The sequence below is a fragment of the Peromyscus leucopus genome, chromosome 14 (assembly GCF_004664715.2).
Source record: "Peromyscus leucopus breed LL Stock chromosome 14, UCI_PerLeu_2.1, whole genome shotgun sequence".
In the NCBI taxonomy this organism is placed as follows: Eukaryota; Metazoa; Chordata; class Mammalia; order Rodentia; family Cricetidae; genus Peromyscus; species Peromyscus leucopus.
In genome coordinates, this window is record NC_051075.1 from 48,559,389 (window position 1) to 48,630,027 (window position 70,639).

General features: G+C 50.3%; 2 protein-coding genes across 2 annotated transcripts; one reads left to right on the forward strand and one right to left on the reverse strand.

Moving 5' to 3' along the window:
- The first annotated feature begins 519 nt into the window (after positions 1 to 519).
- Plekhd1 (pleckstrin homology and coiled-coil domain containing D1) lies at positions 520 to 28,173 on the forward strand. The gene is made up of 13 exons (XM_028876140.2): positions 520 to 1,008; positions 9,577 to 9,670; positions 10,040 to 10,129; positions 10,326 to 10,402; positions 11,123 to 11,214; positions 12,141 to 12,193; positions 21,376 to 21,470; positions 22,827 to 22,920; positions 24,320 to 24,498; positions 24,920 to 25,052; positions 25,757 to 25,901; positions 26,278 to 26,427; positions 26,668 to 28,173. The coding sequence occupies exons 1-13, from the start codon at positions 860 to 862 to the stop codon at positions 26,832 to 26,834; spliced, it is 1,518 nt and encodes a 505-aa protein (XP_028731973.1). The 5' UTR covers positions 520 to 859; the 3' UTR covers positions 26,835 to 28,173.
- Positions 28,174 to 64,596: 36,423 nt separating this feature from the next.
- Positions 64,597 to 68,977, reverse strand: Ccdc177 (coiled-coil domain containing 177). Its single transcript, XM_028876142.2, has 2 exons — positions 68,672 to 68,977; positions 64,597 to 67,799 (listed from the first exon to the last, which is right to left on the reverse strand). The coding sequence occupies exon 2, from the start codon at positions 67,769 to 67,771 to the stop codon at positions 65,660 to 65,662; it is 2,112 nt and encodes a 703-aa protein (XP_028731975.1). The 5' UTR covers positions 67,772 to 67,799; positions 68,672 to 68,977; the 3' UTR covers positions 64,597 to 65,659.
- Between the last annotated feature and the right edge of the window lie 1,662 nt (positions 68,978 to 70,639).

The following is a 70,639-nucleotide window of genomic DNA, read 5'->3' on the forward strand; positions in this document are numbered from 1 at the left end:
GAACAGAAATTCGAGCTGGTCCAGGCAGACGCGGCCGCGCGAAGTGAAACCTACCTGCGAGGACAGAGAAGGGCCCTGAACCTTGTTGGAATCTTTTTTTCGAAGCGGGTCCTTGGGCACTTACCTAAGTCTTAGCTGGCCACCGGCCTGCCCCAAGAGGTAGGAGCGTCTCTGCTTTTCAGGTGAGAAAAACAAGGTCCAGCGGCTTGCAGAGCCATTTAAAGCCTGGAGTTGGAATCCCAAGTCCAGTTCCCTAACACCACGCCCACGCCCAGAGGCAAGCAGGTGTCTGCAGAGTGACTCCTGCCCATCACCAAGCCACCTAGCCAGCGTTTTGATGTAGGCGCCACGGACTTTGAGGAGCGGGCGGGGTGGTGGTGGTGGGGATGCACTGGGCGCCTGGGTGGGGGTGGGGAGGTGCAGTGGCCAAATCCCCGGGCGAGCGCCAGGCCGGGACCCTGCGGAATCACTGAGCTGGGCTGTGCAGCCGGCGCCAGCCCTGATTGGCGCTCGCGGCTGGCCTGCGGCCGGCTCACCTGCCACTCCCAGCCAATCCAGGCCACCAGAATTGAGGCTGCCCGCGCGGGAGGGGGTGAGGGGGAGTGGATGCTGCGAGCCTGCGGGCCGAGCTGCCCTCCCAGCGGAGTTCCCTCCCGGCCGGCGGCGCTCCCGAGCTTCGTCCCAGCCTCTGGCTGCAATTCCCGCGCCCCTTGGCGTCCCGCTCCGTTCGCTGGGACGCGCCCCGACGGCGTCCGGAGCTGCCTTCGCTGGTCGTGCCCACGGCTGCCCGCCGTCCTCCCTGTCCCTTCCAGTCCCACGAAGGGGGTGGACCCGGGCCGGGCAGCGCCTCCGAGACAGGATGTTCACGTCCAAGTCCAACTCTGTGTCGCCATCGCCGTCCCTGGAGCAGGCTGACGCGGACGCGCTGGACATCAGCACCAAAGTGCAGCTCTATGGGGTTCTGTGGAAGCGGCCGTTCGGGAGATCGTCGGCCAAGTGGTCCAGGCGGTGAGTGAGTCCCCGCGTCCGGGGAGACGTCCCCTCCCCACCTTGGGAGGGAGCCCCGGGCCTCGGGACGCCTCCCACTCCACCAGTCACCGCCCTGCCTCAGCCTTCCTCTGTGACCTTGGCCCGCCCAGGCAGTTTCTGTCTGTGCTGTCCCCAAAATGCGACTTTAATTGGCCGCTGGAGCTAGAATGGAATCACGGGCCTATAGTTGCCGGGAATTCTCTGAAAAATGAACTGAGTCCCAGGTCCCAAGTGGCGCGGCTGCATATGGGCTAGAGAGACTGAGGTTAAGTTGGGCCAGACTTGAGCAGGAGTCGCCCCCTTCCCCCCTAGCTCCCCTAATCCCCCCACCCACCACCCACCCACCCCCGTCTCCCACCAGAGAGTCTGCAGAGACCTCCACAGCCAATTCCATCCCTTTGTTGAGGCTTAAAGTGGGCTGGGAGATGGGCGCCACTCTATCCAGCAGATCACTGACCATTCTGAAAGACTCAGGAGAGAGAACCACAAACCTTCTGTAAGAAATTGTGTTGGCAACCCCTCCAACTGTGCCTTCACACACACACACACACACACACACACACACACACACACACACACCCCTGAAGTTGGAGTGGGAGAGAGGGTAGATTGGTCCTGTTCAAAGGATTGATGTTTGGAGAGGGGTTGGGGAGAGCCAGAGCTACCTTGGCCCCGTTCTCAGCACCAACTCCAATCGAAGGCTCCAGATAAATCTGGCTTCTGTGTACAAACGATCCTGACAGGTATCGGGAGAGGAGGAACCAGGCCTGGACTTACAGGAGCCTCCCAAAGCTGGCTGCAAGTGCAATGGACCAGTTTCCACACTGCTTTCCTCCTCACGCCCACTAGGATTTACTGCTGGTGTATAGAAAACGCAGACTGCATCCTGGCCCTTCCCTGGAGGGTATGGCCATTCTTGGAACCACAGCCCCTTCTCCATCCCACACCACGAGTCTGAGTGCCTCGGATGTTTCCAGGACCGCAGATCACGTGCATGTGGTAGCGGTTAGTTTTGATGTTCGATTTTGATGAATAATTTAATATTCCTGTAAGACCTCAGAACAAATGGAGGTGTGGATGGGACTTTACGTTTTGCAGAGATGGTTTCATACACTTTTATTATTTCTGGCTGATTTCCCTTGGGGATTTAATGGGAGGCAGGCCCCCTTGAGTCCCTCGCAAGCTGAGTTTCTCTCCGATACTTTAAGTGAAGGCTTGGAGCAGTATGAAGGTTCTATGAGAGGAGGCTCACGGGGTTGCAGTCTGAGCCACAGCCACTGAGGGCTGGGAGCGTCCAATCTCTGCCCCAGCATTTGGATGAGTATGGGGAGTCGGGGAGGAGCTATTGTGGACTTACTGTGCCAGGGCCATTGTGCAGACTATTCTGAGCTACCTCAGGCAGCCTCCTCTCTCCATCGGGCCTGACTTTTTGTCCTCATTTAAGACTTTTTCTGCTAGGCATTTTCACCTGGTTGCATCCATTATGTGGTAGGTGCCTTGGACCCCTAGGCTGAGTCTCCTGGCTCCCCTTTCCCCTGTAGGTACAGGGGGACCTGGCTACTGCATATGCAGTTGATTTGGGGCCGACAAGTGCCCGGAGAAAACCTCTTAGCTAAAAGCACGGTTGTAGTGGCCAGGACACTTGGGGGTGGGGCCCTGAGAATCTCCGTCAGTCGTCCCCACAGCCACCCAAAACAAACCAGTCTAAGTCAAAACAATAAGTCCCGGTGCCAAGTCAAGTTCTCTACCCTTTGGAAGAGACTGTCACCTCTCACACCTTCCTTGCTCAGGAGTTGTCACAATGCACAGATTCTCCCTCCTCTGACCTGCCAGCTCTAGACCTTTGTTCATGTTCCCACCTCTGGGAGAATGCCGCCCCATCCTCCACCCCATACACCCTCGATTTTCCTTTGAGTCAGCAACAGTCAGAAAGAAGCAAGCCTGAGGCCCAGCCCAGCCTTCTCTGGCTTCCCAGTAGGGCCTCTGGGCTCCAGCTTCCCATTTGTGAAGTGCAGTCTCTGGACCTCAGCTAATGAGTGGCCACAGGAAGGCTTGGGACAGGGCAGCCAACACCCACCACTGCAGAGACTTACCATTAGGGAAATCGATGCTCTGGTGGGCAGCTGAGGGAAGAGGCCCGGAAAGGCTCCATGCTGCATCGTCGTAACCAGCTGTTGGGCAGGATGGAACTGGCTGTGGCTGGCTGAGTTCTATAAAACCTCTCCTCCTCAGAGTCTGTCTTAGGGGGAGCCTCCAGTACCCCCACCTTGCCCACACAGCAGTGGGAAGATGCCCTCACTGTTAGTTTACTTTCCTGTGGGCAAAGGAAGGGATCCAAGTGTTCATTAACAGAGAAAGGAGAATTTCCAGAAGGATCTAGAGGGCAAATTGGCCACGGTCCTCTCCTTCCTCTGGGGGTAGCATAAACTCAGATGCAAAGGCCTGTGTGCCCCGAACAGGAGGAGGAGGATGGTCTTAGCTTCAGCCAGGGTCAGCAAGGGGTACCTGGGATGCCCTTCTGAGACCACCATGGTGCCTCCAGGACTCAGCTCACCATGTCCTTGCTGGGAAACCATACCTTGGGTAGCCTCTTGAGGGTGAGATAACTTTGGCTCCGAGATCAAAATCCCACAGAAGTCTAAATCCTGCATCTTGTCTCCGCTAATCCCCAGGAGGTGTTGAACTGAGATCTCCTGCTGTCAGGAACTCTGGTTCCTCAGCCTCCCCACCTCCAACTCATTATTTCCACTGCCACACACCTCTAATCTCTCACACATGGTCTTTGTGGGCGGAGTAAACCATACTGAAAGTGTGGCACCGTGGAGGCTGAAGGGCATCACGAGGGGTGCTCGCCTTCACATGGGCTCTTTCCTCTGTTTTCTGAAGCCTTTTTTTTGTTTTTTGTTTTTTGTTTTTTGTTTTTTGTTTTTTGTTTTTTCGAGACAGGGTTTCTCTGTGTAGCTTTGCGCCTTTCCTGGAACTCACTCTGTAGCCCAGGCTGGCCTTGAACCCACAGAGATCTGCCTGGCTCTGCCTCTCAAGTGCTGGGATTTAAAGGCGTGCGCCACCACCGCCCGGCTCTGAAGCCTATTTTATTTGACAGTTTATTTTTCAGTTTTTGGTGTGTTGATTTTAGGTTTTGTCTATTTTTTTTTTTAAATTTACATCTATATGTGCATGCCTGCTTGTATGTATGTATACCGTATGCCACTCTTCTGGTCCAGACTCAGGCATGCTACTGAGACCCTCTCTCCTCTGCACTTACCCATCACACCTCCTCCTTCCTGCCCTGCAGGATGTCCCCAACTTCCAATTTCTCTCCCCTGGGTCTACACCCCCAAACACTGGAGCACTGAAGAGCTCTGAAGAGCTCAGTAGAGCAGACTGGCTACTGCTCCTGGCTCTGTTTCTTCTTCTTCTTCTTCTTCTTCTTCTTCTTCTTCTCCTCCTCCTCCTCCTCCTCCTCCTCCTCCTTCTTCTTCTTTTTCTTCTTCTTCTTCTTCTTCTTCTTCTTCTTCTTCTCCTCCTCCTCCTTCTTCTTCTTCTTCCCCTCCTCCTCCATCATCATCATCATCTTTTCTTCTTGAGATTTTACTTATTTATATCGTGTGTGTGTGTGTGTGTGTGTGTGTGTGTGTGTGTGTGTTCTGCCTGCGTGCATATCTGTATATCGGTTGCATACAGTGCTCGCAGAGGCCACAGAGGAGATTGGGTTCTCTGGAACTGGAGTTACAGATGGTGTGAGCTGACGTGTAGGTGCTGGGAACTGAACCCAGGTCCTCCAGAAAAGTAGCCAGTACCCTTAACCACTGGGCCATCTCTCCAGCGCCAGGCTGGTCCTTCTTTAAAAAGGCCTGTCTGATATACACTGCATCTTTGCTCTGAACATTTTTCTCTGCCTCCACTGGATCTCTCAGGAGACCAGTGTCAACCACTGAGCTCTGGCTGGACCCTTATTATACTCAGAGCACAGGGTAAAGGGAAAAGAAGCCACGCTGTGAAAATCTTTCACTTTAGATGACATCTGTGTGTCCATCCTGTCACTCGAGCTAAAATCCTGGCCATGGTGTCATCGGGCTTAGGTCACCCTGCTCCTGTCTAACTATTCAGCATACTCTGCTGATTTTTACCTTCTAATAACTCTGGTTCACCCCTTTGCCCAGATGTGACCTCCTCAGGGCCTCCTCTCTTTATTCTAAAACCACAAATTGGGCCGGGCAGTGGTGGCGCACGCCTTTAATCCCAGCACTCGGGAGGCAGAGCCAGGAGGATCTCTGTGAGTTTGAGGCCAGCCTGGGCTACCAAGTGAGCTCCAGGAAAGGCGCAAAGCTACACAGAGAAACCCTGTCTTGAAAAAAAAAAAAAAAAAAAAAACCAACCAAACAAACAAAAAAAACACAAATTGACCTCCCAGAACTGGTTTGATATCTGTGCAAGGTGTGTGTGTGTGTGTGTGTGTCTGCCTGCTCTCAGCCCCTGTTTACAGACCCGCCCTCTCTCCTTCCCCTCCCCCTAGGCCCTGGCCACCCTTTTAGCACTTATCTGCACATAATACCAGACATATTTTGATGACCTTGAGCACACTGTTCTCTACATAGGCCCCCTTCTGTCTAGAGAACATTCATCTCTTTGGTGGCCACGCTTCTGGTTTTCACACAGACTTCCCTTGTTGCTCTGGGTCCTGGTGCTTTGTAGTGGCTGTGTATCCTCCAGACACTCTGCTGTGGTAAAATGTCACAGTCATGGATCCTGGTGCTTCACGGGGTAATAGCATCCCCCCTGGCACTTTCTACATTGCTGTGTATCCCCACGGCCTGACCGTGTCGCCCCATAGCCAAGTGCTTTATATTTTTAGCTCCCCCGTTTACCCATTGTGTGATCTGGAACTTATTACTTGATTCCTCTGCAGACCAGTTTCGCCACCTACCTTGAACAAGCAGTGAATGAATTACTACACGAACTGTTCTTGCTCCAACAGGGCCTGGCACAAAGATGGAGCTTGATAAACACGAGCTATTTTTAAAAAAAATTTTTTTTTCTTGCCACACGCTCTCTCCTGCATTCAACGCTCGAGCTCCTTGGGGACAGGGACTTCACCAAGCTGTCAGGACCCAGCACAGTACCTGCTTGGCTAAGTAATTGGTTCTGTAACAGGCATCTGGCCTGAGCCAAGTGGGCGTTGCAGCCGAACTCCAGGGTCAGCTCGAGGGCGTCAGACAGCTGGTGACAGCGGCGAGGAGGACCGGCATCCCAGAGCACAGGCAGCCGAGAACTTGAGCTCTGTCAACAGATCTCCGAGTTCACCACTCACCCGTTGCGCCCTCTCACTGTGGTCCAGTTTTCTTACCAATGTACTGGGAGACCAAAAACCCCGCCCATCACTTGGAGACATTTCAATAAGAAAATGTCGGTGAAGTATGTGTAGCAAAGGGCATTCCTTCCTGATTTCTAAGTTCTTCCATCTGGAGGTGAAATAGAGGGCGGGTGCCGAGGATATGGCTGACTCGGTGGATCGCTTGTCTAGCATGCATGAAGAATCTGGGTTCAGTTCCCAGCTCTCCATAACCCAGGCATGGTGACTCACGCCTATAATCACAGCATTCAGGAGGTGGAGGCAGAAAGGTCAGAGGTTCAAGGTCAGCATCAGCTATATGGTGAGTTTGAGACCAGCCTGACCACCTGAGTCGCTATAATAATACATTAATATTAATATTAATAGTAAACCAGAGAGAGAAGGCAGCCAGGACTGACATGAAACCTTTACCATGCACAGACTCCGGGCTTCCTGCAAACCCAGGACGGTAAGGCTTCTCCAGGGACAGACGCTGGCCCTGGAGATGGGGGACACTTCAGACAGGAGGAGGACAGGGCTGTGGCCTGTGTTTGGAAAGCAGGAAGCCAGCCAGTTGGGCTGCAGCCATGTCCTCTTCAGTGGCTGTTGTGTGAGCACAAACGGGAAGAGGGGCGGGGTGGCGGGCGGCAAAGCCACTGAACTCAACGATAAGGAACAGCAGTAACCAGAACAACGATGAGCACTGGCCTGTGTGTTTACTACAAGCCAGGTCTTCACGTGATCAGACTCGTTTCCCTCCCAGCCATGAGAAATAGCCTTTAATTGGCGCGCGCAGGAGCTGAGGCCCAGGAAGACTAGATGTCTCTCCCCGTCACTGCTGGTGACTGGCGGATCCCCTGCCTTGGCCATTGCAACGTGGCTTCCCACATCTCTACCCTGGGTGTGTCCTGAGCCAGGACGGCAGCTCCATGAGCCATATAGGGAGCAGGAGGCAGGCCTGGTGGTCCTGAGTTCCAATCCTTCTGCGGCAGTTGTAAGGCTTTGTATGCGACATCATATCTAAGCCCTTCTTCCCTCACCTGCGACCTGGGAGTGAAAGGCCCCGCCTCCAGCCCTGGTCTGAGAGGCAGGTTCTCTGATCCTCACATAACTTGCCTCACAGACGCTAATAACGTAGAAATGGTGACTGTGACCAGCCCTTACACTGGCTGCCCAGCTCTGCAGGGCCCAAGGGAGGTTGGCCCAGCCTTGGATACTGAAGGGAGAGTGTCTAGAACAGGACGCCTTTGAGGGAAGGTGTGAGAAGAGGAATGCCTCTCTACGCAGTCTTGCACAGACTTTCAAGGACCCCAGCTGCTGAGGAGAAGCTAAAGACACCCACCAGAGTGGCCACCACCAAGGCAGCTGGATAAGCCAAGATCTCTTGGATCTTGTCAAATGAGTCATGGTGGGTAGGAGCTTACCCTCTGCCTCCAGGTCTGTGCCAGGTATGGCTCATGTGGCAGTTCATGGTGACTCTCAGCCTGCTGAAATGTGGCCACCATGGAGCAAAGGCCACCTGGAGCATCTGCTCTGCCTTTCTGTGCTTGCTTTAGGAGGGGAGTGACATCCGGGGACACCCTGTGTATTGGGAAGATCTTGGGAACTCTACATGCCTCTATCCACTCTATGTACCTCTTGCCTCCAGTGATGTGTGGCAATAGCTTGTTAGCACATGCCCTCCTATGCCAGGACGATCGGTGTCCCATACAGCAACCGGGGCTAGCCTTTTACAATGTAAGTCAGGTCATGTGACTCCTGCTCAAAGCCCTCCCATGGCCATTGTACTCAGAGAGAAAGCCAATCTCTACCAAGTAGTTTCAGCTCCTCACACCACCTAACATGCTAAGGTTAGAAGGATTAGAGGCATGTGTCACTAGCGAGCCTCATGTGTCCAGGGCTGGCTTTGAGCTAGCTCACTACGTAGCTGAGGATGACTTTGAACTCCTTATTGTCTTGTTTCTACCTCCTGGATGTTTGGGGTTAGAGGTGTGTACTACCATGCTAGTTTATGTGGTACTAGAGATGGCTTGGTGTATGTATGCTAGGCAAACACTCTACCATGAACTACACCTCCAACCCCAGTTCCTCTTTTGTAAAGCCACAGCTCCACTAGGTCATGGTCCTGCCTCATTATTAGCTCACTGAACCATAGTTACCTCCTAGAAATCCTGTTTCCAGAGACAGTCCCTCTGCAGGTAGGGATTCAACACATGAAGGGGTTCATGAGGCACTGTTGTGGGGGCGGGGAGTCAGCGCTCTTCTGCTTGCCTGCATTTCCAGCAGAGGGTCCTCACCAGGCCATGCATCATTGAGATGGGGCAGATTGCTCAAGTCTATGAATTCAAGACCAGCCTAGGCAACTTAGCAAGACCTCCATCTCAAAATGTGTGTGTGTGGGGGGGGGGAGGGAATAAAATCATGAGCTCACACCAAAACACCAAGTTGAGCTTCAGTTACCTTGAAGAAGGACTGCTTCAGCTATTCAGGCTGCCCCTCCACTCTGCCCCAAAGCCTCTGTGGTCCTGCCCCTCCACTCTGCCCCAAAGCCTCTGTGGTCCTGCCCCTCCACTCTGCGCCAAAGCTGCTGTGCTCACTGGGAAGATCACGTGGGGGATGGAACCTGCAGGGGTCCTCTGACTTCTTGATAGCTCCTCACCGGAAGTGAATGGTTTAATAGCAGGCTCTTGGGGGTGGTTCTGCTGTAGTTGATTTTCACAGTGCAAACCCTCCTGCTGTGGTCTATATGGTCACCACTGTCCTGTCACTGAATGCTAAGCAGGTGAGAGAGTCCACGCTGTTGGCCATTGTGAGTCTATCCCAGCAGGTTCCAATATGTCGCTGCTCTGAACTTTCCCCCCCTGCTAGGATAGACTCAAATTCCATTTGATTACACTGAAACACCCATCCAGAATCATGTGGCTCGTCCTCCATCCACACCTGGAGAGGCGCTCCCACATGGCTGGAGTACTGGATAGTTCACAGGGTAAAGGGACCCGAGCAAGACAACAGGTTTCTACTGTGCTGAGGAGGCCAGTCCTGGACGCCAGTCACGGGCACCCCTCCGTCACTGCCTGTACAGGAGGCCATCTGAGGACACTCTGTGCAATGTGCAGTGTGGACAAGGGTCCCCATGGGCTCCCATGTGAGTCCAGGGCCCCCAAGGATGTTCTTGACCCCTAAGATCTCACCATTTTCTCACGCCTCCCCCGTAGGTTTTTTATCATCAAAGAAAGCTTTCTGCTTTACTATTCTGAGAGTGAAAAGAAGAGCTTTGAAACCAATAAATACTTCAATATCCATCCTAAGGTAAGGAGGCGCCTTTCCAGGGCCACAGCGAGGGAGGATCCACTGGGGACGTTTGGGAATGGCAGGGAACTATCTGTTGCCTTGATGTGGCTTAGAATCTAGAGAACAAATCCTCTCAGGGCTCAAGTCACCCCCTGTAGCTTCTGCACTGGGTCCCCCCACTCCATACACACACACCTCCTTAGCTACAGAGCCCGCCCCAGCTCTTCTTCCTTCTGGGAATCCATCTTAGTCTTGATGTCATAGCCCTGGGATGCCGTCCAGCCTGAGGTCCTTGGCAAGCCCTTGGCTTTCTCCAGGAGCCTCCTGGGACTCTTAAGTGATGTGAGCTGAGTGGGGTGGGAGCTGCCTGCTCTGTTTCTTCCTCAGGGTGTCATCCCACTGGGCGGCTGCCTGGTGGAGGCCAGAGAAGAACCCAGCATGCCCTACGCCATGAAGATCTCACATCAGGACTTCCACGTAAGTGGGGACCTTCCCCGAGCCCAGGGTCCACAGGGCTAAGCATCTTCGTCTTGATCCCCTGGGAACAGCCCTGTGCAGTCTAGCCTGAGAGGACTGTCAGGGCCCAGGCCTGTTGGGGGTGGGGAGAAGAGAAGAAATCGCCTCCCCTTCCTTTGGAGTGGACACCTCTCACTCTGGCTCCTCTTCCCGGCAGGGAAATGTCTTGTTGGCTGCTGAGTCTGAGTTTGAGCAGACACAATGGCTCGAGATGCTGCAGGAGTCTGGGAAGGTGTAAGTGTCTGCCAGCAGGGCCTCTGAGGGGCCAGGATGAGAGCGGATGGGCCAGGCTGGCCCTGCCCACCTGCCTGTCTGCTGGGTCCTGAGACGGGGCCGTGGAAGCTGGCCAGGGTGTGTGGGAAGAGACAGCTCAAGCTGTAGAGCGTCTGTGAGGGTGCCCTAAGTGGTGAGCTTGGGAAGGTGTCTGCAATTATAGGTGGTAGATGTGGACACCAGTGGCCTCCAATTCTTGGGACTTAGTCAATCACCACTCCTCATATTCAGAACCTCGGTGCGTCCATCTTGCCTTCCCAGACCTGTAACTAACCCTAGTAAGGACCAGAGATGGTGCTTGCAAATCACAGAGACCACCTGACCAACACAGCCTGTGCCCATGCTTCTAACCCAACCAATAACACCGGGTACCCAGCCTGGAGCCAGGTGGTGGGCATGCAGTGTGTAGAAGGCTACAAGGGAGGCTGTCCCTCCCCTCCTCTGTGGGCGCTCTTGGCTCCGTCCCTGTGGCCCGATTTGCAATCTCAGCCTCCAGTTACTGTAACTGATCAATGCTGGTGGCGTGCCCAGAGCCCTGGGTGCCAGACTGAGCTGGGATTCTGCGGGGCAGAGGAGGGGCTAGCACAGAGAATGTACAATCTCCTTCTCCCTGGGCCTTGCTCCTGGTTTAACGGTTTGTATTTCCCCTCCCCTCTCTCCCATCTGCCTTCCCTTCCCCAGGACCTGGAAAAACGCCCAGCTAGGAGAAGCTATGATCAAAAGCCTGGAGGCACAGGGGTTACAGCTGGCGAAGGAAAAGCAGGAATATTTAGGTTAGTTACGGGGTGAACTGGAATCTGAAGTTTCCCGTGGCGACACTTGGGGACCCGAGTGACAGATGGAGAGGGACTGGGTGGGAGTGGTACCGGAGGTCTCTCTGGGGCTTGGAAGGGAGCTTGACACCTAGAGCACTTGATGATGTGATAAACATCTTTTTGATCAGAGAGCTAGAGGCAGGAGAGACTAGCGGCCGGCCGAGTGCTTGGCTTTAGACACGGCCCTGTCACCTACCTCTCTGATGTGTCTCTATAAGCCTCAGTTTCCTGCTCCTTAAAGACGATATGGAAATGGTCTCTGGTGTTAGAGGTGGGGTGGAGATCAGCTTAAAGGGAAAATCCCTGGGTGTGTGTAAGTGTAATGGGTCGGACCTTCAGTTGAAGGATCTAAAAATGGAAAAATACTGTCATGCCTGAGTCCCAGGTCCTGTGCCCTTCCTCTCCATCTCCTCACCAAACCCACTTTAAACCCAGCTGCAAGGCCCCAGGCCCCATGCTCTAACTGTCTGCTAAATGCCCCCAGTTGGGAGATGATGAGAATGGGTCGATCCTCTTCCTGGAAACCCCGCTGAGACAGCTCAGGCCCTGGCCCGTCTCTGCCTGCTCTAAGCAGCCCTCCCTTCCCTGGAAAGTGCCCTCTCCGACTAACCAGGCACTAGTGGGGTCAGGGGAGACTGCAAAGACCCACCTGAGCCTCCATGGTCAAGTCCCCTGAGGACCTAAGGATGCACGGAACAGGGCAGAAGACCTAAAGGGCAGCTTGGGCCAGGGAGGCAGCTTCAGTTCAGCAGAGCAGGACCCCACCCCTGAGTAGGAGTGCAGACCTCTTCCCTGGGAGATGGCACAGGTGACAGAGACCACCCAAGGCCCCTGCCCTCAGGACCCCGGAGCTGTTTTCAGTGACCGTGTGCTTGCCTTGGCAGACAAGCTGATGGAGGAGACAGAGGAACTGTGCCTTCAGAGGGAGCAGAGAGAGGTAAGCACATAGTGTGAGTGTGCAGAAAGACTCAACTCCCCCTCATGGCTGGCATTAGGGCACCATTTCTTTCTTTCTTTTTTTTTTTTAATTTAGGTGTATTTATTTATTTATTTTTATTTAATGTTGAATGCTGTTTATTGAAGGAGGGAAGAGGTCTTAAAAACAGGCTTACAGCACAATGGGAGAACCCCAGAGGGCAGAAATTCGCTACCGATGTTTTACAATCTTGCATCTAAGCTGTTAATGCCCAATATGCAGGATACACAGACAAGGAACTTCCCTTAAGCATTCAGGAGGGTGGAACCCGGCAGGGAATCAGCATAGGGAGGATATCAAGGTCAAGGTCAGCAAGCAAGGCAACAGTTACCCAAAATGGGGGCCAGGGCCCTACAGGTTCCCCTTTTACTAAAAAAATGAGCTTCTGACTTAGGTTGCGTGGGACATCAGCAGGTCAAGGGCAGCATTTCTTAACCTGTGGGTCATGACCCCTTTGGGGGGGTTGTTGATTTTACAGGGGCCGCCTAAGACCATTGGAAAACACAGAGATTTACATTGTGATCCATAACACTAGCAAAATTACAGTTATGAAGTAACAACAAAAATAGTATTATGGTTGGGGGGTGTCCCCAGAACACGAGGAACTGTAATAATGGGTCTCAGCATTAGGAAGGTTGAGAACCACTGCATTAGGAGATGGTACTGGTGTGTGTGGGGGGGGGGAGCAGTGCTAGGCATCCGGAGACTTGCCTGAGAGACCTCAGTCAGGATGGAGCAGTGAGGCCACCAGATGACGGTGTCTTTACCTTGGTGGGAAGCATATTTCTCTTGTGAACCCTCAGGAAAGGAATGAGTGAGGAGCAGGTCTTAGAGACAAAGCCATCTAAACATTTCCTAAGCATCTTGCTGGTATCCACAGGAGGTTGTAATGGCCTTAGTTTTGGTGGGGTTCTGGGGGGGGGGGAGCTTCTGGTACATAAGAGTGATGGGGTTTGAGAACCTCAGAGATCATTGGAATCTGCTCCATTCCCACCCCTGAAGGGCAGGGCATGTGGCAAGCAGAGGGAAGCCTGGAGCCAACCTCCTGTGGTTGTATTTGACCTTAGCCCTTCTAACTGGACGGTCCCTGACAAGTTACTTAACCTCTCTGCATGTCAATATTCTCATCCAAGAACCTGAGGAAAATAATAAAACCCGACTTCTTGGGGATGTTGTAATGGTTAAGCAGGGCGTTACATCGAAAGCGTCTGACACACTGTGTGTACAGGGTGTGCTCAGTGACCAGCTGTTCTTCTTAGCATTAGGCTCATGTTATTGCTAATTACGGGCCACTCCTGCCTGGGTGAGGCCTGGCATTGCAAAGTGGTGCTCAGAGGAGCCTACATCGAGGAGACTGACCCAAGCCACTTCCTTCAGCCTGGTCCCTTTTCATTGTCCTCGTTCAGGCCAGCCACAGGGCTGAGGCCATCAGCTGCAGCTCAGTGCCTGGCTGTGACTCAGCTCAGGAATTCAGCTCCTTCCCCGCCACCCCTCAAGGGACTCTAAAAGGTGCCCTAAGTTATGAAACACAAGTCTCCTTTGAACCCCAAGCCCCCCAAGTCCTGTGACAGCACCCAGCCTCAGAGGAGAGCATGGTAGCATGGAAAGAATCAAGACTGGACTGACTTGACTCTTGCAACTTTACATTGTGGCTTAATTTCAAACCACCATGACAGTCCGCTTTCATTCTTCTTCCAAAATTTCACCCCCTGTGCCCACTTATTCTTCCAAATAGACTTTAGAGTCTTTTCAATGATTACAAATAAAAGAAAAACAAGATTGAAGATTTTAATGTGGAGATATGGAGTTGAAAGTAGGGTTTTGTGTCTTTAAAAAGTATTTTATGTGTATGGGCACTTTGTCTGCATGGATGTCTGGTGTGCCTGGTGTCCAGGAAGTCAGGTGAGGGGAGAAGGAGCCTGAACTGGCCTCACCATAGTGCCTTGCCTCTCTTCCCCCAGAGCAAACCCTAAGGCCCGTACGCTCTCATCTAAATCCCATTAGCGTTTGGGCCTCTTCTCCATAGCATCCTAAGCATTTGGAATGAGACTTGGATATATTGTCAGAAACTTTGAGGACAGATGATTTGGGAGGCCCAGCATAGGATGGAGTGGGAGACACAGCCCCCAATGGGGAAAGGAGACTTAGCCAACAGAGGTTGAATCTGGGGCAGAAATTGGCCCAAGGAAAATTTAGACACACTATCTAGGTCTTGGCTTGGAAATGAGGGCAGCGGAGACCCAGGGCACATAGGCCTCGCTTCATGCCACAGCACTGAAGTGGAACGCTGGCAGCTACAGAGGACGAGGAAGGTGCAAGCCCAGATGTCGATGTGGTGGGGATTCCTGGAGCGGGCAGCAGGAGGGGAACCACACCAGGCTTAAGCTCCCTGTCAGTGATGTGCTCTCGCCCAGAAACAGCCCAGATTCTGCTCCTGGTCTGGCCACACTGAGTCACTGTGCCTGTTCTTCCTTAGTTAGCTCACCCATAGGATAGGTACACTTGTCCCCAATACCTTCCCCTCCTATTCTAGATCAGAGATTGGCAGAGGGGTTTGGGGCCACATAGAAAGAATTCTGTATCCCAGAGACAAGATGGCTCTTCTGATGATGTATGAGGTTTCTAGAGGATAGCCTGACCCAGAGGGAGCCTCGGAGACTGCAGCCAGGAGACCTGGCAGAGTCTCAGCTTCAACACTCACGGTGTGAATGTCGTCTGATTCCTCTGGACTTCGTGTTCTTCATCTCTAATGCTTAATAAAAGTAACAGCTGCTCTGCATTCTTCTGGGTTGCTGAGAAGCTAAATGGACTAGAATTCAGGGAAATGTGCCATGGGATGGTGTGGCCATGTACCTGTAGCCATGGCATTTCCCACACGTCAGAGAAAGCCTGGAACCCCTAGCCTAAGTGTTTTTAGCCAAGAATGCATAGAGAACTGCCTGGGCATATCTTCCAGGGTCATCAGGCTTCACTCTTTTTATTTATTTATTTACTTACTTATTTATTTCTTTATTTTTTTTGGGGGGGGTTCTCTCAAGACAGGGTTTCTTTGTGTAGCCCTGGCCATCCTGGAGCTCACTCTGTAGACCAAGCTGGCCTTGAACTCACAGAGATCTGCCTGCCTCTGCTCCCAAGTGTTGGGATTAAAGGAGTGTGCCACCACCGCCCAGCAGGCTTTACTGTTAGTGTAGCACATTCTGTAGATTTTGATAAATATAACATGCCATTAATTCACCATTGTGATATCACAGAGAATAGTTCCACTGCCTTAAAATTTCTGTGTTCCCTCTGTTTGTCTCTCCCACCACTAACCCCAGCAACCACTGATCTTCTGACTGTCTCCAAAGGTTTGCTCTTTCCGGAGGGTCATGGAGTTGGAGTCATGCACCATGTAGGCTTTTCAGATCACCATCTTTCACTTAGTAAGGTACATTGAAACATCCACTGTGCCTTTGTATGGCTTGAACACTGGTTCCTTTTCAGAGTTGAATAAATTTGTTATCTGGGTATGTACCTATTTTCTCATTGAAGGACTGACCCTATGGGTTGTTCCAGGTTTCAGCAATTATGAATGGAGCCATTATAAACACTCATAGATAGTTTTTTTGTGTATGGACAGACACTGTCAGTTCACTTGAATAAGTAACAAGGAATGTTATATATTTTAGACTTAGGTCTCTATATTTAATTTGGTAGGGGAGTTCTCTTGAAATCACCTTCTTCAAATCACGTCACTCAGAAATATATTGTTTAATCTCCAGTCACTTTGTGCCTTTTCTTGCTATTGTTTTGATATGAGTTTCTAGTATGTTTTCACTACTGATTAAGAGCAAATGTTATACGGTTTTTAGTCTTTTAAATTTGTTAAGGAGTATCTCCTCCTGCGGAGGCCAGGCTCTCTTGATGAGCATTCTATGGGAGCTTGGGAATAACGTGGAATATGCCACCGTTAAATGATGTGGTTTGTCAATCCTAGAGGTTTGATCTACCATGACAAAGTCAGGCCAAGTGGTTTCAACGACAGCAATCTATTTCTCAGAGTTCTGGAGACTAGAAAATGAAAGATCAAGTCATCAAAAAGACAAGTTTCATTCTGAGGTCTCTCCCATAGGCAGCTGCCAGTTGATGGTGTACTCTACGTCCCGCCTTGTCCACACATGGGACGACATGAAAAGCACGCTCTCTGGTGTATTTGGAAGTTTCTCTTGGCAGAGACATTTTTTATTCTTTCAGAGTGTGGCTTTGTTATTTTGTTTTGTGTTTTTGTTTGCTTGCTTACTTTGTGGGGCAGAGTGACATGTAGTTTAAGCCAGCCTTGAACTCCTGATCATCTCTGTTTCCTGTGTCTACCTCCTGAGTTCCGGGATTACAAGAGCACACCATCACACCTGGTCATTGTCTAATTAATTGTCTTGTGTTTTGAATCTTGCATTTGGGGTGTGTGTATGTGTGTGTGTGTGTGTGCATATGTATGAAATTCCCATCTCCCCACATATATTAATCGTCTATTTTTACATATCTATTGAACTCAAGACCTCTAGAAGAGCAGCCAGTGCTCTTAACCGCTGAGCCATCTCTCCAGCCTACATATCTATTTTTTTCTATTAAAGTCTTTAGCACACAACCCACAGTTGGGTTTGTTTTTAATTTTTAACTCCTGGTCTGATCATTTAACATTTAACATTTTAACTCTGGTTCTGATAATCTCTTTCAACTGTATATTATACTTTATTTTGAGAAAAGGTCTCTCTATGTAGCCTTGGCTAGCCTGGAACTCACTATGTAGACCAGACTAGCCTCCAACTCCCAGGGATCCACCTGCCTCTGTCTTCCGAGCGCTGGATGGCACTTGATAAGCACTTACTAATGGCAAGCAGTTTACATGAATGAACTTGTGCGACCCTCCTGGTAACTCTACAAGACCGTGCTTCCTCATTTTGGGCAGGGCTTCAACAGCCCCTCCCCTCTCTGGTCTAGGTCTTAAGAAATGATTTCAAGTGTTGGGATTAAAGGCGTGTGCCACCACCGCCCGGCCACCTGGGAGGCAGAGGCAGGTGGATCTCTATGAGTTTGAGGCCAGCCTGGGCTACAGACCGAGATCCAGGAAAGGTGCAAAACTACACAGAGAAACCCTGTCTCGGGGGAAAAAAAAAGAAATGATTTCAAGAGAACTCCCCAACCAAATTAAATATTGAGATCTAAGTCTAAAATATATATATATATATATATATATATATAAAACATTCCTTGTTACTTATTCAAGTGAACTGACAGTGTCTGTCCATGCACAACAAACTATCTACGTGTGTTTATAATGGCTCCATTCATAATTGTTGAAACCTGGAACAACCCAGAGGGTCGGTCCTTCAATGAGAAAATAGGTATATACCTATTTTGTTCAGGAAAAACAACAACAAATATCCTCGCCTAAGCCTGCGGTCCTGAATGGTCTACAGTGTTTCCTTTGTCAGCCTCCCTGCATCTCTGGCCCCAGCCTCTCGCCCATCCTATTTGCTCTCATGTCTCATACGGGTCTGGCTTGGTTCTTCCAGGCAGCATGTTTCCACAGGGGCTTTGTATGTACTATTCCTTCCATCTGGGATGTTCTTTCCTCTTGTACTTAACTAGGCAAGGCACTGAGCTAAATCTCCAACCCATTTATCTACCCAGCTTTGTCTCTCAGCTCAAGAATCAACTGATTGCCCCTCTTCCCACCTCCGTGGAGTTTTCTTTTCTACTTACATCTGGGACAGCTTGACCTGGAACTGGGTCCCTGTCCTGCAGGACTTGCATCTTGTTTTGTAGTACTCTCTGAATACTGGATTATTTTAGTAGTACTGGATTCCTACATTTGATCTGAAATCCTGGTCTGGGTTTCACTACACCGTAGGCTCTGTAAGAACATCTTCAGATCCCCCATGCAGAGCCCAGCAGGTGCTTGGAACATAGGATGCACTTGGTAAATAGATGTAGCATGAATGAATAGAACTATGAGAAAAAAATCTCACTGGGCTATTTCCTGGAATTGCATTGAGCCTGTCAATTACATGCAAAGAATCCTTCCTGTATTAAGGCTTCCTGATCAGGAGCCCCTGTGGCTGCATTCTCTTCATGGGTATAATTAGTTTTATTGAGGACCAGAAAGCATGGTCTGTGAAGCATGGCAAACAAGATGTGTTTAGCTTGGAGGACAGGAATCTTGGGAACAGAATTTTTTTTTTTTTAAATACTTGAAGGGAAAAGAAATTAGTCCTATTTGATGGCTCAAGGAGAAGCTAGATTTGGTGAGGGAGGCTGGGGGGTGGAGGGGGAGGCAGATTTGGGCTAAAATGGAACTGGTGGACAACATGGGCTGCTTGCTTCTCCAACTAGAGCAACCTGGAGTGACCAGGTGCTGGCCGCTGCTCTTGGCCCTGCGGGTTTTCTGTTTGGCTTGGAGTATATATGCTAGCTCCTGTTTTGTGGACTGGGTCCCACAGACCTCAGAGACTTAGAGAGAGCCTGGAAAGAGAGTGTGACAAAGGCCAGGAGTGAGGCAGCTGCTGAAGGGAGAGGACATTTGAGCAAGGCCAGAGGTGGTGGCTCGAGAGACCAGGAGAGGAGCAGTGTTGTTGCATGAATGAGGTGAGCCATGCTGTTGGTTCCCTGCGAAGATTTCCACAGAACCTTTCATCATTCGCCAATGCTTTTGTATCTGTGGCCTTTAGAGAAGGGGTAGGGGTGGGGTCAGGCAGAGCTGGCAGAGGGCAGGGCCTTTCTCTAGGTTGTTCAAAGCCGAAACCGATTTTCTGACTTTCTACCATGAGATATTCAAGCCAACCTTGATCACCTGTTGGCAGAAAATCATCAGGGGATTCAAGCATCCCGTGAAGACTGAACTTCCTTTAAAGTTGCTTTGGTGCAGGATGGCTCTGGTTCATGGCACCCATTCTGCTGGCCCCTTGAGGCAGCAGCACATGCTTCCCTGGGCATAGCTAGTCATTGACACAAGCAGAAACATCTTACCACATATGCTTGGGACCTCTGAGTGGAGAAGAAAGGCCGATGGCTGGGTTGTGTTTGTTGTCCTGTTGTGTTCAAAGTTACTTTTCTCTTTAATGTTCTTAGAGACACTGCCTAGCATCTGCTAGTGTCCCGAGGTGCTTGGGCACTAGGGAGGGAAGGTCTGAGTTTCAGACCCTGACTGACAGTTCCACAGAAGCTATTCCACTGTGATAACGAGTGAAGGGAGGCGGCTATAAGCTGCAGGGCTAGGGAGCTCTCCGGGGAGCTGGAGTGCGTGAGACTGGAGGGTGGAGTCCTCTACTGAGTCCTGGGTGATCATTTCTGAAACAGCAGAAGCCCTGGGACCTGTGAGAGCCACTATGGAGCTCAGCTGCTTCTGGCTAGTGGGTTCTGTGGGCCTCTCAACAGCCCTTGCAAAACTGGCAAACACCACCAGAGGAGAATCGGTCAAGTGTGTGGACTCTGCGGCCAGAGAGGCTCTCGGCACCAGCAGCGCCATGTGTATTAAAGCAGAGAGTTTCATGTTTCTTTTTTAACATTGTTATTATTATTATTATTATTATTATTATTTATTATTATTTGAGACAGAGTTTCTCTGTGTAGCCCTGGCTGTCCTGGAACTCACTCTGTAGACCAGGCTGGCCTCGAACTCACAGAGATCTGCCTAGCTCTGCCTCCCGAGTGCTGGGATTAAAGGTGTGTGCCATCACCACCCAGCCTCATATTTCTTTTTTTAAGGTCTGAAGTTTTCTTCAGTTGTAAGGGGCAGGGGAAGATGTGCAAGAATACAAATTTAATGTATATCTTATTAATATAAGACGTGTCAAATATAGATATGGCTAGATCATGGCTTCTGCAGCAACCAAAACCCCCCATATGTCCATGGCTTTTAACAGCATGAATGTGTTTTCTCAGCTACTTGGGCTGGTGGGAGCTTGGTTTCATGTGTCCTCATTCCTGGGGATCCAGGCTAAGGGGACCCCTATCTATGCCAGGGGAAAGGAACCATAGCCCACCACACACCATCTTTTCAAAAGATATCTGTCCTCCTGCTCACATTCCGTCAGCCTCAGCTACTCCCATGAGCCCCGCTACCCATAGCCAGTGTACTGGAGCCGTGCATGTGCCCAGGAGCATCAATCAGAACGCCAGGGAGCAGCCCGGGTGGGGGGCAACATTTAGCAAACAGAGGCAGTTTGTAGCCATGTGCCAATAAGGATTTGATGAGAAGGAAGTAACTTAACTTGGGTAAGAAACTTAGGCGTGCGGATTAAAATGAGACTCTCCCCTGTATCTATTTTATTCCCTTTCTGCATCTCTTCAAAGCCAGTGGTAAGAGCGCCTCCATAGGCAGTGCCATTCCCTACCAAGGATGCCATTATGCTTGAGAACAAAGCCCCTAGGTGACTAGATTGTAATTTAGAACCGGAAAGTGAGAAAGCAGATGCAGAAACAATATGCTCCCACAACATAAAATGTGGAAAACAAACAAACAAAAACCGCGAGCTAAACTTCATGAAATGGATCCCTAATGCCACCTGCTACAGATCCAGAGAGATAGGATCCCTAGCCTAGAGGCTCCAACCTGGTGGGGGAAACATTGAGGCTGGCCAGCTTCCCTGAAGGGACCTGTCCTGGTCTTTCCGACACTCCTACTCCAGTAGATCTGAGGAGAAGGAAGCTGCCCGTCCCCAGAGATAAAGAAAACCTTATTCTCTGACTCTTGGGTTGGAAATAGCTTTGCTTTGCCACTATACCCAATGCCATTCTGTGTCCTGGAAATACACACTCCACAGGGTTGTTTTGTTTTTGTTCCATGCTTGAGGAACAACCCCTTCACGTTGGGGTGTTAGACCCTAGTGTTGCCCAGCGGAACCACATCCAGGTTTACAGTCATATCTGTCAGAGGACCCTTGTTGGGATCATTGCTAACCGTTTTCATGGGCCAGCTTCATCACATTTTTGGGTTAGTTGAGACCACATGCCACTGAATGGCTCCTTGGGATTTACAAGTTTGCCCTTATGCCCTAAACTGAGCCAAATTCTCGAGTGTCCCCTGGGCTAGCGAGAGGAGGAATCGTCCTGAGCCTAGGGGCCCTGCACCTCCTGTGACTTTCCTCTTCTCTGGTTCCCTTCAGGAGCTGGAACGTCTGAACCAGGTGCTGGAGGCCGAGAAGCAGCAGTTCGAGGAGGTGGTGCAAGAGCTGAGGGTGGAGCAAGAGCAGATCAAGAGGTGACGGGGTGGGCCTGGGGGCGGGCCTGGGGGCGGCCTGGGGCGGGCAGTGGGCATGCCCTGTCCCGGAAGGGCAGCTGGGAGGGGCGGGGGTTTACCCTGGCCCTGGGAGGGGCAACAGGGACGATACTCTGGCCCTGGGAGATGGAGGGGGGGGGGAATGATGGAGTGGGGGATGCCCCGGCCCTAGGAGAGGCAACATGGGTGAATACCCTGGCTCTGGGAGGGAGGACGGGGGGGGGGGGGCGGGGGGCGCGGGGCAGGGATGCCCTAGCACTGAGAGGGGCAGCAGGTGGGTGGATACCCTGGCCCTGGGTGGATGAGTGGGGCAACAGGGGGAATGCCCTGGCTCTGAGAGGGGCAGCAGGGTGATTTTCTAGCCCTGGCAGACCCATGTGCGGCCAGACCTGCAGAGAGCTTTACCAGGAAACCACGTATGGCCTGGTCTCCCTAATGCTCCAGGTCTTGAGTATACCCAGAAAATATGCCCCCCCCCCCCACCAAGTAGGTCATTTCCAATCATTGATAATGACCTCTTGCCAAGGTATGGACAAAAGTGTGAGACACGGGTGACTGCAGGCTAACCTCTTCCAAGGAACACCACCACCACCACCTTTGTGAGAGCCACTTACCTAAGTTATTGGCAACAAGCTGGCCTGGCCTAGAAGTGCTGCCCACCAAAACCCCCCAACATTCTCCATCTCTCCTGGAATCCTTTCACGTTTTAGTTCATGACACATTGGGATCTTCAATCTGATGTATTATGTACCAATCTAGTTGCCCATGATAAGCATTTAATTGCATCATAATCTCATGAAGGTGGGACATGTGTGTATGTATCCCCAACCCCGGTGACTCAGATGTAGTCTATCCAGAATTTGGAAACTGCTTCTGTGGTTGATGGTGCTCAGTGTCACACCACCTCCACCACCATCATCATCTTCACCACCACGCGGACTATCAGTGACAGTCCAGAAACACTTACTCGGGACGACCTAATTTAAGGGAATCATTTAGATATGTGTTTGGGGGAGGGAGAAATACGGAGACTCTTTTCCCTAATTTTTAAAGTTAGTGTACAATTAAGAGGGTCTCCCTAAGTAAAACACCAAGCACTTCTTGGACACTGAATTAGAAGCTAAGTTCCTGGCTTCAGGACCTTCCTTTGTCCGGTAAGTAAACCCACCTCATTTGGTTGAGTGTCCCTGGCAGCCCTGATTCTGCAGTTGTTTCCAGTAGCCAGTGCACTGGCTGTCCAAGGGACCTACTGAGCCACATCAGCTGTGACAGAAGCATGCCTGTAGGCAGAGGTTGGCAAGGGTGCCCACTGCCATTCCAGCTCTCCGTCCCCCACAGGGAGCTAGAACTCACTGCAAGATGCCTCAAGGGTGTGGAACAAGAGAAGAAGGAGCTGAGGAATCTCACAGAATCCTTACAGCACACCCTGGAGGTGAGGAGGGTTGCTTGCCCAGGAGGGTGAGTTGACGGGTCGGGCTACTTAATTCTGGATTTCTCGGTATTTCCTAGGGAAGGTACTTACAGGAGAATAAGCATGAAGGGGAGCTTATCGGAAGGACCCTGTCTGTGCATGGTTGGGAACTCTAGCTGGCACATGAAACCCAAAGCATGGACTGGTTCTTCCCAGACCCAGAACAAACATTCTGCCTTGCCCTTGTGATGACCGTGGCCTCAGGAAACCTGCTTTCTGTAGTGCTGGTCTTACACCAGAGGCAGGATTGATGAGAGTGAGAGGTGGAGTCACCCACCACATCCTCCTGTGGTTCCTTCACTTAGCTGCTCCTTGGTGAAATTGAGCATGAAGGGAAATCAACTTCCAGGTCACCTTCATCTGATACATGAGACCGAGAGGGGGAGGGACAAGCAGCATGTGTCAAGGACAGAGAACAAACTTCTTAGCACAGCATGCGAGTACAAACCCCCCAGCCTTTCCTCCCCTGCTGCCCCTCCATCCCCTGCTCCAAGACACTCCAGCCCCTGCTCCAACCACTGAGCCCATGCCCCTAAGGAAAACAAGCTTTTTGATCCCCCCCACCTCTACCGTACTGTTGCTTCCACACAACATATCTTTTTCATCTCTTCTTTGGAGAACTATTTGTCTTCAGACTCAGCTAAAATGTCTCTTTAGTCAAGCTTCCTTGATTCTTCTAGGTCGGTATTTGCTCTGTTCCCATGCATTTTGCACATCTGTTGTAGGATAAACTCTGGGTTGTGTTTTTGAAACTGTGATCTTTACTTGGCCATGTCTTCACCGTTTCCCAAAGTCCAGCACCTGAAGTGAGCTTGGGACCATACACCTTAGTTGAATCCATCAAGTGCATGAAGGCTACAAGACTTTCAGTCTCTCTGGAGTGACTGGAGCCTTGGCTGGTCTAGCTTTCCCCGTCATGGGAGCGGTCACCATGGATATTTCCAACCCCAGAATTTCACTGTGGTGTTACGATCCTGACTGATAAATGCAGAGGATGTCTAGATGCACTCTTGGACTGGTCCTTTGAGGGTATTTTCACATGGGCCCAATATATCTCCTTTCTCCTTGAGGAACAAGGACCTCAAGAAGTCATGTTGCCCAGAGGCCTTGGAACCTGGCCCTGATAGGTACCATCTCTATTGGAAGTCACATTGGGTTCCTCCTTGTCTGCCTGTCTGTTGATGGAGGAGTAACCTGGCCATGTTGTAAGGAAGAAGATCTTGGAATGAGGCATGTGAAATCTCCATCACGGAGGACTGAGGGAGGAGTGGATCACTCCCTGGAATTGCAAGGAGACCAGGGCAGCCATGCTGGAGAGCTAACCCCTGCCCCTTCCCACCCTTCCTTGCCTTTGTGCCAGGAACTCTCCATAGAGAAGAAGAAAACCCTAGAGATGCTGGAGGAAGATAAGAACCAGCCACAGCCATCGACCAATCAGAGTGAGCAGCCACTTGCCAGTGATGGTCTCCATAGCAACCTCAGGCAGATCGAAGAGCGGATGCAGGAGCTTTTGGCAGAGAAGCTTCTGGCCGAGAAGCGGTGAGGCACCTGAGACCACTGGGTCCTCCAGCAGCTTCGGGGCTGCGACTGCCCTCCAGTTATACAACTGGACTTGAGTTCCAGCTGTCATTGACGAGACGGGTCACTTACTTCCTTTTTGCCTATGACCCGGCTTTCCCAGCATCAAGTTCTCAGAACAGTGCCTGTGGCCAGCCAGCAGGTTCCCTTAGCTTCTCTCCACCCGACCCATGAAGAAACTGAGCCTCACTGGGGTTGGCAGTCTTCCTGAGGTCAGAGAAGTAGCAATCCCTGGACCTCTAAGCCTAGGGCTCCATACCACCTCCCCTCATCGCCTGTCTGACTGGACCCCAAAAGGAGTCAGCCTTTCTCTAGCCATGACTCTAGCAGGGGCACCTCCCGTTGTGGGCGAGCACTGGGTAAGCCTCCCTCCCGCCCACAGGATGAAGGAGAATGAAGAGCGCTCACGGGCCCTGGAGGAGGAACGGGAGTTCTATTCAAGCCAGTCTCAAGCTCTGCAGAACTCGCTTCAGGAGCTGACTGCGGAGAAGCAGCAGGCTGAGCGGGAGCTGAAGGTTTGCAGCCAGCCCGCATGGCATGGGCCTTGTGCTCTGGGCCCTTCTAATCTGCTGGGGACTCCTGCCCATCCCTGCACCTCACAGCTACCCTAAACTTCTCTCCCAGGGTGTCCAGCTGGCCAGATTCAGGGGTGGGTCTATCACAAGAGGTGACAAGCTCTCGATCCCTGGTAGACAAGTGTTAGGAACAGGGCCGTGCCCGGTTGTCGGGGTCATGGGTAAGGCGTGGAACCAAGATATGGAAACTTCCATCCAAGCCCATTGAGCCCAGGATGATCGGGAAAGGTGGGCTAGCCATTTTTCCCATTACTGTGATGAAGCTCCCGTCAAAAACAGCTTAAGGAAGGAGGGTCCATGGTTTGGGGGATGTAGTCTGTCATGACGGGGAGAGTATGGGGCAGCTTATGACATTGTGTCTGGAGTCAGGAAGCAGAGAAGTGAATCTATACCTTTTCCCCTTTCCTTTTCATTCAGTCTGGCACCCCAACCCATGGGACAGTACCACCCACACTCAGGGTGCATCCTCTACCCTCAGCTAAACCCTTCTGGAGATGCCCTCACAGACACACCAGAGGTGTGTCTCCTAGGTGATCCTAAGTCTGGTTCAATTAGCAAAGAACATACACCACCACGGAAGGCTTCTGGGGAGGTGGAGACGGCTTCCTGGACTCGCCTTCCCTCTTGCCTCTCCCTCCGTCTAGGCTGAAGTGAAGGTGCGCATGGACCTGGAGAGACGACTTCGCGAGGCAGAGGCAGCCTTGCGGAGCCTGGAACAAGGGCTCAATTCCAAGGTTCGGAACAAGGAGAAGGAAGAGAGGATGCGGGCTGATGTGAGCCACCTGAAAAGTAAGGCCTCCCTCCAGGGCCCAGCCCCAGCAGAGCCTGGAACAGGGCCTGCATGGGTGAAATGGTCCTCCCTAGAACCCCCTCTCCAGACACCATCCTGTAGGAGTCCCTTTGGCACAGCCTCTTTTGCGGCAGCTGGACCTGGGGTGAGGGTATTTTCAGGGAGGAAAGCCTGAAGTTTTGCCCTCTTTTCAAAAGCTCAGAGCTCTGTTCCCGGCAGATCTTCTCTATGAGAGCCACAGGTTGTGGTCTGAGGAGGAACGGGGTCCTCCAAAGGATAGACCAACGTGTCTCCCACCAGACCAAATGAGTACTTAGGAGGGGAAGGACAGGCCCAGAGAAAGATGCAGTCAGCCGTTCCTTCCCGTCACCACAGGGTTCTTCGAGGAGTGCATCCGCAACGCAGAGCTTGAGGCCAAGATGCCGGTCATCATGAAGAACTCCGTGTACATCCATAAGGCCGCCACTCGCCGCATCAAGAGCTGTCGTTTCCACCGTCGCCGGTCCAGTACCTCCTGGAATGACAGTGAGCGCTCACTCGTGTGCCTTTGGTGGGGTCGGGTGGCACAGGCTGTCGGCGACAGGGCAGGAAGAGGGCTGGTTTGGGAACAAGTAGCCAAGGCTGGGTAGTATGTCGTCGAACCTGGCTCTACCGGACGTGGGCAGAAGGGGCCAAGCGCAGCTCAGCAGCATGCAGGGCTGGACCGAGGGAGAGGGGGCGGGCTCAGCATGGGGGAGTGCCATGCATTGGTCTTTGTGTCCCCAGTGAAGCCATCCCAGTCCTTCATGACCTCCCAGCTAGAAGCCAACAACATAGAAGAGCTAAAGGAGGTGGCCAAGCGGCTGAGCCGAGACCAGCGCTTCCGAGAATCCATCTACCACATCATGGCCACCCAGCCTGGGGCCACTGCGCTCCCCCGGGGTGGGAAGTGATGGTAATCCTCTCCCACCTCCTCTCTCTCTCCTTGGTAGGGTAGGAGGGAGGCCTGACTCTCCTCGGCTCCTCTCCACCAGAGCGCCCCTAGGGGAGGGGTACCCTTATTCTCAAAGGAGGTGATAAGTCCCTCTGTTTTACCTTGAGCCCTGACCTTGGAGATCAGAAGAGAGTGTCGGAGTCCCTGGAACTGGAGTTATGGATGGTTGTGATCCACTCTGTGGGTGCTGGGAATTGAACCTGGGTCCTCTGGAAGAGATCACAAGTGCTCTTAACCACTGTGCCATCTCTCCAGGCCTGAGCCCTGACCTTGGGTCTACCCTAGGTAGGTGGCTCCACACTGGATGCTACCTGGTTGTCATGATGAGGCCCGACTGTGTGTGGTATCTGTTGGTCAGGAAGAGAAAATGTCTATTCCACAAGGGTAGGCAGGGCCTGCCCACTGGCTGAGGACTGGAAAAAACTTCCCTGGTACCATCTGTGACTCTGCTGCTCTGCCCCTGGTCACAGGACCCCCCCCCTAACTCTCTCTTTGCCCCTCTTCCTCCTATACAACCTTTGTCCAGGCTCCTCACTTAGTCCACGTCCTTGGAGAGGGAAGAGCGGGTTCTAAGACACAACCCCACACCCCCCTGCAGTATTCTATTTCGTGGGGGCTGCCCTGGCTGTAGGGCCACCCAGGCCTCCCCTCCTATTTACGAGTGAGCTTCTCCATATACAGCCTCAACAGAGGGAGTGGGAGAAGTGTGTGATCCCACTTGGGGAAAAATCAGCCCTGATTGGGAGCTCTCAACCCAGGACGTTCCCCAGAGTACACACAGCCGGATCAGGAGTGAGGAAGCCAAGGCTCCTGTATCATCCATCCACAGTCAGGCAGAGCTTTGGCGGCCTCAGGCTGCTGTGGCCCCTACTGCCACAGACCACAGAGGCCTGTCTCCTTCCCAGCTGGCTCCGCTTGCTGCCTCCGCTCCCAGAAGCGGCTTCACTCAGTGAACCAATGCAGCCGTGAACCCACCACAGGGGAACATGGGCCCGTGGGGAGCCAGGAGCCATTGGCTGGTTCATTGCTGTTGTCATGGCGACACTGTAACACCAGCCTGCAGATTTTGTGGAAGACCACTATGTTTCAGGACGCCAAGGACCGCGTTCCTCATCTGTGACAGTCTCTAGGGGCTCATCCCTCGGAAGATGGCTGAGTCGATCATTCTCTCCAAACAAGACTGGGGGAGGGCTAGTGGAGAGGTGGTGCCGTGGTTAAGGACACTTGATGCTCTTACAGAGGACCCAGATTTGGTTCCCAGCACCCACATGGTGTCTCACAACCATCCGTAACTCCATTGCCAGGAGATCCAACACCCTCTTCTGACCTCCACAGGCACCAGACACTCACATGGTGCATGTACATACAAACAGACAAAACATTCATACACATAAAATAAATAAATCTTTAAGAAGTGTTTAAAAGGGGCCGAGTGGCGGTGGCACATGCCTTTAATCCCAGCACTCAGGAGGCAGAGGCAAGTGGATCTCTGTGAGTTCGAGGCCAGCCTGGTCTACAGAGTGAAATCCAGGATAGGCACTAAAACTACATGGAGAAACCCTGTCTCAAAAAAACAAAACAAAACAACAACAACAACAAAACCCCCAAACAACAACAAAATGTCTAAAAGGGACTGGGTGCTAAGACTTTGGTGGAACAAAGGCATCCTTTTTTTTTTCCCCTTCAGAAGACTGAAATGTTTTGAGGCAGGGACTAAAGAAGCAGCCCCTGGGAAGAACCCTTGCCAAGGCTTAGGCTACCCTGTTCTCAGTGGTCCCTTCTTGGTAGGGGTGGTCTCAGGTAGGGTACTTTGGAATCAATGCATTTGTGTGTACATATAAAGCTTTAAATGTGTATAAACATGCGTAAGCCCAGAGCTTGTCTATATAATATGTATATGGAATGGATTTTGAAATGAAGATTTATAAAATCAAGAGTACTGGTTTTGTTTGTTTTTAAAGAGTTAATAATGGCTCGCTCTTGGGGGAAATTTCAAATGCATCTGGTTTTCCTGGTCAAGGTATTAACGGGGGGGGGGGGGGGGGGAGTACTGCTGTAACAGAACACCTGCAAGTGTGTATTGATCCTGTTTTGCTTATTTATCCAGGGTCTTATGTAGCCCAGGCTGGCCTTAAACTCAATGTTACTGAGAATGACTGGTTTCCACCTCCTGAGGGCTGGGCTACATACCCAGCCAGACTAAGTAATTTATGAAGAATGGAAGCTGCTGGGCGGTAATCTCAGCATTCAGGAGGCTGAGGCAGGGACTCATCACAAACTTGAGATCAAAGTCAGTCTGGGCCACAGACTGAGACGCTGTGTTGAGACAAAGCCAAGAAAACCTGCTGCTGTGATACCCTACTCCTGTAGGGACCTCTTAAGGCTCTAGGGTTCCCACTTTTAACCCTGTTGTAATGGCAATTGAGTTTTAACATGAGTCTGGGAGGAGGCAGACTCAAATCTGCAGCGGGGCGGTCTGAACACAAGCACCAATTCCCTAGTTCTTTCCCTCCTGTTCTCACTTACCTTCCATGCCTCAGATGAGTCTGGGTTATCTCCAACCACACCTAACACAGTATATGCACTCGCAGCATCCCTATATGAAAATCTGGAGGGCTGGAATTACTTACTGGAAACATATTGGCATGATATATAGTATTAATATTATGTATCAATTTCTAAAAGTAACTCTTATTCATTGGCCAATTAATTAAATGCTCTACTTCCTGCCGTGTCTCTGAAGTAGGCAGTGGAGTCATTTCTAGAGAGGTGCTGCCTCCTGCAGGCCACTCCTGGAATTGCAGCATCACTTCCTTCATGTTCCAGTCTTGGTTTATCTCCTGTGACTGACTTGCTAATAACTAGCTGAAAAATATGTGTTTCTACCCGAGGTCCTGAATGTCTCCATGGTATAGGGCAATCAGAAGGATTTTTCTCTGATTTGAGTATAGGCTGAAGGGACAGCCTGAAAGAAAGAAACTGCCTGTTAGCTTCAATATCCACACTAGGAATGGACAGTCAGCCTGCTTTGGTTGAGAGTTTATGCTTTGTTCCATAAACAGAGGAGAATCAGAAATGAGTTACTGGATTCTCCTGTCATTCGATTGGTTCCCTAGCTGAGGATGGATGGTATGTGTCCCGCCAGGCTGCCCTGGTGTGTCCTGCTTCCCAGCTTACCCAGTGGCTCCCCATTTCCCTATCATGAATGGTCCCCTGAGAATAGTCATGCTGTGGCCAGTTGCTTCTAATACTTTGCCACAGTTTTAATGACCTGTCTTGTTTCTGTGACCAGATACTTGATACAAAACAAGGAAGGGGTTATTCTGGCTTGCAGTTTGGGAGCATGGTCCCTTATTATGGTGGGGAAGCCATGGAGACAGAGCTTGAGGCTCTGGTTGTGACAGCGCCACCTCAAAGGAGAGAGTCTTCCTCCTGAGGCAGTCTATCCCAAGAGCAATCCCAGACTGGAATTCTCCGCTTTTCTCCCTGTGCCCATTGTCTGTCCGTGAGGACTTTCTCTGTAGTTATTGACCAACACAGGAAACATAGTATAGGAAAGAATTGAGGAGTAGCCTGACTTATTATTTTTTTTAACCAGAGTTTACAAGAGTTTACTTTATTGAACCCCAGTGACCCAGAATAGCGCTCAAAACTGCAAACAGATGTTATGAACCTATATCTACATGCTTTTTCCAACATTTATGGTGGACAATTAAATTATTGTTTTCAATGCTGTCATTTTCATCCGATGAGTTAACTAATATCTCCCCCTCTCTCTGACACACCACTCACTCACACACACACACACACACACACACACCACACACACACCACACACACACACACACACACCACACCACACACACACCACACACACACACACACCACACCACACACACACCACACCACACACACACACACCATACACACCACACACACACACACACACACCACACACACACACACACACACACACACACACACACACACACACACACACACTCTTCTGGGTCATGGACAAATCACAAAGGCCAGAGGGGATTTGGTCCGAGAATAAAGCCATGCATTCAATTTAGCTTATAAAAGTGGGTTACAGGGCAAGTCCAAGGCCAAGGCCTAGTAAAGTTGGCTACATTGTTTTCTTAAAGCAAGATAAACAGGCTGAATACACAGTGGGGGAACAGGTTAAGCACATAGCTTTAAGTGATCTCTAGGCATATTATTAACTCAGTTGCAAGGCCGGTAAAAGTTCAGCCTCTGAAGTCAAGAGTGTTTCCAGAGAAAGCCGTTCCCACAGCCGTCACCCTGCCTCTGTAGTCCGGAGGCAGAGAGCCGGGAATACCACACTTGAGCTCTCTACATTCAGCCCCCGACTCCATCCCATAGAATCATCCCACCCACATTTCCGGTGGACCTTCCAACCTCCATGAACTTAATCTAGATAATCTCTTACAGACACAATCAGAGGTTTGTTTCCGTGGTGATTAAATCCCAGCAAGTTGACAGTATTAACCATCTTACCCCCCAAAGACAGGTTAAAGGAGAAGGTAAGTGATTTGGGAAGCACCCACATCCGCCCGGGAAGGACCTGGTGAAGGGACTCCAGCCATCCCGAGCATGGCACACACGGCTCTGGCAGGCCTTGCCCTTCCCCCCCCACTCCCTCATTTTAGCCTTGCTAAAAACTATCAGAATACAGTCCTAACGCTAGCTACCAAAAGTCTATTCCCTTATTTGGCCACTTCCTCCTGAGGCTGACTACCAAGGCCAGCTACCAATGTATTGAAGTCCAGCAATCAAAAACCCCCTTTGGCTCAGCTAACTAACATGTCCAGTTAAAATTAAAAACCTCATCCTAACACAGGGCTCCCCCTTTCCCTTTATAAACTGCCATTTTCCTGTGTGCCACGTCTGTCTCCTCTCTAACCAGAGGCAGGCCTTTGTCCTCCCCTCTTGGACAAATATCCCCTCCCCCTCCCCCTGGTTCCCTTTCCCTTCTCCCTCATCCTCTGTCTCCAGTCTTTGTCTCTGTTCCCTGCCCTTTGTTCCTCTGGGGCCAACAACTCTCCTTTGTGCTGAGAACTTGATCCTGGGGTGTCTTGAGCTGACTCGAGTCTCCCTATACCTGATGCCCTTCTCCATCTCCCTCAAACCATTGATGGCTCACAGCTTAGCCTGACCTGGGCAGCCTGTTTGGAGGACAGGTATGTGTCCCAGTCTCAGAAGTGTCAGCCTAGGGTGTCAGATGTGATCTAACCAGACCGCAGCTGTTAAACTACCTGGCAGAGCAGTTGCCTGGAACCTCCAGCAGGGTCCATGGATCCCCGTGCCCCTGCCAGCAGGGAGCTACTCAAATCTCCAGCCCTCTGCAGAGTCTCCCCAAAGTCAGAAACCCCACGGCTCTAACTTAGGGAAGCGCTACTGACTTCTCTCACCCCACTTCTTGTGGAGGGGTAGAGGGGTAAGGCTTGGAGAGAGGATAAAGTTGGTTTAGCCTGGTAGAAAATGAAAGCCACTCCATCTAGTGGGGTCTGATGAAGGGTCTTTGAAAGGTTAGGGAACAGGCCAAGCCCAGGAATACCGGGATGGAGATCTAATAAGTGAAACTCCTTGGTGACGCATCTCTCTGCCCCTAGTTCCACAGCTGGAAATGCAGTCTGTCTTGTGTCTCTGTGGCTTTGCCTTGGGGGTAACCTGGTAATCAGGTGAGGAGGCCAAGGCGACTCAGGGCTGCTCAGAGACAGACACTGTACATCTAGGGGGTCCAGGAACCATCCTGGTGACGTTTGGGATCCATGGTCCTAGGGGACCTGATACGTGAGAGTCCTGCTGTTACCCTGTCCTAGGGCTTGGGGTGTCTGCAAAGAGTCTGTCCCTTGCTAAGCAGTGTCTAAATTGACAAGACCCCAGGGAGGACCTGGCCTCTCTCCCTGCTGCTGTGGAGAGATGGTGGGAAGGCCCTGATGGCGAAGGTCAAGCCTCTGCTGGCCACTTGCTGGCCATGTGGCATTGAGGAGCCACAATTCATAATGATACATATTTTGTTTTTCGAGACAGGGTTTCTCTGTGTAGTTTTGGTGCCTGTCCTGGAACTCACTCTGTAGACCAGGCTGGCCTGGAACTCACAGAGATCCGCCTGTCTCTGCCTCCCAGTGCTGGGATTAAAGGCGTGCGCCACCACTGCCTGGCGTGTATCTATATATTTTTATTCGGCAGGAGAGAGGCCTCTTCAATCTCATGAGGACACCTGGCTATGAACTTCCATAATCCAGGATTTTACTCTCTGTAGCCTATAGAAAACTGGCTGTGACCGCTACTAGGGGTCAGGAAAACAGGCCTCAGGGAGAAGGCACTGGTCAGTTGAACTCAGTGCCACACTGTCCTCAAAATTGTCTGATATAGAAAAATTTGAGCCGTTTGTGGTGGCACACGCCTTTAATGTGCCAGGGCTCCACGGTGACACTTTGCTTCAAATATCAATGAATTCATTTTGGCTTTGAGATAAGAACAGGAAAGACAACCAATTCATCACCTCAAGGAGAAAGTAGTAGTTGTCCCGTGGAAAGCTTTTCTAGTAAATAGGAGATGCCCAATGTTGCCTTCACCCCGTGTCTGAGGCCAATTCTCCCACCTTCAATCCATCAGTGTTTATTGTGGTTCTACTGTGTGGAGCCCTGCACCTCCCAGGGGTTTGGTCCTATCCTTTCCTGGGCTTTTTATTATGGTCAAAAGTGCAAACAAGGGCTGGAGAGATGACTCAGTGGTTAAGAACACTGGCTACTCTTCCAGAGGTCCTGAGTTCAATTCCCAGCACCCACGTGGTGGCTCACTACTGTCTATAAAGGGGTATGATGCCCTCTTCTGGCATTTAGGTATACATGCAGAGCACTTGTGTAAAAATAAACAAAATTTTTTTTAAATGTGCAAACAAAATCTATCACTTGAACGATTTCTACACGTGTGGCTTAGTGATGTTAGGTAGATTCACATTGTCTTGCAATCAGTTTCCTGGAGGCTCTCATTTGGCAAAAATTTGAACTCTGAACCCATTAAGAAATAATTTCCCCACTTCTTTTCTTGTGGGCAACCACCATGCTGCTCCCGGTGCCATGACAGGTTTAGATACAGAAAGCTCGGGTGAGTGAGACTCCGCGGTCTTTGTCTTTTTCCTTACATGTTTGTATTTATTGTGTGCTGTGCAGCACACGTGTGGGTCTGAGAGCAGAGGTGCTGGGACCAGTTCCCTCCTCCCGCCATGAGGGTTTCTGGAATCAAACACAAATCATCGATCCTCATGTTCGATCCCACTGAGCCATCTTGCCGGCCCATTTTTTGTTTGTTCGTTTTGTTAAAGATTTATTTTATTTTGTGTTTGTGACTGTTTTGCCTGCGTGTGTGTGTGTGTGTGTGTGTGTGTGTGTGTGTGTGTGTGTGTGTTGTGTGTACAGTGCCTGGTGCCCAAAGGGCCCAGGAGAGGACATTGGATCTCCTGGAACTAGAGTTTCAGATGGTTATGAGCCACTGTGCAGGTATTGGGAACCAAACCAGGGTCCTCTGCAAGAGTACCTGGTGCTCTTAACCAGATTTTTGTTTTTTTAACTAGCTTACTTCATTAGCATAATACCCTCAAGGTTCACCCAGGCTCTACAGTGTGTCAGCGTGGACAGTTCTTTCCTTCAATAACATCCTACCATTTAAACAATAAGAGCTAACGGAAATACTATTCTTCTGACAAGACCAGTGGAGGGAACTCTGCCTGTCGCAAAGGACAAGAGGTCACAGTCCAGCTCTTATCCTTCTTTTCTTCAGCGGTTCCTCCACTCCGGCCTCGGACAGTTGAGGGACGCTTGGCTGTTCACTTCCTCCTTCTTCCCAGCAGATGGCAGCATGCTCTGATCAGGCCTGCAGATTCTGGTGGGAAAGTGAGCTGAGGCCTCCGCAGCCCGGGGAGGGCTTTGTGACTGCGCAGTGCTGTGTGATTGGCTTGAATCTGTAGGTCATTCTTCCCCTTAGACTAGAAAACAAAGGTTCTGACCGTCGTATGTTGAGTGCATTATATACCAGCCGCGCCCACACGGGTTTCTCTTTTGTGTTCTCACAACACCCCTTTCCTTGGTTTACAAGAGAAAAAAAAAAGTCCACAGTGGTGAAGGGACTTGCCCAAGGTCACATGACCTGGAAACGGAAGTTCAGGTTTTGTAGCTCAGGGCCAGCGTTCTTTGCAGCACACCCTGAAAAATGTTAACCCTGACTGGACCGCCATTGCCACATGTGTGACTGTGGATGCTCTTACAGCCCTCCTCCAGGTCCAGTGTAGATTGTAGCTTCCCACCTCCAGAGATGCTTTCTGGGAAAAAAAAAATGTCACCTTCCAGGAAACAAATAGCAGCACCACTCACGATCCTTTTTTTTGGGGGGGGGGCGGGGAGGGGAGTAGCACCGCCTCCCAGGCTCTCACCCGAGGAATTCCTTTGGTCCCTGGTGGCATTTGTCTAACTTGTGTAGGGAGTGGGCAAGAGGACATGGGGCAGAAGCTTCCTTACTCTTGGTTGTGGGCACAGACTGTGAAAATGCTAAATATCGCAAATTTAAGTTTTTTTCTGGGCGTATGATAAAACTGAAGGGAAAACACCAATGCTTCTTTCTTTCTTTCTTTCTTTCTTTCTTTCTTTCTTTCTTTCTTTCTTTCTTTCTTTCTTTCTTTCAATGCTTCTGAAGACAACCTTAGGCAACAATAAACCCTTCAACAAAGCGGTCAGCCGGTCTTGCTCCTGGGCCTGCCATCCAGGGTGAAGACCCAGGATGCTGCCTCCAGCTAAGCACTTGACCAGGACTAGGTGGGTGAGGGCTGGTACACTAAAACCCACTCTTGCCCCTTCCTGTACCACAGAAGAAACTCATTGACCACATTTCTCCTGTGAAAATCCTACTGTGGCCTCTGATTTCTTCTAGCGACTGATGAATGATTCTGGCTTCTCTGCAAAACTGGAACATCAAGTTTCAATGTTACAGGGACCTTGGGTGAAGCAGCTGCCTCAGAGTGTGGCTGCAGGGAGGGACTGAGGCTGTGGCTCAGCTGGTAGAGAGCTTGCCTAGCATGCCCAAAGCCCTGGGTTCAATTCCCCAGTCCTGCATAAACCAGAATGCAAGAAGGTCAGACACAAGAGGTCATCCTCAGCTGCCTAGCAAGTTTGAGAGCCTGTCTCAAAAAAAAAAAAAAAAAAAAAAAAAAAAAAAAAGGCAATAACAGAATAAGTGTGGATGTAAAAGAAGTCCATGGAAGGGTGACCATTGTCCTTTTTGTGGATTTCTGCATTGCAGCTTTCTAAGAATGTACTGAAATGCCCGGCTTTTTGTTTATTTGTTTGGTGTGTGTGTGTGTGTGTGTGTGTGTGTGTGTGTGTGTGTAAAACATTCTTTTTTCCTCTACCTTGGGTAGGACATTGTTAGCCGTATCGTGTTTACTTACCGATTTGTACATGATTTATTGTCCTTCTTTACTGAAAACAGTGACTATAACTTGGAATAAGGGGGAATATTCATGCACTGTGGGAAATATTTTCTCTGACCATGTGTGCATGTGTATGGGAGTGGTACCAAACAACCTCTACAGTCAAATGTTTCGTGCAGACTGATGAGCACTTCTTGCCACTGGGTCGCTTCTTCCACAGGAAGAGCATCTTGGTTGGTTTCCAGGCATTCACCCCTAGGGGAAGGTGAGCTCTATTCCAGCTCAAGGATACATCGACCCAGTGTAATCATGGCAATTATTCTTCTCTGCTGGAGATTGTTTCAGGAGGAGGCGCGTGGCCAGGAGGATGCAGGAGACCCAAGTCTGCTGGAGGACTCCTGGGAAAGGAATTTCCTCCTTGAAATAAGTCACGGGAAAGCCACAGACCCTGCTCTCCACTGACCTTGCCCTGTCTGCCTGTGACACTTGGGACGTGAGGACAACTGGCCTGAGGACCATGCCAGCATGTGCAGGAGGGCAGGATGGCCAAGCAGAGATGGAGCCTGGCTCCCTTCAGAATCGCTGAGATACTGGAGGTAACTGCACTGGGTCTATCCAATTTCAGGACGTCTTGCCCTGTGAACTCATTCTCTTGTTATTTGGCCTCTCTGGCTTTCTGCTGTCTATCAGGGGTGACCTAGGTAAACAGTCAGCTTAGCTTTGCCACAGTGGGGTTCCTATTCCTATAACGGAGTCTGTGATGCTTATTCTAGACCAGGAATCTATTGGGATACCTTTAGATGGAAGAGGGTTTTCACAAGTGTGGAGGAAGCTTGTCCCTTAACCAACTGACTCTGCCCCCTCTGGTAGCTCAGAGAGGCTTTAAGAGACTGTGTTGTTAGTTCAGTGCAGTATTGTTTGGGTCAACCAGCCCCAGCATGGAGAACAGAGTAGGTGCCAGGCACTTTGGTCTCAAAATTAGGAACTGTATGATGTAAGCAAATTCCTCAGCATTTCCGAGCAGCCGAGTCATTTGTTTGTTGTGTGTTTGCATAGGTGTATGGGTGCATGTGTGTGCAGGTGCATGTGTGTGCAGGTGCATGTTGTGTGCAGGTGCATGTGTGTGCAGGTGCATGTTGTGTGCAGGTGCATGTGTGTGCAGGTGTTTGTGTGCACAGTGCATGCGTGTGTGTGTGTGTGTGTGTGTGTGTGTGTGTGTTTGCAGGTGAAGACCAGAGGGTAACCTGGAGTAATGTTCCTCAAGTGCTTTCCACCTTCCGTTTGAGTCAGGGCCTCTCACTGGCCTAGAACTTCCCTAAACAGGCTAGGCTAGCTGACTTCTGCCCCTCTGTGCCTCTCATCTCGAGATCGCTGGGATTATAGGTGTGCACCCCACACCTGACTTTGTATTTAGCTCTGGAGATCTGAACTCACGCTTGCAAGGCAAACGTCTCACTGAATGAGCCATCTTCCCAGTCCCTGTTGTTTCTGAGATAAAGTTTCATGTGGCCCTGGCTGGCCTTGAACTTAACAATGTAGCTGGGTATGACCTTGACCTTGTAATCATCCTGCCTCTGTCTCCCAAGGGCTGGGGTTTACAGGTGTGTACCGTCATGCACAAATTCCTTTCTTTACTTCAAAAAAACTCGGTGTATGTGTGTGTTCAGGTGCCCACAGAGGTCAGAGAATGTTGAATCCCCTGAAACTGAAGTTAAAGTTGATGATGAGCTGCCAGATGTGGGTGCTGGGAATCAAACTTGGGTCCTCTGCAAGAGCAGCATGTACTCTGAACTGATGAACATCTCTTCAGGCCAAAGCTTCCTTTATAAATACACATTCACAATTGCTTATGTGTTTGTAAGCCTTGCTCTTATTACCTACCTCTCAGGTCACTGTGAGGATCCAGAAGTAGGGGACATTTTACTGAATCACAAAACTTCATCCACACAGCATGCTGTATTGAGAATGAGTATGGAGGAGAGATCACGTGAATACTCCTGTTTGTTTGGTGTGTGGTGATGGTATACATATGTGTGGAGGCCAGAGGTCGTTCTTCCTCTGTCACTTCCATTTTATCTTTGGAGACTGGTCTTTCACCAAACCTGGAGCTCAATGATTCAGCAAGACTAGATGGATGGCAAGTTCCAGGGATCCTTCTGTCCCTGCCTCCCCAGTGCTGGGATTGTGGCTGTGTACTGTGGAATATTCCTTTATACTGTGTGAATATATGTCACTGTGGTTGGTTTAATAAACAAGCTGGCTGGCCAATAGCTGAACAGGATAAGGTTGGGTGGGAGAGCCAAACTGAGAGTGCTGGGAGAAAGAAGGGTGGAGTCAGGAGTCACGAGCAGACTCAGAGAGAAGCAAGATGGGCACGTCGTACCGAGAAAAGGTACCAAGCCATGTGACAAAGCATAGATAAGAACTATGGGTTAAATTAAGTGTAAGAGTTAGGTAGTAACAAGCCTGAGCTATTGGCTGAGCATTTATAATTAATATTAAGACTCTGAGTGGTTATTCGAGAGTGGCTGTTGGCACAGAAAAACTCTGTTTACAGTGCACCTCCCCTCCCCAGTGCTGGGATTCCAGCTGTGCACCGCCCCTCCCCAGTGCTGGGATTACAGCTGTGCACCACCCCTCCCCAGGGCTGGAATTACAGCTGTGCACCTCCCCAGGGCTGGGATTACAGCTGTACATCATCTGGCCCAGTTTTATGACGTTCTGAGGACCCAGACTCAGGTGTTCAGGCTTGTGCTGCAAGCACATTGCCAACTGAGCTGTCTCCCCGCCCTGTGGCTGTTTTTTGAGACAGCGTCTCATACAACCCAGACTGTCCTAAGATTGGTTATGTAACCAGGATAACTTTAGGCCTCTGATGCTGTTGTCACCTCCCATGTTGGGATAACAAGTATTGTCACCACCCTCGTAGTGAATACTCCTTGAATGAATGATGGTGACCTTGTTCCGGCTCATCATATCTGACATGCTTCATCGATTTCTGTTTTTTGTTTTGTTTTGGACAGGCTCTCACTATACAGCCCTGGCAGGCCTGGAACTTGCTATACAGACTAGGCTGGCCTCGATCTCACAGAGTTCCACTTGCCTCAGTTTCCTAAGTGCCAGAACCAAAGGCTTGCCTGGCCCATCAGCTACTTGTTGAAAACCCCTTTCTCCTCCTTCTGAGACCCTTTGCATGCTTGTACACGTGCATGTGTATGTGTACACACACACACACACACACACACACACACACACATGCATGATGGGGCCCGGTCCTTTCAGCATTTGGGGAAAAATGAGAGTCAGAGATGAGTCACAAAGGCCTGCTACTAGCACAGACTTCTCTGGGAAGGAGGAAGGCTGGGGTGGGAATGTCCTCCCTGGAGGGCCAGATGTGTGCATTCTTTATTGGCAGCAGCCTGTCAGTGGCAGGAGGTGCCCTTTTCCAGGTGTGGCCACACAGGTTTGACTTCCCAGCCTCAGGCCAGCCCCTGTGTCTCTCCACCGCTCCTTACCAGGAGCATCATCCCAGAATCCCCTGGTCTGGTCCTGACAGGGAGCCTTCTACACCTGCTCTGGCTTCCTTGCACTCTCTAAAGTAGAGAGAGCTGGAACCAAGCTGCATTCTCTCCATTACTGGAGCTGTGGAAGGTGAGACACACAGAGGGGATGCGATCCCTTCAGAGGGGGCTGAGCATGTGGGAGCCAACTGAGAAGACTCTATCTGGACTTTGATGACAGAGCGCAGTGACCCGCAAAGGATGCAGAACCAAAGTGTTAGCCACAGGAGCCAGGGTGCAGGGCTCAGACCCAGGGTCTGGCTGCCACAGGAATGCTAGCTTTCTGTTTGCCGCTGTGTCTTTGTGTGATGACCTCACTCTCTACCACTGCAAACATCTGGCATGAAGGCAAGGTACAAGAAGGTGTGGCACCCATGGGAAGGAAGGAAGCTTCTTTTTGAGGTCTCCAGTGTTCATCCCAGGAAATGAATGGTCCCTGTTCCTCAGGTCCTGTGCTCACCACTTGGTTAAATCACTGTAGTGGGTGGAGAGAATAAGCTCCTATAATTACTCAGGCAATCCGCCAATGCTGCCGGGGGTGGGGTGTTGCAAGAAAAATATGTGCAAAGGACAGCCACAGAAGGTGTGTGTGTGTGTGTGTGTGTGTGTGTGTGTGTGTGTGTGTGTGTGTTGAGATCTGCAAGCTGCCTTAGCTGCATCACAAGCTGAGTAATTTGGAGCAGCAGCAGCAGCAGCAGGACCACAGCTTTTCTGAACTGCAGCTGCTGCTTCCAGAAGCCTGGGTCAGCCATGGTTGTCATGGCAACAGCCGGATGGAGGAAGGTTTCAAGAAAAAGACTAGGGTGAGAGTGTTTTGAAGGGTATCTGCCTACAGATGAGTCTTTCTCTCCCTGGGGGACAAAGGATGACAAGACTACTTCGATTATCTCAGCCCGGGTAGAGGAGTTGGCAGTGATACATGGTGTGGAGTATGGCTTTCCTTCCCCAAGGCTGCAGGAGAACACCCAAGCTCATTCTGCCTGTGCATGACTCTCGGGGGTTAACAAAGATGTGTTCCCATACCTAACTTGTCCCACAGGGGGCTGAGATGAAGAGCACACAGCCACAGAGCACATAGGTGTGCTGGGCTGGTGGAATAGCCCTCCCTACAAGACTTTCCTGCCCCTACCAGTTCCAGCAGCTGCCCAAACCCTCTTTCTAATGAGTGCACCTCATCACCTTCCTTTCCTGCTTCAATCCCTCCAGACTCCAGGTTCCCAGCAGAATAAAGCTTCGGCAAACGCCAAGAACAGCCATTTTGGCCTCACGATCTCATCTTTTCTGGTGTCTGCCACTCTCCCTCACTCATACTCCTCCATAGCCTGTGTTCCAGGGTAGCTTCTCCCCCTGGGCCTTAACAAGCTCTGTGTGTTGGTGCTCTCTTCCTGCTTCCCCTGGAACAGAGCAGTGTCTTCTTCAAGCACAATGTGTGACCCCTCCAGCAGGGGTGACGCTCAGATGGGGGGATACCAATCATGGAACTTTGTCCCAACCCTCCTGAGTCACATTTTCCCCTCTGATTGCCTGCAGCTAGGCCCAAGTCTGCTCAGCCCTCTGCCCACCCCTGCCAGGCCAGCCAGGCTTCCCGGTTAGAGATAAGTAGCTCTCCCTCGCTCCTGTCAGGAGTGATTTATCGCTTTCATCTAATGAAAGCCCATGATGTACCGAGTCTTTAGACATGTAGTGAATCAGCTAAAACCTCTGTCCTAAGGTGGATGTTTCTGTTACTTTTTTTGTTGCTGTGATAAAATGGTATGACCAAGGCAGTTTATAAGAGCAGCCGTTGGGAGTTTGGGAGGCATGGGGACAGCTGAGAGCTCGCCTCTTGATGCACAAGTTGGAGACGGAAAGAGGGAGGCTGAGCGGTGGAATGGCCTTTTGAAATCTTAAAACCTGCCTCCAGTGACACACCTCTTCCCACAAGGACTCACCTCCTAATCCTTCCCAAACAGTTCCACCCACAGGGACTCAGGTATTCAAATATATGAACCGAGGCTGGCCATTCTCATTCAAACCACCACAATGGGGGTGATGTGTCAGTCCTGTAAGGGCTGAGTCAGGAGGATTTCAAGTTCAATGTCAGCCTGGCTACATAGTTAGATTCTGTTAAAACACGCGTGTGCGCACACACACACACACACACACACACACACACACACACACACATCCCAAACCTCTTTGACCTTCATATAGCTTATGTTCTAGTGTGTGTATGTGTTTGGGGGGGGTGAATAAGCAATATATGTAATGAAAAAAGGTAATTATGTAATGTGTTCCAAGACCCAGAGGGCTATGGCAAATAGAAGAAGTAGATGAAGGGAGTCTGGGAGCCCTGGGAGGAGAGGGTGAGCAGAGGATGTAGGCTAGCAGGATCAACCCTGTGTCTCTCAGCCAGGGCTGCTGTAAAACATCACTGTCTGGCAGTGTGAACAGCAGAAACTGATGGCCACGGATCTGGAGACTGGAGCCCAAGCTGCCAGTGCCAGGAAGGCAGGTTTTATTCCCACCTCTTCCTCACCATCTGTGTGGCTGCCAAGTCCCTGAGCGCCCCCATGACCTCCTTTGTGCTCACATCTTAGTTACTTCCTTGTTCCCAGGCCCAAACACTATCACACTGGGGGTTAACATGAATTGGGAGAATGAGAAGCAGGCCTTGCCTCTTTCCCACCCCACGAAGAGATGCTCAACACTGGTCTCTCATCCCAGACAGACAAGGCCTCGGGGGCCTTTGCAGGAGAATTAATTATGGGAATGCTCCAGGGATGCTCTGGAAAGGGACGTGGTCATTTATGACGTTCTAGGCTTCTTGGCCTGGTGAGTGAAGTGGACCCACTGGGACCGGAACCAGCAATGAACTGAAAAGGCTTGCTTGACAGTGCATGTGTCGTAACATCTGTAACCTCCAGGGGGCGCCAGGTGTGCTTTTCCCGGTATTCGCTGGGTTACCAGCACAGGTAGAGCGTAGATTATCGATATATCCCAGTTTGGGTGAGGTACCTCATCTTGCTCCAGATCACCCTCAGAATCCCAAAGCACCGTTGGGTAAATTTACCCTTTAGTTACTGAATTGCATAATAATTATGTCACACACAAACAGGCTGCGTGACAGGAGCACTTAGAGCCTTCCACCCTTGGTGCCCAAGGGATTGATTCGCTGTAGCACAAGAAAGAACCATTTGGGGAGGTCACCCAAAACACTGATTCACGAGAAGCAGGGAGAAGGAAGCATTCTCCTGGGAGGGGTCCCACACTACAGAATTTGAAACCACCTCCAATATTTTGATATAATTGGAAATAATGGATATTACAATTATAATTGTTATTTATATTATTTAATTTTTTTGTCACTCAAACTGCAGGTAGTCCTAGAGGCAGGAATTGAGCCGAGAGAGAGAGAGAGAGAGAGAGAGAGAGAGAGAATGAGAATGAGAATTGAGGCCTGAGATGTAGTTCAACAGAAGAGGCTTGCTTGATGCTTTACCTGGGTTTGAGCTCTAGTATCTGCCCCATTCCCAACACAAAAGCCGAGGGCACCTCAGGGACTATTTGCTAGTAAGTGCCATGGTTGGGAAGGATGGAGCTTCCTGAAGAATGGAGTTGGTCTTGTGGGCAGTGATCACAGGTGGTCCACCCACAGAGAGAATGCTGCTCCAGGGGGCTGGAGGTGGGCGAGGCAGCTGTGGGATGTGGGATTGCTCCACAAGTCTCCCTAAGGAAGCCAGTGTCCGAGGCATAATAACTTTCTGAGTCTTCTCTTGGCAGATGGCTTACAGAGGATAGAAAAAAAGAAAGGCAAGGGACTGATTAGAAAATGACTTTGCTGTGGATCCAGTGACCCCGAGGTCCCCAGCAAGAAGAGATGGGGTGAGAAGGGTTAGAGACAGTCACCTGCCCTTGTGTTGAGGCACTCTGTGGTCTCATTCATTTTATAAGGGAACCCTCTAGTCTCCTCAAATCACTCTGGGATGGATTTAATTCTATCACAGAGAGATGTGTGCTCTGTGCATGTGATGGGAAGGAGGGCCTTCCAGGGTAAAGACTGCACGGTTATTTCTAGACTAGGGACCGACTAGCATGGATCTCTTTCTGAGGGTAGATCAGTGTCTCTTGAGGTTCAGGGCCCACGAAGTGAAGGACCAGACTGGGAGTCACGGTGACCCAAAGTACGGAGGACAGCAGCACCTCATCAGCAGGTGTCCCACTGGACTTGCACACACTGTCTACAGTGAGCCAGCACCCGTCTCCACCATCGTATTGTCCCCTCGGGCTGCTGCAGGAGGGTTCGGTCCCCAACAGTCACCTGCATTCATACAGTATTTCATGGGCGGGGGTGGGGGTGGGGGGCGTACAGCCACCGCAGTGGGGCTCCTTGCGGTTGCTGACACCATTTCAACCTGTCTAGTCTCTGCTTCCTCACCCGCCCTGAGGAAGCAGGACTATTGCTTTTATGATTCTTACTTGAAAGATGAAGAAACAGAGGTTCAGCGTGTTGGCTCCAAGAGAGCCTCAAAGTGCCACTCAAGCCTAGCCCCGCCCACCGCTGTCTCCCACCCCTGAGGAGCAGAATGATGCGATGAGTTAACCATGTGACTGGAGAAGCTGACGTGCCCTAGGTCTGCCTGAGGAGTCAGCGTGCATCCTACTCTTAAGTCCTGAGTGAGCAGGAGATGAATTCCGTGGACCTTCTGCCCTCCAGTGGATTTGTCTCAGCAGCTTTCCTTCGGATTCACTTTCCTTACAACAGAATATTTACACAGGTTTATGATTCAGCAGAAAAGAAAATTAAGCTGCCTCAATGAGTCCCTGCTTATATCAAGGTGCCCCTACATAGGGCAGCCTGGCCTACAAGGACAGAAAAATCTTCAGTAGTAACTGTTGCCTTTGCCTATCCTGGGACGGAACAGGATGGGACAATTCAGACCCTGTTATCTCATCCTTACCCCATTCATCCCACAGAAGGGTGACAGACCCATGATCCTACTCCCACAAAAAGGCAGAGCTGGGCCTTGAACTTCCCACCCAAGTCTTCATATCTTCCCTTTAACCTCTTGGGGGTCTTAAAATAATGCTGAGCAGAAATGGGAGGATGGCCCTGTGGCCTGTGCCGTCCAGGAGGGGATCTGCACACAGACACCGGGTTCCGCCTTCGTTCAGATCAAGTTTCCCCTGCTGGACAGGCTTTTCACTTAGTTATTACCCAGCTGTGGCTGCCTGGGTGGTAGGTAAAGTGACCTGTCACTCAAGCATCCCTCCAGGTCTGTTACTCAAGTGAGATAAAGAACTTGGGAACTCCTAAGACCCATGGAAGGTGTTTCATTCCACATCTTTCCTCCACACTCCCCTAACCATCTCCTCTTCCTCCTCCCTTCCTCCATCTGCCATCTCCAATCTGAGCAGACGCTACTCTGCAGCATTCCAGCTACTGTTTCTGTTAGTTAAGAAGGATCAGAAACCGAATCCTTCCCCCCAGTCAGGAGCACTGCTGAATTATTCATAGGCCCAACCTACTGCAAATTTCAGAATGATTTGTCTTCAAGGTTGTAGCTGTGAGGGTATGGCCAAAGGAATAATGAGTACCCCTGACACCCACAACGGTAAGCAGCGCTGTCCAACAGCACAGTCCCGGGGCCAGGTCACCCTGCAGCTTTGAGACAAGAGCAGGCATTGAAGAAGCCGGACTGATTCCCACTGCTTGGCCTTGAGTGGGGGGAACCCTTGACCTCCCTGAACTCTCTAGTCTGTGAATTAGCAGTTTTAACACATGGGAAGACAGCTGGGCCTCATCAAACCACTATACCCCTGGGGACTTATTCTCCCAATGCTGAACCATTCAGAAGAGCCATAGGGAACCAGAATCCTCTCGCTGAAGAGGAGACGGTTGCTAGCAGACAATTAGAAGCCAAGGCCACAGGAGGGAGAAAAAGTCTGTGAAAGGGCAAGAGATAAGACCGAACAACAGACTTGGGAGAGGATGTACTAGGCACTAAGCACTGTGGTAAGTACCTTGATGCTTGGTTGCTTAGTTATACACTCTTTCTCCTCCTCACTTGTAGCCTGGAGTTGCCCTATGACAAGATTCTGGCTGATAGGATGTGAGCCAAGGTGATTGGTCAAAAACTTCTACAAGAAGAAATGGTTGGTCCTGCACATCATCTTTTCTCTTGGAAAGTGCAGGTGGTGCTGGTGGTTTGGAAGATACCCTAGAAGATAGCAAAGGAAGACAGAAGGAAGCTGGGCCTTGGACAGCCAGGACGCCTTCCTTACCCAGCCTGGACCAGCTGGCTACTGTAGACTCAAGCAAGAGGAGACCACACCTCTTCATCACAGCCTTCTGCTCTTCCCTCAGGTCTTGGCCTGTGTGACAATTCCCTGGGAAGCAGTCTAGCACCCTCTGTTGACCCTCTGCTTCCTGTGAGTGCTCACCCCGTCCTCACTGGAGCATCCATCACAGTGTCCTCTGAAGACTTTTTCTTAGGGTTTCTATGGCTGTGAAGAGACATCATGACCATGACAACTTTTTTTTGTTTTGTTTTGTTTGGTTTGGTTTAGTTTTTCGAGACAGGGTTTCTCTGTATAGTTTTGGTGCCTGTCCTGGACCTTGCTCTGTAGATCAGGCTGGCCTTGAAGTCACAGAAATCCACCTGCCTCTGCCTCCTGAGTGCTGGGATCAAAGGCGTGCACCACCACTGCCTGGCCGATGATGACAACTGCTATAAAGGAAAACATTTAATTGAGGCTGGCTTACAGTTCAGAGGTTTAGTCCATTGTCATTGTGGCGGGACATGGCAGCATGCAGGTGGACATGGTGCTGGAGAGGTAGCCAAGAGTTTGACATCCAGATCCACAGGCAGCAGGAAGAGAGTGAGACACTGGGCCTGGCTTGAGCATCTGAGACCTCAAAGCCCACCCCCAGTGACACACTTCCTCCAACAAGGCCACACCCACTCCAAAGGCCACACCTCCAATAATGCTATGTCCTATGAGTCTATGGGGGGGATCATTTTTGTTCAAACCACTACAGACTTTACCACTGGTGTGCAAAACCCACAAGGCTGAGAGCACCATGAGGCAGGAATGCAATCCCATCTGCCCTCACTTTCTTAGGATCAAGAATGCAATAGGCACTTAATAGTTGCAGAATAAACTAGTGGAGGTGCCCCATGCTTACAAACTGCCTTCCTTCTTTCCTAAATGGATCAGCACTTTTACAAGCTCATCACAGACAAACACAAAAGAATAATCCCCATGCTCCTCTTCCTTCTTCCCAAGGCATTTGGACCTTTCTCCCTTCTGTGATGGGTCACAAGAGGGCCCAGAAAGGGAGAGCCTCAGGTTAGGGGTGTAGCTCAATTGGTAGAGTGCTTGTTTGCATGCACAATGCCCTTGGTTCAAACCCAGCTCTGTATAAAACAAGCATGGTGGCATGTGCATGCATTCCCTGCCCTTGGAAAGTAGAGGCAGGAAGATCAGAAGTTCAAGGTCATCCTTTACTACTTATCAAGGTTGAGGCTAGCCTGGGCTACATAAGACCCTGTCTTGAAATAAAAATGTTTGTTCATTCCACTGCAATGGGAAATCTGGTAGGGTTTTGTGGAGTGTAGCAGAAATTTCCCTCACCAGATTTGAAACCTAGGCAAAAACCTAGTATTTTGGTAGAAGAGAAGGAGGAATGTGTATGCCAGATTTAACTGGAAGAAGCATGTGAAGTCTATAATTTGCTTTCCACTGCACGTAGCTGTGGGGTCTATCTCTAACTGGGGCGGGTGTTCGTGATAGGTTTCTCTGGTCACTGTATCAGGAGTCATTTATCCTCCAAGACCCAAGGTCTTAGCAGCGACATCTCAGAGTCAGGCTCTGGTCTCCTGCCAACTTTTCATTGAAGACGCTTTCCAAGGCATTGGCCTTGGCAGCGGCCAGTGGCTATGCTTTTAATTATAGCTTCCTGGTCTTTGCCAGATCCTCCTTCGGCATTCTCCGCACACAGCGAATCTCATTATGGCTAGTGGGGTCAGAAGAGCAGTCTGTCTGCCGCACTGTCCAGCAGCCTCTGGTGTGGAGACTCAAAGCACAGCATGGTCCACACCCCCAAACTGACCTCCAAACTCGGCTGTCACCTCACGGCTTAGGAGGGTTAGGAACCAAGGTAGCCCCCTGACGTAGTGGGGGTGATTATGCAGGCTTAACTGACTTACCTATTCGCACCAGAATCCCTCACATTTGTGAGCCTTGTTCTCTACCACCCTGTCCTTGATGGGTATCTCAGGCTTTCTGCCTGGTGGAATCCAGGAGGAGGGGAGATATAGGAAGTCTCTCACAGACTGTCTTCATCAATTTCCTGAGACTATAAGAGAATACCTGAGGCTGAGTAATTAACGTAGGAAAGAAGTTTACTTAGTTCGTGTTTCTGGAGGCTGGGACGTCCGAGAACATGGTGAGAACCCTGTGTTGCTTTAAATCCTGGTAGGAAGTGGAAGGGTGAGCAGGCGTGTACAAAAGGGGCAGGCCTGCTTCACAACAGTCTACTCTTGAGGTAACTGGTCTAGCCCTGAGAGAGAGAAAACTCATTCCTGACAGCCATGCACTATCTCACTTTAGGACATCAGCACCTCTCAATAATGCTACCTTGGGAGTGAATATTTCAACCAGATTTCCCATGATTCTAGGGAACATAGTATTATAGTTTGGATCTAGAACAGAGGTTCTCTGTAAGTTCAAGGCCAGCATGCTACAAAATGAGTTCCGGGCCATCCAGGGGTGTATAATGAGACTCTGCCTCAACAAAACAAAAGGTCATGATGAGACTGACAAAGGCTATTACTGAGCACACACTACAAGCCAGGCAATATGTTTTTCTCATCTAGTTCTCACAATAATATGCGTTATTGTTCCCGTTTTACAGATGAGAAAGTTAAGACTCAGGTAAGTCATATAGTTTTCCCAAGGTGACTTCAAGGCCATGGATGTTTGACTCCTCAATTTTAACCACTGCAGTTTTGTAAGAGGATAGAATGCCGCAGCAGTGGGAAGAAACTTGAGAAAGACTATATCCTACACCCACATTTAATGGTTCCCAAAAAAGCACTCCCCTATACTTATGTATAAGAAAGGGTCTAGACAGGAATGAAACAAATAAAAACATAAAGTAGGGAGTCTGAACCTTTTCTTTCTGTGTAATGAGTCTGTTTTCACAACTACAATAGTTTTGTCAACTTGACACAGACCTAGACACACCTGGGGAGAAGGCGTTTCAACTGAGGAACCACGGGTTGGCCTGTGTGCATTTTGTTGATTGTCAGTTGATGTGGGAGGGCTCCGCCCACTGTGTTGGTGCCGCTCCTGGGCAGGTGGCCCTGGGCTGTATAAGAAAGATAGTGCCGGGCGGTGGTGGCGTACGCCTTTAATCCCAGCACTTGGGAGGCAGAGCCAGGTGGATCTCTGTGAGTTCGAGGCCAGCCTGGTCTACAGAGCGAGATCCAGGAAAGGTGCAAAGCTGCACAGAGAAACCCTGTCTCAAAAAAAAAAAAAAAAAAAAAAAAGAATAGTATTTGGGAAAGGTAGCTGGGCAAGCCAGAGGGAGCAAGTAAGCAGCATCCCTCCACGGCCTCTGCTTCAGTTCCTGCCTTGAGTTCCTGTCCTGAATTCCCTCCACTGCGGACTGGAACCCAGAAGAGTAAGCTGAATAAACCCTTTCCTTACCTGGCAATGGTGGCTCACACCTTTAATCTCACAGCTCGAGAGGCAGAGGCAAGGGAATCTCTGTGAGTTCTAGGCCAGCCTGGTCTACAAAGCAAGTTCTAGGACAGCCAAGGCTACACAGAGAAACAAAAAACAAAACAAACAAACAAGATTTATTTACATGTTTGGGTGTTTTGCCTGTGTATACGTCTGTGCCCCTTGTGGGTGGAGTGCCTATGGGAGCCAGAGAAGGCATCAACTCTTCTAGAACTGGAGATACAGATGGTCGTGAGCCACCATGGTGCTGGGAACCAAACCCAGGTATTCTGGAAGAGCAGCCAGCGGTGCATTTAACTACGGAACCATCTCTTCCAGCCCCTGCTCGGTGTTTTATGACAGCAACAGAAAATTTCTAGAACTCTAAGTTAAAAACTCCAGAAATCATTTCTTCATGTGATGTTGACTTCAACATCTTCTACGAGGTGTAGATTTGGTAAGGCTTGTTAGCGTCATGCACTTGGCCTGTGGTGGTCTGAATGAGAATGGTTCCCATAGGCCCCCATATGTTTGAATACCTGGTCACCTGTTGGTGGAGCTGTGTGGGAGGGATAAAGAGGTGTGATCTTGCTGGAGGAGGTGTGTCACTGGGCAGGCTTAGAGGTTCTCAAAAATCCACGCCATTCCTAATTGTCTCTTTCTGCCTTGTGATTGTGGATTGGATGTGCGCCCTCATCCACTGCTCCAGCACCATGCCTGCCTGCCTGCTGCCACACTCCCTGCCGTGATGGCCATGGACTCCACCTCTTTGGAACCACAAGCCCCAAATTAAACTCTTTCTTCTGTAAATTGCCTTGGTCAGGGTGTCCTATCTCAGTGATATAAAAGTAACTAAGAAGTGCAGCTACCCAGCCCTATTCTTAGAAGAGTTCATCCTAGGGGCTAGAGAGGTGGCTCAGAGGTTAAGAAGAGTTCATCCTTGGTTTCATACTCTGCTAAATGCCATCTTGAAATGCTTAATGATCCTAAACAAGAAGCTTTGCATTGTTATTTAGCCACAGGCCATGCAGATTGTACAGCCAATGCTGCAATGTAGGAGAGTCAAAATAATGCACAGTGGTGCATACCTTTAATCCCAGCACTCGGGAGGCAGGAGGATCTCTGTGTGTTCGAGTGGGGCCAGTCTGACAGACCAAGTGAGTTCCCAGGACAGCCTGAGCTGTTCCACAGAGAAACTCCATCTTGAAAAACAATAATAATAATAATAGTAGTAGTAGTAGTAGTAGTAGTAGTAGTAGTAGTAGTAGTAGTAATCTGAGACAGAAAACAGGTGGCCTGCCATGGCCTTCCACTTGTCCATTTCCTCTGTGTGGTAGGTTGTCCATTCATTGATACTGCACTGACAGCTAGCATTGGCATCAGAGCAGGAGTCCAGTGATGGACCCATTAGAACAAATGAGGACCACAGGGATGGGGAGTCCTGGTCCTATCTGGAAATCCCAGGAAAATGGGACCGCTCACGGCTTTCTGAGTTTAACTTAACTTGTGGCAAATGGTGTGATTTCAGATTCTAGCACAGATATTGCCGTGGCTGCTCTCGGCGGTCACTTTGACCACAACTGGAATCAACTGAATCTCAAGCAGCTGGGCACACCTGTGAGCGATTTTTTTCCCTTTGAGACAAGGTTTCTCTGTGTAACAGCCCTGGCTGTTCTAGAATTCACTTTGTAGACCAGGCTACCCTCAAACTCAGAGATCCACCTGCCTCTGCTTACCAAGAGCTAGAATTAAAGGCACGCGCCATCATGCCCAGCTGAGGGATTTTCTTGATTGGATCCTTTGAGATTGGAAGACCCACCCCAAATCTAGGCCACACCTTCTGGTGGCAGCCCATATAAAAGGACATGAAGAAGAGAGCTTTTGCTTTTTTATCTGCTTGCCCTCATTTTCTCTGGAAAGTTCATCTATCCTGTCCCTGAGGCATTCCTTCACTGGTGTTAGAACCTAAATTCTTCAGGATTCCAACACAGACTGAAGACCAGCAGCTCTTTAGGGATCCTCTTAGACTCCCGCATCATACTGAGACTACTAAGATCCCACCTAAGGACTGAACAACTATTGGCTTCTTGGCCATTCAGCCATTGTTGGACTAGTTGGACCACAACCTGCAAGTCTCTCTCTCTCTCTCTCTCTCTCTCTCTCTCTCTCTCTCTCTCTATATATATATATATATATATATATATATATATATATATATATATATATATATATATATAGTGTGTGTGTGTCATAGGGATTTTATTGTTGTGATAAAACACCATGACCAAGACAACTCACAGAAGAAAGAATTATTTGGGGCTAGTAGTTTCATGGGGTTAGAATCCATGACCATCATGGTGGGGAGCATGGCAGCAGGTGAGCATGGTGCTGGGTCAGTGGCTGAGAGCATACAGCTCCATCCACAAGCAGGGAGGGAGAGAGAGAGCGAGGGAGAGAGACAGAGACAGAGACAGAGACAGAGAGCGCTAACTGGGAATGGAAGGATCCTTTTGAACTCCCAAAGCCCACCTTCATTGGCACACCTCCTCCAACAAGCCACATCCCCTAATTCTTCCCAAATAGTTCTATAAACTAGGGACCAAGTATTCAAATATATGAGTCTATGAGGGGACATTCTTATTCAAACACCACACACACACACACACACACACACACACACACACACACATACATACACACACACACACACTTCTACCAATTCTGTTCCTTTAGAGAACCCTGACTAATAATAACATGATACCGCCAGTGGTGGTGGTGCACGCCGGTAGGATTTGCTGAAGGAGGCGGAGGCAGGAGGATCACAAGTTCGAGGCCAGCCTGGGCTACACATTTAAGCCGGGCGGTAGTGGCGCACACCTTTAATCCCAGCACTTGGGAGGCAGAGCCAGGCAGATCTCTGTGAGTTCGAGGCCAGCCTGGTCTCCAAAGTGAGTTCCAGGAAAGGCGCAAAGCTACACAGAGAAACCCTGTCTCGAAAAACCAAAAAAAAAAAAAAACCAACCATGATACCATCTGATGTGAGTTGGAGCCCGGAGCCCTCAGTGTCCCTTGTGCTGACTGAAACCAAGACTTTGAAGAGGCTCTCCTTAAATGTGTGAGTGAGGATGAGGGGAGGTGCAGTATTAACAAGGCAGAGAAAGCAGCTGGAAAGAGCAGCCGGCGCCCTGCGTGAGACACAACTAGAGATCTGGACCCCTGCCCTTGCTGTATGGCTGAAGCATGAAGAAGCCACATCAAACAGTGACGTTTCGAAGCAGGATGGGTCTGCCTTGTGTGTCTACCTCTTTCTCCAGCTTGCAGATATACCCCAACCTGGCTCCTTTGGCATTCTAACTTGTTCATAATTTTTCTTGGTGGCCTCCCCCCCCCACCGCGCCCACATTAACAATTAACAACTGACTGTCTTCAAGACACTTACTTCTCTGCAGATTCTGTGTGTCAAACCGTCACCTCTGCTGTGCTGACATCCTGTTTTAAGGATTCATGCTGTTATTAAATAGTAGAGGAGAGAGGGAGGGAGAGAGAGACAGAGAGAGAGGAGGGGCTTTGGCCACTGTGAGATCAGCTGCCGATGGGCGTGCAGAGTGTAGGAGAGGGAGCAACATCAGAAACACACCATCTGGACAGCACTTCGGATTTATAAAAAATTTATCCAGGACTGTGGGTAAGGCTTGCCTAGCATGTGTGAGGCCCTGGTTTAATCACACACACACACACACACGCACACGCACACGCACACGCACACGCACACGCACACGCACACGCACACGCACACGCACACGCACACATCAGTCTCAAGGCACTAACAGCTTCTTTAGACACCTCTCCTTTGCTAATCTCCCATTATTTCTCTCCTCTTTTATTTCTTTTTTTTTACATAAAAGATTTATTTTGTTATATGTTTTTATGTGGATGCCTGAACATATATGATGGGCACCACATGCATGCCTGGTACCCGGAGGAACAAGAGGAGAGTGTTGGCTCCCCTGGAAATGGAGTTACAGGTAGTTGTGAGCTGATGTGGGTGCTGGGAACTGCTGGTTCTCCTGGAAGAGCAACAAGGGCTCTTGACCACTGATCCATCTCTCCAGCCCATTTCTCTTCGCTTTCAACTGCAAAATTGCTTTACAGAATAGGAGTCCCAGTTGCCGCGCACACTTTGGTTTCTGGCTTGTCATTGTTAGACATCACTCACTCTAGTTCTCCTTGCTCTGTTCCATCTCCACTTCACCGGAGTTGGAATGAGCTATCCTCCAGAGTGCCTTGCTATCGGTACAGAATTTCAACCTCCCCAGATGTCCTAGGCATCTGCATACTATCTGCCCCCAGGGCCTCTCTTGGCTAGCTCTGGGCTGGCAGCCTGCTCACACTGAGTTGTCATGGAGAAGGTTTAAAAGCATGGTGGGCATATTCCTGCCACCTGGAAACAAGTAGGTTTGTAGAAAAACCACCGTGGAGGGAGAGAAAGAGCCCTGGGAGGGCAGGCAGAGCTGATGCCAAGGAAGGCGGCTGTGGTGCAGGGATGTGAGCCTAAGCCTGCACTGCTGTGTGCTACTTGGCATTCTGGGCAGGCAGCCTCCTGCTGATCACCTCATTTCCTGCAGAAACTGACACAGAGCTTGTGTCAGACAGAAGGGCATAGGTTGCAGAAAACTTTGCAGATTCTTTGCAGATGGGGGTTTCTGTGGTAACAGACCAAGTGGGATCTAGACACACCCACAAAAAATGGATGCATCGTGCAAGCAGAATCCTTACCTAAGCATTCCTCGGAGCTGTCTGTGTCAGCTTCTCATGGGACCTGGATGTCCCAGCAATAAGACACCCCATGTGCTGCTCCATGCTGGACCACTGCAGGGCTTCAGATAGCCCACCTGAAGCCCCTGCCACCCCTCTGTATGTTGCTTTGTAGGTCAGGAACAGTTAAACCTCGTTGAAAGTTCTGCGACACTTGACACCTTTTATCATATCAAGATTATATAATAACATTAAATAAAATTAGCAGTAGATTTTTCCCTTGCTCCATGAGTATAATCTATTGCCTTCTAAGTCGTTTTAAATTCTGGTACTATGCACACACGCCAAGCTGATGTACACATTGGAAATTGTGACCCCAAAGTTGCAGGACTGACTGCCTTTCCCTGGAGAAGGTTTGTATATTTTTTTTTTCTGCTACTTGAGCTGGACACAATATCCATCTCGATGCCCACATGGAGAAGAGGCATCTCAAAAGTGTCTCCTAACAGATTCCAAAGACTTGCTAACAGGTTTGGCTAGAAGTGCAAGAAATTATACATTTTCATTACTCTTATGTTCATGGTGTGTGTGTGTGTGTGTGTGTGTGTGTGAGAGAGTGTGTGTGTGTGTGTGTGTGCACTTGTGCGTGCAGAAGTCAGATAGCCTCAGGTGTCATTCTTTGTTTATCTCTGTTTATCTTTTTTTGAGATAGGGTCTCTCATCAGCTTGGGGCTTGTCACTTGGCGAGGCTGGCTGGCCAGCATGCATCCGGGAACTTCCTGGCCATTCCCCAGTGCTGAGATTGCAGGTACATACCACCACACCCGGCTTTTCCACCAGGACCCTGGGCACTGAGTTCAGATCCTCATGCTTGCACACCAAGCCCTTTACAGATTGAGCCGTGTTCCTCCACCCCCTTTTTTGAGACAGGATCTTGCTGTGTAAGCCAGGATGCTCTGGATTTTACTATGTAGCTCTGACTGGCTCCAAACTTAAAATCACCCTGCCTCAGCCTCCCAAGTGGTGCAGTTACAACCATGCACTACCACAAGTTCACATGCTCTTTTTTAAATTTTATTTCACGTTTTGCCTGCATGTATGTACACCACTTGTATGCAGTGCCTTCAGAAACCAAAAGAGGGCATCAGAAGCCCTGTGGGTTACAGAGAGTTGTGAACTGCCCTGTGGGTTCTGAGGATGGAACCCAGGTCCTCTGGAAGAGGAGCCAGTGCTTTTAACCACTGAGCTATTGCTTGGCCCCCTTCTTATTTTTCCTTCTTCTCTCCCTCCTTTCTTTCTTTCCTACCTTTCTTCCTTCCTTGAAGGTTCTTCTCATATTTTCACCTTTCTTGGACACAAGGCTGACTTGACTTGTTTTAATAAACCTTTATAGCCAGCCCTTATCTTACTGGAGAAGTTTTGCTCAGTTCCTCCTTTCTCTCCCTTTGTCTGTGGCAATGGAGTCTGAAATCCAGAGCTTTTGGTTATACCCACATTAAGTATATGAAAACTGCTTCATTCCTAATCCTTTTATGTTGTGAATCTTGGGCAAGAAGCAGGAAGGGCTTCTCTGGCAAGTGTCACATGCATTTCTAGTGAGACACAATCCAGTTCAGTGGAGTCCCCATCTTAGGCAGGCTTTCCTACCCAGATCCCTGGCTTCACTAGTGGAAACAAGTCTTGCCTGTGTCTGAAGGATGCTGTGGGATAATCCTTTTGTACACTGTGAAGATGTCTTGCTCTCATTAGTTTAATGAAAAGCCAACTGCCCAATAGCTAGGCAAAAAGAAGTCAGGCAGGAGAGCCGGACTGAAAGAACATTGGGAAGCAGGAAGGCAGAGTCACCAGCCAGATACAGAGAAAACAGAGAACATACCATGCTGAAAAAAGGTATTGCCACATGTTAGAGTGTAGATAAGAAATATGAGTTAATTTAAGTTGTAAGAGCTAATTAGTAACAAGCCTAAGCTATTGGCTGAGCATTTAATAATAAGTCCCTGTGTGGTCATTTGGGAGCTGGCAGTCCTGAAGAAAAACCCCTACAACAGGAGTAGCTGCTTATAACTGGGAATTCTGATGATACCCAAAAATAGATTAAAGTGGGCTACTGGCAAGCTTCAAAATACTGAGAGCAAAAGATGGGATTTTTTTTTTTATTAAAGTACTCTAACTACTTTTTAAATTTTTTAACTTGTTTGTTTTATGCTAAGGACAAAGTCTTCCAGAAAACCTAGAGATACTTGGAACCTGAGTTCTGGACCCTTGCAGCTACCCCATACATCACAATGCATGGAGTGTCCAGAGTGGGAACTCCCAGCACAAGAACATTTGGCTGAGGAGATGCTCATTCATAGCATTCGAATGGGGAATGGATGAAGAGATGGTGCCAGCACTGAACGTGAAGATATCATTGAAAAGCCTAGAATGTGGAAGTCAACTCCAGAGGACACAATTCAACAGCAAGGGAAGAGGTACTGAGGGACTCTGAGGTAGAGGAATATTATGGCTTAAATGTGACATATTTCTCATGTGCTGAAAATGAGGTCCCAGCTGATGGTGCTGTTGTAGGTGGCTGCAGAAACTTTGATGTGCGGCCTAGCTTGAGGAAGTGGATGTGCTAATGGAAGCTTGGCTTTGAAGATTATATCCACCCCCTGATCCCTGCCTGGCTTTCTGCTTCCTGTTCACCATGAGGTGAACAGTTGCATCATCCACATACACCTGTAGTCATAATATTTTGACTCAGTCCTAGAATCAGTACAGCAAGGACAATAGACAGAAAGTCTATGAAACTAATACAGGGAGGTAGGGAGAATCTACCAATGGGAGTTTACCATAGAGGCAAACTGAACTTGAGTTGGGCTTGTCATCTTTAATGAGGATGGTCCAACTTGAATATGTAACATGAACCACCTGGGGACATTGCAAGAAAAAAAAAAAAAGCCAGCCTCTGATGCAAAAGGTCTGAGATGGAGCTCAAGTTATCTAACAGACTCCTGGGTGGTACCAATGTTGTGGTCTGTGGATGTCTTCAAGTAGAAGATGCTGGAGCAGTGCTTTCAAACAGTAGTGGTTCTCAACCTTCCTAATGCTTCGATCCTTAAGTACAATTCCTCATGCTGTGGTGACTCCCAGCCATACATTATTTTCATTGCTGCTTCTTAACTGTAATTTTGCTACTGTTATGAATCATAATGGAAATATCTGTATTTCCCGATGGTCTTAGACGACCCCCGTGAAAGGGTCAAGCGACCCCAAAGGAGTCATCGTGACCCACAAGTTGAGAACCGCTGCAGTAATACTTTCTGTGATGTTCTAGATTTGTGCCATCCTATATCATGGCCACTCCAGCATGTGACTGCTGACCACTTGCCATGTGTGGAGCTGAATTTTCCAGTTTTATTTAAATTTAGTTACCTTAAATTTAAACAGACACATGTCACTCACGAGTACTCATTTGGGAAGGATAGTTCTACAGTAGTGGTTTTCAAACTTGAGTGCATGTCAGAATCATCCAGAGAGGTAGCTAAAACCCTGACTGAAGGTCTTACTCCTGGTCTCTGATGCTGGTCTACTGGTCCGTGGACCACTCTTTGAGTTTCTCTGCTTTTAGAAGGTGCACTATCTCGGATATGGTAAGATTAGCATCAGTACACTGGCCCCTTGTCTCTGGTCAGTGAATTTCATCCCATCTTACTGTCAGTAGGACCCACGGAGTCTCATAGATCCACTGATAGGCTACAAATAGCTGTGATCAGGACACACTGAAAAGGCTTCTTAAAAATTATAAAATACCGGGGCTGGAGAGATGGCTCAGAGGTTAAGAGCACTGGCTGTTCTTCCAGAGGTCCTGAGTTCAATTCCCAGCAACCACATGGTGGCTCACAACCACCCATAATGAGATCTGGTGCCCTCTTCTGGCCTGCAGGTGTACATGCAGGCAGAATACTGTATACATAATAAATAAATAAATCTTTATAAAAAAATTATAAAATACCATTCCCACTGATTGTGGGAAGCAACAAAGCACACTGGATAATATGTGTATTGTCCAGTCAGCCTGAGTCCAAACCAGCTCTGCACTTGTGTTGGGTGACTCTGAAAAAAACTGCTTAGTATCTCAACTTTATCGCCTGTAGAATGGGACTAATCGTACTTATCTCATAGACATCTTGTGAGAAGTGCTTTAAAATGTGACCAGTGAAGATAGGAAGATGGCTTCATGATTAAGAGCACCAGGTGCTCTTCTGGAGGAAGATTCTCAGCACCCACATGGCAGCTCACAACTATCTGTAACTCCAGTACCAGGGAGTCCTCTGCTCCCTTCTGGCCTCTTGGGGCAGGGCATCAGGCACACACCTGGAGTGTAGACACGAATGCAGGCAAAACATTCACATGCAGAAAATTAAAATGATAATAATAAAAAAATTCTCACCTTCACAGTGTAAGGACTTTGAATGCATTAGCTATTATCATTCTTGTTGTAATCCTATCCCAAACTTAGCAAATTTTCCCATCTGCTATGCATTTTGTTCATCCTGTGAGCTCTTTTCAAACAAGCAGCTGTTCCTGGGAGGCACACTCTGCCTACTCTCATTTTGCTGAGGGCTCTTGGAGACCTCTAAGATCCCCTGGGGCTTCCCTATTAGGAGATCCAAGGACAGATGAAAGGAGACGAAGTGGGAGTCCACCCAGCAGCTTGTTATGTTCTTTATCTTCTTGTCCAGTATACAGCCAGGACCGGCACAGGCCAGTCCATCTGCTTAGTGTCTCTGTGGATCAATGTACAGGCGTACAGCACAAATTCCAAAATGACCACCCATGTGGATTTTACTCCTTAACAAGGTAGTTTAGTAAACAACATACCCCCTTCAGCTTTAGACTAACACATAGCCCCAGGAGAACTCCTTTGAGATATTTGGGGTCTTGTCACACAGTCATTGACACAGACAACTTCAGAAGAGATACCACCCAAATCTTGTACCCACCCCCCCAGTACCAGGCTTATCCCTTATCCACCCCAATTCCTTCCTTTACCACACCCCAAGACCAGCCAATACTGTCCACTAACTGAGTGCTGTTTTCCAGAGCTTTCAAAGAAAGAACTGTTTTAACAATGTCCTACCAAGTAGGATTTATGTCTCCATTTAACACATAACAAAGGGGCAGGTGGGAGAATGCTGGATGGATCTAAATGAGCCAAGGCACTTGCTCCTTTGGCAAATCCCTTGCTCTGAAAGTGTGGTGACTGTGTGGAATGGATTGTCACGGCTTTGTGAATGCCGTTCCTTCTGTTACTCTCAGATGGTCCCAAATGTCAACAGTAGGACACCTAAATTCCATCTCGCAGTCAATCCATCACACTAAGTGAAGGAACACACTGGAAAGGTGGGGCACAGTACAACCTGAAAAACCTTTGTCATCCATGAAGCTCAGTAGAGGACCTGAAAAATGCAGATACCGCGCTTAATAGGCCAAAGTCCAAAGCAGTCTTTGAATGAAACACTCCAGCCCACTAGAGGAAGGTGGAAAGAACAGACCCCACGCACACACCACCAAAGAATAGCTTGATTTCCCTTGGGAACAGTTTACTGCTTCCTGGGAGAACATGAGGGCCACAGGCTTGCTCTCTCTTCAGAACCTCAACATTAGGATTGGTAGGGCGGGTGTGCATACACACATGTGTACAGACAGTAGCAGATGTGGATCATCTTGCTGACAGTCTTGTAAACTGTGAAAGAGTCAGATGCAAAGACATGGTATTGGCACTGTGCCAGTGGAGAGGAAGAAAGACATAAGCCCTTCAAAGTGACGGATGATTTAAAAATCACGTGGAATTGGTATTTCTGCTCACGACGGGAGTGATCGTGCATGATGAATGGGGGAAGGCGTTTGTCATCACAAGGGGCATGATTGCGCATGATGAATTGGGGAGCAATAACTCTGCAAATGATTGTGTTAGCAGCGATCTTCGGAAGAAAACGTCCCACATCCCATGCCTTAACATCCTACTGCCTCTAGCCTGGAGTAACCCTAACCTGTCAGAAACCATGCAGTGTCAGGGGTAGCTGTGAATGGCTGGGGCAAACTGCTGGGGGGGGGGCGGGGACGACGGATAAAGCAGGAAGAGGAGCATTAGAGTGAATGCCAGAGAGCTCCATGTTTTGAGTCAATGAAGGGTCTATAGAGACACACATAACCAAAGCATGTGGCCAGTTGTAATACTTAGGCACTACTCCAGACATGTAAAGTCAGGCAACATACAGAACATTTAGTAGTTCAAGAATCTAGAGGTGTCTGCTGCTGGGTCCCTAAGAGCCCCTTTCCAAACTGCGTCGTGATGCCAAGTGTTACTGGACAATGATGATTCACACCTACCATCCTGAGACTGAGTGACTTGGCCAGGAGGATTGCGAGACTGAGACTTAGCCTGGGCCACATAGAGACTGTCTCAAAAACAAAACACAACTTAAAAACACCTGTTTCCTTATGCTCTGCCAAGCTTCTCTAAGACATTAAGATAGAGCTGTACTTATACAGTGGGGGGAAATGCAAGCCTGGACAGCAACCTGTGGTTGATATCAGTTACTTAGAAGCTCTGAATTAGGTTTCTGTGAGTGGGATATTCTTGCTTGCTTAACTTTCTCATCAATTTAGACTTAACCAGAAGTTAAGTCTAACTTTAGGGGAGCTTTTAGATGGGAAATATTTTTGAAATGTTAACTTTCTTGACTTAGCAAGAATAGCGGAATGATGGAACAGGCACCCCATCTGGTGAACTGGGACTCTGTATATATAGCCTGAGGCTTGGCTTTCTAGGTCCGCAATCATTATTTATGCCTCCTCTCTAAAATGACATATGACACCCTGGAAGGTGATATTCTTGGTTTTTCTCTTTCCCTCTCCCCTGAATCATAATTTAAAGTATATGGCATTGTAAATTTGAGCCAGTTAACCAAGTCTTTTGTGAAGAAAAAAGAGCAGCAATGATTAGATGATGGTTGATTGGCAGATGTCTTGTCTCTAGGAGACCAAAAAGGCTTGAAGTTAGTGCCTCAAGGGACAATTAGGTTTACCTGAGAATGTATATATCCAGGTAGGAAGGTAGGTAAGCGCAATGGGGAAACAGACATGTTCATGATGTTGTAGCACAAAATACCCCTAAGGCCAGTAATCTGAGAGATTCAATTTCACCAACATCAAGAATAGTATTTGGGACCGGTTGTACATGTGTACACTTTTAATCCCAGCACTCAGGAGGCAGAGACAAGCAGATCCCTGAGTTTGAGGTCAGCCTGGTCTACAGATCAAGTTTCAGGATAGTCAGCGCTACACAGAGAGAAAGCCTGTCTCAAAAAAAACCAAGCGTAGTATCTGTCATGTGGTGGGTGCTTAATGAATATTTGTTGACTGAATGGAGGTCAATCTGTTCTATACAGATTTCCTCTGGTCACCATTTGTCTGTCATCCATTCATCCATACCTCCAACCTCCTCTCCATCCAGTATTTATGTACTTATTCTAAGTGAGGTTCTATACCATGGGCTACAGGGGATTTGGTGGTAAATAAGATGCAGCCCCTACGTAGAGTCACATCTGTCCCAACGGACTATGTAATGGAGACTAAGAAGTAACAGACTACATAATATCCAGACTACAGACTACATTCTCATTGTCATACGTTGGATACAGTTTGCCCCTCAGACAGCTTATGTGCTGGGGCCTTGGTTCCCATGGTGACAGTATTGAGATGGTGGGAGCCAATGGAAGGCAGTTATGGATTCCATCCTCTGAAGGGGTGAACGCTGGTCTTGCAGGAGTGGCTGGGTTCCTTTCAGAGTGGGTTGACATACAAGTGTGTCTGGTTTCTCCTTGGTCTCTCACTTCCTGTCTTATTGTGAAACCACCACCCCCAGGTGCCTCTGAATGTGCTGGCCCCCTGAAGTCCTCATCAGAAGGCAAGTAGATAGTGGTAACATGCTCTAGCCTCCCCAGAACTATCGGCAACAAATCTCTTTATTTATAACTTAGCCTGGGGTATTATGTTAGAGCCACATAAAATAGACCACAACATCACCCTAGCTCCACTACTGTGAAGACCTTTTGCCTTTGGCAAATCCTGGTTGCCAATCGTTGAAAACCCAGTCTGTTTGCTTCCGAAAGGAAATTTCCATTTTCCTGTCCAGATGGGTGTAGACGCTGGTCCCTGCCACAGCAGAACATTAGACTAGCTTCACCAGTGATTTCTTCTGAAAATAGTTTAAGTTGTTTTCTTGGCATTCAACCGGATTAAAGCTTTTCCAACCCTTCCCATCCCCACTCCTATTACTTTACATTTTCTCTTTTTTGAGCATCCTTACTGAGATGCTCCAAGAGAGTCAACATGAGGCTGTGGCCACTTCAAGGTTGGGATTTCCTGGGTAGCAAGAAATTCCAACATGCTCAATTCTGGATGCCTGTCAGAACGCTGTGTGGGGACAATTCTCCACCCGTCATCCCTGCTCTCCGCCCCCCCCCCCCGTGTCCTTTTGCTGCATCTCAGAATAAAATAAAACTTCTCTCTGGAAACTTAAATGAGGGGCCCATGAAAGACTTTGGACATTACTTATCCTTAGAGAGACATGAACATTTCTTTAATGTCTACGGGTGGTTCTTCTTCCGTTTTTGTTTTGTTCTGACAGTGTCTCACCGACTCAATTTAATTATCCTTCTGCTTCAGCATCCTCAGGGCTGCGGCTGTAGGTGTGACCCCCCCATGTCCGATTCCACTAGCATACTCTAGTAGATGGTCTGGAACTCGAAGGAACCGTTTCTTACCGCCACCAGATCTGAGTTTTGTTTTTGTTTTTAATTATACTCGGCCGTATGGACTTTTCCGGTAAAAATCTAAAATGTTTGTGTTTTTACATAGTGGTTCTCTCAGTGTCTAAATTGGTGACATTCAGGCCTGGGCCTTTTGCACATTTGACACTGTATCTGTAGTGTGCTTCTCAAGACTTCTCCTTCTGCACCAAATCAGGATGGCATATGACATTCTCCAGCCACAGTGGTCACCCTGCAGTTCCAGAGTGATAGACATGGGAGTCACCTGTCACTGTCATCCTCGGTTTGCACAAACCAGAGGTCAGGAACCATGATCCCCATCCTGCATGGGCGGGAGCTAAGGCCCAGAAAGGTGATCTACCCGAAGTCGCTCAGTAAGGCGGGAAGTAAACTGGGTAAAAGACCAGGTAAGACCGCCTATGTGTGTCCTGGTGCTTGGCTTACACCAGATTGCCTCCTCCAACAAATGCTCGTGCTATGAAGAAAGCGGTTTTGAGGCTGGAGCATTCTATGAAGGTTTCAGAAGCAACTCAGGAACCACAAGATCAAAGAACCATAATCACATTAACTTTTTAGTTAAACGCTCCTGTCTCGGAGACAACACCAGTTATTACAGCTCACGGACAAGAAGGAAATTTGAGGGGAAAACCATCCATTCAAGAAATAAGCCTTGGTACATAGCTCCTTTCCTGCTTCACATTATCTCACACGTGACACCTAAACACAGCCTTCTTCTACACAAGACTACTCTTAGCATGTGATGGGGTAGGGTCGATGAGGGGTGTGGGCAATAACCAGTCATTTTGGGGATGATTCTGCCAGCAGAATATACACAAAACACATCTAATGCAAGATGTCTCTACCCTGATTCCTGTCTTTTTGGTAAGTTTCTTACTTCCTGACCTTGATTTAATGTAAAAAGGGAGGGCTGACTTCCCACTTTCCCTGGTGAAGATGCAGCTGATAGATGGGTAAGAGCGGGGTCGATTTCAGCTTTATAGAAGGAGCACTCTATGGGTTAAAACTGCCTAGCAATAACTGAACTTCCGGCCAGAGAACAGCTTGGTATTGCAAATACCGCCCCTCCCCAACCACACACACATACACACACACCCCTCAGACACTAATGACCATCTGTCTGTGATGAACTACCCTGTCTAATGCCAGGGACCCACATTACCAGAAACAAACGAGGCTAATAGCAGTCCTCCTGCCTCCCAACTCCAGGTCAAGAAAGGCACAAAGGAGACCAACAAATAACACTCAAGTGGTGCTTTGGATCCAGGAGACCTTGAGGTACCAGGAGAGTTCTGATGGCCCCATCTGGCAGATGGGAAAGGTGAGGCACCAAGAGACTGATTAAATACTTCAGGTATAAGTGAGAGGGTACCAGGAATTTAAAGAGGGAAGACTCTTCCCCCGCCCCCCACGAGGGAAGAGTGATACCCTACCAACAACAGCACAACTCTACACAGAGGCAGTTCTAGCCCTTCAGCCACTACAGCTAAGTAGCCAAGGATCCCAAACTGTCCTCAGGGCACTGAACTGACTCATTCACAGAGGGACTCCTACACACTCCAGACTCTGCAAGATTCACCCTTGAGACTTCCTTCAAGGCTGGAGCTTTCGGCAAGAGTGGCCTGGGCAGGCACAGAAGGTAGCTCTGCTTTGTAAGGCAATAGCTTCTGTCTGTAGGAGCTGGCCCCACACAGGGAAGTGGACATCAGACCCTGCCTCCACTGAAACACGTCACCATCCAGGGAAGCCTCCTGGGCTAGAACACTGCTGCCTGGGGCAACCACCGCCTCCTCCAGCATCACCAATCCAACCCATCTCCTATGCCACGTGGGAGAGTAAATGATTATTATCTGCAGATGATTGTCTAACTAGAAAGCCTAGGGACTCAGCTGAGAAAAAAAATTATGGGAACAGGAGAATGTGTTCAGGTGTCCGATTAATAAACAGTCCCGCGCTCAAAACTAATAGCTTTTGTGGTCATTTGTGCATGAACTAACATCTTTGAAGAGCTGTGCTTTCTTGGGAGACTTGAAGTTCTGTGCAACTTGTATTTTTGGAAGACAGAGGTGAGTCTGGGCGATATCCCCTCGGCTGCTGCAACTGAAAGTCATCTTGGACACAAATGTCAGAAAGATGCCCAAGGCAGCTGTGGCAGAAAACCCTGACATTCACCTCTGTGCTCTCTCCTAGGAGGACCCTCCCCCTCCCCAGCTGTTTTCTATTCCGATCCAAAGACAAAGGTGATGTGGGTAAATTGTGCCATGTCACTTCCAAACGAAGTTAGGTCTGTAAAGCAACGGTGGCAGACGGAAACGTACCACGTCTGGTTTCTCACTGTCTCACGGTTCATTAGTCCGGGGAGCTCACGGTGTGGCACCTGGACAGGAGATGCCTGGAGTTTGGTCAACGTGGCTAAGGGAGGCCCCACCTGGCTGTATAAGGCAGTATGGCCTGCACAGGGCGGCTGTCATTTGCGGTCCAGGCTGGCATGTAGCTGGGCCTCTCGCACCATGCGATCAAAAGAGCGCGTGTTGGTCTCCTCCCGCACCTTCTCCCGCACGTGGAAGGAGGCCCGGGCCGTGGAGCGAGCGCTCTCCAGCGCGCTTCGCCTTTCTCGCGAGAGCTGCTCGCTGCGCTCCAGTTTGCGCCCAATGGCCTGCAGCAGCTCCCGGCGGCGGCAGTCTTCATCCCGCTCCACCTTCTCCTTGTTGGCGCGCTGGGTCCTCTCCTTCTCCAGGCGAGTCTGAACCACGCGCCGGGCTTTCTGCTGCACCGCCTCTTCCGCCACCTGCGCCGCGTGCTGCAGCCGCCGCTCCCCCGCCCGCGCCAGGGCCTCCAAGTGCGCCTGATGCTCCCGCTCTTTGCGTTCGGCCGCTTCCTTGGCACGCCGACCCTGCAGCTCCTCCTTCCGGGCTCGCTCCCGAAGCTCCCGGGCGCGCTGCTCCAGCAACTGCTCGTAGTTCTCCTGCGCGCGGCCCAAGCTGGCCTCCAGGGAGCTCCGCAGGCCCTCCCGCTCCTCGTGCTGCTGCCGCACCCGGCCTCGAAGCAGCGCCTCGTGGCGCGCCCGCTCGGCCCGGCTCAGCTCGCGCTTCTCCCGTTGCAGCTGACCCTCTTGCCGCTGTTTGGCCCGCGCCGCGCGCTGGGCGCGCTCCCGGCGGACCAGCTCTGCGCGCTCCCGCCCTTCCTGCAGGCCCTCCTCCCGCTGCTTCAGGTTCTGCTCCTGCTGCAGCTTGCGCAGCCGGTCGTCGCGCGCCGCGCGTTCCGCCCTCTCGCGCCGCAGCAGGCCCTGGCGCTCCGCCAGCTCCCGCCGCCGCTCCTCGCTGCGCTCACACTGCTGCTGCCGCCTCCGCGCGGCCTCACGTTCCTCCCGGCCCCGGCGGCCCCGGCGCTCCTCCACCTGCGCGGCCCAGGCTCGCCGGCCCTGCTCGAGCGCGCGCTGCTTCTCGCGTTCCTCGCGCTCCCGCCGCTGCTCGGCGCGCAAGCGCTGTTGCTCCCACTGGCCGTGGGCCGCGGCGCGCTGCTCCAGCAACAGGCGCTCCTCCTGGTGTCGGGCCAGCATGAGGGCGGCGATCTTGCGGTCGCGCTCGGGTACCCCGCGCAGGCCTCGCTCGGCGCGCACTTGGCGCACGATGCGCTCCACATGCTGGGCCGTCTGCGGCGAGTGGCTCAGGTCGCCGAGGCTGAAGCTGCGGGCAGTGAGGGGGACCAGATCGAGGGCCGAAGGGCGGCCCAGCGGGTTGGGTGCAGACGACGCAGAGCCCGCAGGGCAGCTGTTCCTGGCTGAAGCTCGAGGTGGCCAGCGAAGCTCCCGAAGGCTCTCCCCGCTGTAGGACGATGACGAGGCACCGGACTCGGAGCTCAGGGCACCGTCCCGCCGGCGGGACAGCGAGTCCAGCGAGTGGCTCTTCCTACCTGTCCGAGAACCCGTGGTCGGAGGTCGGGTCCTGGCTGGGGGACTGGGAGAAGTCCTTCGAGCAACCCTGGATGCGGGCGAGGCCGGGAGGCTGCTGCTGCTGCAACTGCTGCTGCTGCCCGCGCTCAGCGCCGAGGCCGAGGCCGAGGCGGAGGCCGGGGCCGCCACCGGGCCCTTGGGCGTGAACAGGCGCCGCTTCTCCTCGCGCATGATGCGCTCGCGCTCCGCACGGCACTGCTGCAGTTTGGCCAGCCGCTCCTTCTCGTAGGCCTCGTACAGACCAGTGGCCACTCGCATGGATCGGCCCGGGGCCTCGCGCACCAGGTCGGCCAGGGCCCGGGGCAGCAGCTCCACTGGCTTGACCGCACAGCGGGCACAGGCCTCCAGCGAGCGGGGGCTGGTCAGGACGTAGCGGCTGCCCTCTGCCTCGGGGCAGGCGAAGTTGAAGAGATCGAGGTGCAGCAGCGGGGACTGTTCCCGACGCCCACCTTCTGCCCCGCAGGGGACTTCGGCCTTGTGGGGCGCCGCCGCGGAGGCGGAGGCCGAGGAGGCTGCAGGCTGTTGGGCTCCCGGGGCATCGGGGGGCACGGACGCTGTGGCCTCATCCCCTTCTGAGCCACCGGGCCCCGCTCCCTCTTTCTCCTCTTCTGGCACCGGGTCCACCATAGCTGAGTCTCGTCCTTTGTTGGAGTCCCTGAGTTGACGGGGGGGGGGGGGGGGTCATAGAGGAATGCATCAGTGAGCTGTTTCTCCCTCCTCAATCATATTCACCCCTCCCAACTTAATCCGATTTCAGACTAGGCTCAGCGGCCTGATGGAACGTAAATCCTAAAACCGATGCCCTCAAAACCCAGGCTGAGCAGTTGGAGGGGGTGGGGGGGACCTCTGGGGCTCAGGCAGCAGCCTCAAGCTCCCTCGGTCCTAGAATGCAGGGCCTATGGGGAGACTACTTTGGCGTCAGGCCTGCTAGATGCATCCCCTTCCTGCTAAGACTGAGGCGCAAGGCAGCAGCCCGCAAGGGAGGCGCTGGAGGATTCCCGGGAGGATTAGCTATTTGTTTGTAGCTTAGGCGGGCTGCTGGGATGCAGCTTTGCAGGAACACAAAAGGGGAAGGGGCCTGTTCATGCCAAAGTGCATTGCGGCGAGGGCCCCAGTTGCCTAGGAAGAAGTTTATGGTTGATTTCTCTCTGCCAAAAGGACCCGGGGCGCAGGGCCCCTGGGAGATGGAAGGGCTGAGACAAGTCTCCAAAGGCTCCTCTCTGAGTGGAGTGATGGATTCTTTCTCCTGCCTCTCCGGCAGGGCTTGCTGGGAGCCCTGCCTGCTTCTTCCTCCAACCCCCACCCGATATTTCCCCGGGATGCACAAGGCACCTGGATCCGACCAGATCTCCAAGGCTGAATGAATGTGCAGCTCAAGGTACCATCAACCCCAGTATGGTGGACTCAGACACCAGCCCCAGATGCCCACCAGTTCCTTCACCGCATCTCAGAGAAGTGGGCTTTTCGCGCTGTAAACCCTACCGCTCCATGCTGGGAGCTGCTAGGTCCCCGGGAGGGTTCACTTACCCCAGGTCTGGGCTCCGGCCCCCACGCCGAGGGCTTTTGTTCACCCCTCGCTGCTCTCCCCGGCGTCTCTTCAGTCCCTGCGCCGGCAGGGTCGGGTTACTGCCGGCTGCAGCAGCCAGCGTCTCTCCATGGGGGACTACGAACAGGGTGCACACATCCCAGACGCTACCTACCCGGGGGAGGTGGAGTGCGACAGTCTCCCTAAAATAGCGTGCCTCTGCTCCGTTGCTCACACTGATTCTTAAAAAAGGAAGCTGGGTTCCCTCGCCGCTGCATCCATCTCCACCTCTACCGCCAAGGTACCGCAGGTCTTTCGCTGCCCCTGGCGCCTCCTGGTGGCCACTTAAGGGTGTTCGTTTGTTTGCTTAGAGGACGACAAAGCAATTAAAAACACAGTAACTACACATATCTATGTATGCATATGAGCATATATATGCATACATATGTAATACACACATACAGAGAAGTGTGGATATAGCGATATCACTAGAAACCTAATCTTTGGGCACCTTCGGTGGGTAGAACGAAGTGGGTGAAATGGAATTATTTCTCAAAGGGATCCTGAGAAGCAAACCAACTAGACAGCAAGTAATTGGGTAGAAACAGGGCACCTGATCCAAACTGTGATTTTATTATTTAAGGGAAACTAGGATGGGGGAACGATTGAGAGCAAAGTATAATGGCACATGTCTGAAGATGTCATTACTTTGTATGCTAACCTAAATTAAAACACACACACACACCCAACAAAAATACACATAGGGTTTGGAGGCAGGCAGAACGTAGGTGACCGGCGAATGCAGCTTCAGAATTGCTGGTTTCATATGCTAACACACGTTGGTAGCATTTGATGAGGGCCGTTTGCTGACACCTCATCCCACCTCTTCCCTTTTTGAGTGGTAGTGGCCAAAGAGATTCCAGATTAGAATCCTCCAAGGAGAAGAGCTTGGAGCGGGTGAGACACAGCGTTAGAGAATACCGTGAACTGTGCTGTGTCAGAATCTGACAGGGAGCTGGCGGCCCATGCCTTTAATCCCAGCACTCGGGAGGCAGAGCCAGGCGGATCTCTGTGAGTGCAAGGCCAGCCTGGGCTACAGAGTGAGTTCCAGGAAAGGCATCAAAGCTACCCAGAGGCCAACAAGACTAAGGAAGCCCAGTGAGGGAGGCACTGCAGTTTCCCAACCCAGGGAATGTTGGGGCCAGCAAGGGAGTGATGGTAGGAAAAGAGGAGGGGGATTCTGTAAATAGAACAACACTCCAAGATCTCTTGGCTCTAGGGTGTGAAGAAAAGGGAGGAACCAAGGACGACTGCCTGGAATAGTGAGATGCCGTGTGCGTTACGGGCAGACAGTGGGTCCAGTGAGGAGGACTACCTGGTACGGGATGCCGGTGTCAGAGAGCTACCCCGTCTCCATCGGTTGAGTAGAGAGGAAGGCTACTCTCCAGGGGGCTGGGTAAGTCATATTAGAGGTCTGGGCTGGAGCTAGATTGAGGATGTCATCACCTACGTAAGGTTCCTGTCTTGGCTAGTTTTAAATTGACTTGACACAGGCTAAGAGTCATTTAAGAAGAGGTCACCTGTATTGAGAAAATGTGCCCCCAAGACTGCTCCGTAGGCAAGACTGCGTTGCATTTTCTTAATTAGTGATTGATGTGGGAGGGCCTACCCGTCGTGGGTGGTTTCACCTCTGGGCAGGTGATCCTGGGGTGTCTAAGAAAGCAGGCTGAGTAAGCCTTGGGAAGCAAGCCAGCAAGCAGCACTCCCCCGCTGCCTCTGCCTCCAGGTTTTTGCCTTGAGTTCCTGCCCTGACTTCCTTCGATGATGAAACTGTGATGTAGAACTGTAAGCGGAAATCAACCCTCTCCTCCCCAAGCCGCTTTGGTCATGGTGTTCCTGTCACAGCAACAGAAACCCTAACCAAGACAGTTCTTAAAACCCATAATAGGAGTGAGATCACCCAGGAGAAA

Bases quoted from the DNA above. Each gene is read 5' to 3' on its own strand.
- Ccdc177 (XM_028876142.2), bottom strand. From the start codon at position 67,771: ATGGTGGACCCGGTGCCAGAAGAGGAGAAAGAGGGAGCGGGGCCCGGT.
- Plekhd1 (XM_028876140.2), top strand. From the start codon at position 860: ATGTTCACGTCCAAGTCCAACTCTGTGTCGCCATCGCCGTCCCTGGAG. The intron at 12,194-21,375 runs GTAAGCACATAG...GGTTCCCTTCAG, and splicing joins TTCAGAGGGAGCAGAGAGAG to GAGCTGGAACGTCTGAACCA. The intron at 26,428-26,667 runs GTGAGCGCTCAC...TTGTGTCCCCAG, and splicing joins CAGTACCTCCTGGAATGACA to TGAAGCCATCCCAGTCCTTC.